Genomic DNA, 70,961 nt, shown 5'->3' on the forward strand with positions numbered 1-70,961 from the left:
TAAGAGCCTGGTGCTGATAATGACCAAGGATGCAGGTTCGATACCCGCATGGGACAGCTGCCTATGCTGGCATTGCAGGGGGTTGGGCTAGATGACCTTCAGGGGTCCCTTCCAACTCTAGGATTCTATGGTTTGTGTCCTCTCAAGATGCCCACAGTGCAACCCTATGGAGAGGCTACTTCGTGCGACAGGTTTTCCTTCCCAAGTCAGCTCAGTAGTGCGATTCTGACCCTCCCTGCTGGGAAGCAAGGCCCGCCAAATTCAAGGGTCGCTCGCAGCCTAAGCCCGTGGAGAAAAGACTCCAGGCATTAGCCCAGCCAGCGAAGCCCCAGCTCCGGCCTTTTGTGTTCCCAGCCCTGGGGGAAAAAAAATCTACGGCTGCCATGGCAACGCAGCCCCGCTGCATTCTGGGAGGCGTCGTCCATCGCCGCGGCCCGTGGGGGAGACCCCGTAGCCACTGAGCCGAACCGCCATAGAAGACGCCCCGCGCTCGGCGACCAGGGCGCCGGTTACCATGGCGACAGTAGCGGCGCGCGCGCGCAGAGGGCGCCCGCAATCACATGTTCCGCCCCGACTTCCGTTGGCCGGCCGCCGGCCGCGACAAAACGGGGAGCGGCCGTTTATGGTTGAAGCCCCGCTCCCCTCACCCGGCAGTGCCTACTGCGGCAGTGGCGCTTTCACGTCGCCTACTTCCCCCCTCCCTCCCGACCAGCTCCCTTTTCCCCCTTTTCAACCGCCGCTGGTCGGGTAGGGGATCCAAAATGGCGGGCCGGCGGGCGCCGGGCCGAGGCTGCGCGGTGACGTTAGCGCGCCAGCTCCGCCCGAACCCGGAAGTGCGTCTCCCGCTGTGGGCTGAGCGGCGGCGGGGCGGCTCTGCGGATAGCGGGTCTCCCCGTCCCTCAGCCGCGCCTGCGGTGAGCGGCCATGGCGGCGGCTGCCGAGCTGCAAGGGAAGTACCAGAAGCTGGCTCAGGAGTATTCCAAGGTATTGGGCCGCGCCGCCGCCCCTCGACGCGGAGGCCTCTTCGCGGGGCTACCTCGTAGCGACGCCCCCGCCCCAGGTCCCTTCATACTGAGGGGACCCTCGCAAGGGTACGGGAGCCCCGCAGGGTCAGTTTTCGCGGACCCCGCTCGCCTCCGCCCTGGCTCAGCCAGGACTGAGGCAGGGTCCGCCGCTTCCTCCTCCCTGCCTCGGTCCTGTTGCAGCCGGGCAGAGACGGGCGCGGAATGACAGGTCTCTCCTCCCGTGGGAAGTGCTGGGCTACCTCGGGCAAGCAGAGATGTTTATTTGGGGTGAAGGACCAAGGCTCAGTTGCAGCGCACATGCTTGGCGTGCAGAAGGCTTCAGTCCTTCGCAGTTCCAGGTGGTTGTTTTAATTAACGGAAGCTGCTCGTATTTGAGAGCTCCTGCACATTGTAGCAGACGGTACTGGGCTAGATGGGCAAATAGTATGGCAGGTTGCTATTATTATTATTGAATTTATATATCGCCCTCTACCCAGAGTTCTCAGGGCAGTTCACAGAGCAAAATCAAAATATAGTATAAAACCACAAAATATAAAATCAAAATAAAAGCAACCCAGTAACCGCCCCATTTTAAAAGGGCATAAGAGGTTCCTGAGTGTGTACAGTGGATGCTCGGTTTGCGAACGTGATCCGTGCGGGAGGCACATTTGTAACCCACAGCACCGTGTCTGTGCATGGCGAGTTGCAATTCGGCGCTTCTGTGCATGCGCAAAGCGCGATTTAGCGCTTCTGCGCATGCGTGGCTGTCAAAACCAGGAAGTAACCTGTTCTGGTACTTCTGGGTTTCAGCGCATCCGTAACCCGAAAAAACGCAACCTGAAGCGTCTGTAACCGGAGGTATGACTGTACCTGCAAATCGGCATGGTGCGGGGAGCCAGAGGTCAGCAGTTAAAGGTTCCTGGATCAAATCCAGCCTGTTGGTACTTGCCCATCCCAATGTCAACCCAGGGCAGAAGGGAGAGTGTAGGGGGGATGGCAGATACACATACCTCCCCCCCTTTTTCAGAGATGAAGATATGGCTGTCAATAGCCACTAGCCAGAAAAGCTTACATTTTGTCTTCACTGTTGGAGGCGAGTATGTTTCTCAAAAGCAGGTGCTGAAAATCGCAACTGAGCAGAGCACTGTTGCACTCAGGTCCTGCCTGTGGATTTTCCATAAGCTTCTGGTAGGCCACTGTGAGAATAGGATGCTGAATTAGATGGGCTCCTAAGATCTTTGCATTCCTTGCAGGGGGACAGCTAGATGCTGAATGAAGAGTATACTTTCTGCACAGCTGCTTTCTTGCATTCACTGTGATGGTGGCTGTTGTTTTCTGTTTTGTGTACTTAGGGAATATTAATGCAGGAGCTGTCCATACCAGCCCTTAGTGCTGATACAGTGCTGGGGCTGTTGCCTTTTACAAAGCAGTTGCTTGTCCTGCAAAAAAACAACAAAGTGATTACTGTATCCTTAGGCACTTTCATATGCATGGGTGTGCTCAGCTAGCCCTTGTATATTAAAAATATCAATAAAAAGCATTTTAAAAGCTTAGTAGCATCTTAAAATCTAACTAGCTTTTATGATGTAAATTTTCATTGACTGAAGTGTTAAAAAGTCTTATTTGTGATACTAACACTTCTTACAGGGCTGATGCTGAAGCTCTTCGATGTGACAATCTCCCTCTTATAATATGACCAATGACTTCTAATTCTGACACTAACATTTGTGTGTTAATTCCACAGCAGCAAGTCTACACTATCGGTACACTACATGCTTTCATAGTTCAGTTTCTCAGGAGATGCACACATACACATATGAATATTTGTTTTGAGATACTTCCTGCTACCTTGTTTTGAGATACTTCCTGCTACCTTGGTCTCTCTTGGTAGTGATACAGATTCTCTGTCATGAGGAAGTATATATACTTCCTTAGTGCTAGTTTTGAAGTGCCATCTGTTTTTCCTGTCTTTTCAACATCTTCTGCTATTAATATTGAGACAGAGTGTCCCCTGCACACAGGCCTAACTTGAAGTTGCTTCTTTGCACTTAAGAATAATAGTCTCTTATTAGTATAGTGATGCCCTCCTTGGTAGTGAGAGTTACCAGCTATAGATTACGTGGATCTCTTGATTCTCCTGTCCAGATACAACTTTTTCTTTTTTCTTTTTAACATTGCTGCTGATTTATTGCTATCCTTCATATTTTTTGTCTTTAGTGTTGGTGAGATGTTCAGTCAGACTTCCCTTTTTCTCCCTACTTCCCTAGCACATCTGAGTCATTCCTTAAGTCAGAGCTCTCCAAACTTTTCATGTTGGTGACAGTTTTTAGACATGCATCATTTCGCGATGCAGTAATTCAGTTTTGCTAGCAAACCGGAGGTTAAACTAACCCCTTCTTTCCAACCCCAGGAGGAGCGCAAGGAATGTTCACATTACACACCTACATATCGACACAGTTTGGAAAGCGCTGCCTTAAGGCTTCCATCTACAACAGCTGAGAGGAAGAGATAATGGCAGTGATTCTAACAGTGCCTAATGAAAAAAGACAGAGCTCAGGTTTGCCTGAATCAAGACCCCCTATCCTGAGTACTATACCTAACTACTAGGTACATGAGACTACTATAGCCATTCAGTGATAGATAACGTGGGTTAGAAGAGTTTGCTTTCACCCCCAAAGGCATGGTCTCCCAAGATGGATGCCAACAGAAGAGATGAACCTGTTTGGAGCAAAACATACGCTGGTAATCCTATAGATCAGGTTCGTTCCAACTTCCAAGAGTCTGCAATCTACTCCCAGTATAAAAAAAAACTGGCTGTGATCTACCCATTGTCATAGTCAGGAATAATTGTTGAGCTTTTTTAAGGTGAGGACTGACCTAACTTGTTGAGCTTTTTGTTGAGTAGATCGTGATCGACCTGTTGGACATGCCTGCTATACATAAAGAAGCACCACTATGTGTTGTAGTGTGGAAATAAGAAACAAAACAGTTAATGGCTTAAAAATGTGTATTTTGCATGCCACGTCAGTAGGGAAAGTAATTTGTCATTTAAATGCCTTGTTTCCAGTGTCATTAATATTTTATCAAAATAAGCACTAAAATTCATTTTCCTAGTCGTGTAAATATGCACACAAAGGAACACTGGCTATCAAATGCACTCCCATTCTGAAAAGCTTGAAGTGGGATTTGGACTCTTTCAGCCACCATCCCCCAAAGAGAAAATGTTTGATTTTTTTGAAGAGCAAGGACAGCCTGTTTTAATGTTTGGTATGATTTTTAAAACTGTAATTTAAATGAAACATTGCAAGTGTCGTGTACTGCTGCTGTTGAATGTTTCCTACATCAGCTTTGTTAACGAGTAACGCCTGAATGTCTGCTGAGGCACGCTGTGTGTTGATGGGGATTCTAGGGACATTTTCTAGTTTTCGGGTCAGCGCCTTGTGTGTCAATTCTCAGGCCTGCTGCATTTTGTGATAGTTGCATGTGAACTTAGAACACAGCCCACACAACATTCCCCTGCACCTTCATATTGAAGAGAAAGACCAGTTGCAGCAGGCAATATATTTTTCAGGGAGCCATACTTATTACTATCCATCTAATTGGGGATTTGGAACCATTGATAGGCAACTGAAGTGACCGATTCCAAGTCAGATCACCAGTCGGTCCAGCTCAGTTTTGTCTACCCTCACTGCTAAAGGCTCTTCACGGTTTCAGGCAGAGAAACTTGCCCAGCCCCACCTGGGGATGTCAGGGGTTGAACTTAGGACCTTCTGCAGCAGAGCATGTGTTCTGCTACTGAGATGGAGACCTTCCCTGGTAAATAGTTTGCAGATCATTCTGTGGTGGTGTCACTTCTGAGTCCAATAGACCCGCAAAGGTCCTGATTCTTCTACTTCAAAAATCACTGGGCTACTGAAACACACTGTGAACCAATGCCATCAAATTCTCCATGGAGCCAATATCTCCAGACCTTTTGTAGCTAAACGTACTTTAGCAACCGCAATCAGATTTGCACTGGAAGTTCTCTGTTTTTAGCTTGGCAATGCCCTTCGCATCTTGAAAAAATTAGGTGGCTAAATTGACTTGCTCAAGTCTAAAATTTAATTTAGATTCTATATTATGAGCTTACAAATAATGTTTATGCTTTTTCTGTGGTCCTCTGAGTGTGCTGCTTATTTTCCTAGAGAAAGGCAAGATTTTGCAGGTGGCTAATGATCAGCTCGATGCAACCTCATTGCTTCATCACTGAGTTAATGATTTCTCATTGTCTCTCTTTTGCAGCTTCGAGCTCAGAACCATGTACTGAAAAAGGGTGTGGTGGATGAGCAAGCAAATTCAGCATCACTGAAGGTATGCTTTTCAAACAATGAAGTGAAAATGAGCTTGATTCTGACATTTACTGCTTGCTTACATGACACAGTTCTGTGCAGATCTGCCTTGTTTGTACAGGGTTGGCACTAGCTCCATGTCATGCATACATTCAAGGGCCAGGCTGTTTTTTGTTGACATATAAGGTGTCAAACATCTCTTGGATTTTTGAAGAACACATACCACAGCACGTATTGATAGAATCTTACAGAGATCTGTTGCTGCTGCTTCTGCAGAAGATGCCTCTCTGCTGGCAAGTGAGGGTGAGGCCAATGAAAGCCAGCCTTCTGTTTTCCACCACTACTGCTACTGGAGAGAGGACCACTAGCTGTCAGCTGCAGAGGGAGGGGCAGAATCCCACATCTGCTTTCCAGGACTGTTACCAACATAACTCTTAACTGACAGCACCCAAGGGACTTGCCAAATTCTGTTCTCCAAGATTGCTTCAAGAATCATCATATGATTTCTTTTGTCTGGGTGGTACTCACTGAAGTAGTTCCATTAGTGCAAGGACTTTTGGCTGTGCAACAGAAATTCCTGCCTCTCCTCTTTCTCTATCTGTGCCCTAAATCTGTTCTGGGGGTCTCCCCAAACCTGCAGAACAGATTCGGGGAGATCGTGCCAGGAGTGGAAGTTGTGCAAATGGAAGCCCTTGCACTAATGGAATTGCTTTGTTGGAGATCGCTCTTTGTTATGATTTTCTACCAAATTACTGTAACTGGCTTGTGCAATGGTAATGTTTTCAGCTTGAAAGTGCAGTTGAAAGTGCAGTTGGAAAGGCCGGTATCAATCCAATAAGTATATGAATAAGGAACGAAATGAATTCAATCCTCGTAGTTCCTCATTTCTTCCTTTCTCTTGCTGCTATAAGGGTGGATAAATAATTTGCCACCTGGTTTTCATAAAGTGGTTTATGTTCCTCCCTCCCTCTCTGAAGCTGTGCAAGAAAGCTGCACAGAGGGGCTGGAAAAAAAATTGACATTTGCCTAACTCTCCTGCAGTACTGCCAGCCTGGTTGAATGTGTATATTGTGGTACAGCCAGAATCAACATGCTTATCCAAAAGATTGCTTTTATTTTGAATAGCAGATTAACAGGGTTGGGAAAATCTCAGGAGGAAGAATAGCAATTTAGAAACATAGAAAGCTGCTTTATACTTCATCAGGCCATTAGTCCATCTAGCTCAATATTGTCTACACTGACTGGCAGTGGCTCTCCAGAGTTTCAGATTGGAGCTTTCCCCAACTTTACATGAGGACACCAAGAATTTGAACCTTGGACCTTCTGCATGCAAGGCAGATCCTCTACCTCTGAGTTACTCAAAATAGCAATAGCAAAATACCTAAGGTTGCTTAAAAGAGATGCTACTAGTTAAGAATTCAAATTCCTTTATTTCTCTTTTAAACTAGTCTTATGCTGGGTTTTCATTTCAGAATTTCAGTCTTTTATTCCAGTATTGCTATGGAAGATAGCATCTGCTATGCCTCTCCCAACCCATAACACAGTGTGTAATCTCTTCCCTGTATACGGTCTACAGATTTATATGGAAAGAGTAAATAAGAATTTGCTTTTACTATTGTTGGTGCAGTAGAGTAGTTAAAGTGCAGAAAGGAATTGATTAGCGTTTAAAGATCTCATAGATCCCCTTCTATCTTTTCCTGGTGGGTGGAGAAAGTGCACTGTGGGTTGGGTGCCCTGTCAAGACAGGGGATGGGAAGTGTTCTTTCTTTAAAAAATTAGGACAGCTTCCTGCTTTGTAAAAAAGAAAATCTTGTCGGAATCTGTTGTGATAAAACTGCTTCTCCCAAACGTAGGAACAACTGAAAATGAAGGACCAGTCGCTCAGAAAGCTGCAGCAGGAAATGGACAGTCTGACCTTTCGAAACCAACAGCTGGCAAAGAGGGTAGAGCTGCTTCAGGATGAACTTGTCCTAAGTGAATCCAAAGGCAAGAAGAACAAGGTGGGTACCTACCTGAATCAACCTGTGCAAGTATTTTTGTGAAGCAGCATTTTCCCAGCCTTCTGTTGGTTGAGGTATAACCCGCTGAAGTATCAGGCTTTGCTCTTGGATCCGAAAATAAGTTTCTTCATGAGCTGTTGTTTGGGTCAGGGAGCACGGCTGGCTCTGTGACATGGCAGAATTACCCACTCCAGCAGTTGGAGGGCTAGTTTGAAGGAGGGCAAGGCAGAGGAATGACTCATGCAGAGGGGCAGTGGGGAACCTCTTCTATGAATGTGTTCTGTTGACTCATATAAGTCTGTATTTATTGAGGCTAGAGAAAGCACCATTGCACATACTGTAAATATGGGTAGGATTGCTTTGTGAATATATCCGTTTCTTTTGGTGCACCAGGCTGAAGTGGCTGGTCCAAGGTCACCTAGGAAGTGTTTCTTGAAAGCAGGCTTTCCCAGGCAAAGAGTTGACAAGTAATCAGGTGGCAACAGCTGATGCTGCTCCTCACTATCATCACCCTTTTCTCCCTTATCCTCTTGAGGCCAGAAGGAGAAGGAGGATAAGCAAGTGAGCTGCCATGGTCAGATTCAAGGGATTCTGAACATTGGGCTCCCTGATGAAATTTAGGCCTCAGCAGGTGCCTCTGGTGTCTTCCCTGTTTGGCATTCCCGGTTACTGCTTGGTCTTCTCTGCTCTTCCTGTTAGATACTGATAATGCAATCTTAATGCATATTTACTCTAAGGTAGCCCCACTGTGCTTTTTGGGTATTGCTCCAAGGTAATTGTGCATTGGGTTGCTGTCTAAGAGGTTTCTTTCCAGCTGTATTATCTGATTCCACCCCCCCCCCCTTCTCTCTCTGTCACTATTTTAGTATTTGATGTGTCCTAAAATGGACTTTGTCCATGGAGTTTTCTTGGCAGGGATACTGGAGTGGCTTGCCAGTTCCTGCTCCAGGTGGATCACGTTTAGTCAAAACTCTCCACTATGACCTGTCCATTTTGGGTGGCCCTGCACAGCATAACTCATAGCTTCTCTGAGTTACTCAAGCCCCTTCGCCACGGCAAGGCAGTGATCCATGAAGGAGTGTCTTGTGGAAGACAGGCGTGCCTGGCATGTTCTAGTCCATGGGGTCACAAAGAGTCGGACACAACTAAATGACTAAACAACAACAACAAAAATGGACTGGTTATTTATTACAATTATACCATGCCCTTCCTCTGAGGAACCCTGAGTACCATATTATGCTTGATTCCCAGGCACTTATCTGGGCAGTGCCCAGGACTGGACCCCCTTAGCTTGAGCAACTAAACTGCGTAATGTGCCTTCTTGCCATTTGATGCAATCTCTGAAAGCAGATGTTGCCAGATTAGTTGAAGCCAGTTCGTTGCTCGTTTCCTGCTTCTCATTAAATCGTTATGACTAGCACATTTTATAGAACCCGTGGTGCAGGATCTTCAATAAAAGCAAGAGGAGGAAGCAAGCCAAGCATTGCCTGCATTCTCTCCGTTGTACAATTGAGGAAGTTGCGCAAAATTACGGCCTTCTGGGCAGACAGCAAAATAGATAAAGGGAAATTTAGGAGAGTGGGGTGCCCTCAGAGGTTGATGTGCTGCCATAGAGAACTGGAACTGGGAGCTCTGGGTTCAGGAGTCCATGTTGCTCGCTGCTTCCATGAAACTGTGGCCCTCCAGATGTTGCTCAACTACAACTCCCAACTTTGGCCATGCTTGCTGGGGCTGCTGGGAACTGTTGTCCAGCAACATCTGGAGGGCCAAAAGTTCTCCATACCTAGCCTAACCTATTCAGGGAAGAGCTAATGTCAATGACTAAGGAGCTGAGCTACAGATCAGGAACTCCCAAGTTGAAAACTCACTCTCTAGTCCATTCAATAGTAACTCTAAAGAAATCCCATGTATGAAAACCGTAAGCAGTTCCAATATTTTGCTGTACTAACTATCCACAGGAGCTATGATTATAGAGTAGTCTTTAAGTACATTCAGTAAGCAGGAATGCTTTTGCTTTCTCTTAGAAGACCGGTGAACTCGCATCCCAGTTAAGCCAAGAACAGAAAAACGTATTTGATGAAGACCTTCAGAAGAAAATAGAAGAGAACGAGCGGCTGCATATTCAGGTGTGTAATTTGGTAGTACACAGTATATTCTATGGCTATTTAAATTCCATGGCAACTTGTACAGGAGGGGGTGCCATTGTGATGCCCATGTGCCCACAGAGGCCTTCTCTGGCACTCACAGGAGTCCCTCCCCTGCCCCCTCCCTAAAATTAGGCATGAAAGAAACATCTTGTAGCAAATAAAAAAGGTTGCACGGACTTGGTTATGGTGTTTGTGTATGTGTATGTGTGTGTGTTGCCCACAACAGTTTATCCAGTTTGGAAAAGGTGTCCACCAAAAAAGGTTAGCAGCCCTGGTGGGTAAGACTTTTAGAACAAATCATTAAAGGCTGTCTTTTAGGTAAGATTGGCCAATTTGTTCAGTGACTCTGCTGTGTTTTGAAATACTTCGGTTTGTGCCCATGAACTGTGGTAGTCCACAAGGAGCAATGCTCTCTAGAAATGTATAACTTCTAAGAAACATTAAACAACAGAATGACCCATCTGCCTTGTGCCAGTTCTGCATTTTGGAACTTTGTTTCTCACAGTGACCTGACTTGTCTGTTTCAAGATGCCCGGCTTTCTTTGAATCCAAAAAAATGCCAAATTTGTACTCAGTGAATGCAAGACACTTGGTACATCATAGAATCAGAACAAATCCAGTATTCTCTAATGTAAAGGTAAAGGGACCCTGAACATTAGGTCCAGTCGTGACCGACTCTGGGGTTGCGGCGCTCGTCTCTCTTTATTGGCCGAGGGAGCCGGCGTACAGCTTCCGGATCATGTGGCCAGCATGACTAAGCCGCTTCTGGCGAACCAGAGCAGCACACGGAAACGCCGTTTGCCTTCCCGCCGGAGCGGTACCTATTTATCTACTTGCACTTTGACGTGCTTTTGAACTGCTAGGTTGGCAGGAGCAGGGACCGAGCAACGGGAGCTCACGCTGTCATGGGGATTCGAACCGCCGACCTTCTGATCGGCAAGTCCTAGGCTCAGTGGTTTAACACACAGCGCCACCCGCGTCCCATTCTCTAATGTAGGGGTGAGAAATCTGAGGCCCAGAGGCTACGTATGGATCTCCAAGCCTCTCTGTCTGGCCCCCTGGACTCCCCAGGCCACCCTCCTCCCTGACTCTGCTTTACACCCACCTCCAGCACTTTTGCATGCTCTTGAACTCTGACAGTGACTCTTGCTTGCCTGGGTGGAGAACAGAGAGAGAGGAGCGTGTGTAGAAACTAGCCTACTGTACCAAGGTGAAAATTTACATTCATTGCTCTGCCCACTTTTGGCTGAGGTCCTGCTCAGAAGAGAATGTAACTCTCTGGCTGAAAAAAGATTCCACACTTCTGATCTAGTCCAAGCCCATTGTGCTTCCCCTGGGGGGAGACACCTTGCCCCGGTCATCAACTCACTCTCTCCTCTGGAGTCATAAAACATTTCTCTGTTGCTTTGGAGGGTAGAGATGCAGGAAAGACTCTGGGGCTATTTTGCCGTTTTATTTCACTAACAACAATTATAACACTACTTTATTGTATAAACAAAGCAAAAACCTCAGAATTTTACAAGGAAATGTTTTGTCCCCGTTTCTCTTTCCCTCTTGCCTTTTCCCAAGTAGTTTCTGGACTCGAAGACCAGAGGGAGCAGAGACAAAAGGTGCACATATGGAATAGTCTCTTCATCTTTTTGTGTCTTTTTTGAGCAAAAGCAGCTCAAGTGAGGAGAGGGAAGCAGTAGCTGAATCCTCTGTTCCTCCTTCCCAGGGAAAAGCTTGAGATGAGTGCCAGAGTCTGCTGTTTGCTGCTGGCTATTCCTTGTAGAGACGAAATGTTGGCTTGAGGGCAGGGAGGCTCACTGGTAAAACTAGTTGCCAACAAGTGGCATGTATAACGTGGCTTTCACTCCATTACTGAAGTCGTTTGTCCTAAATGCATCTGTTGGTGTCTCTGCTGTTTGGATAATGCATAGATTGATCTGTGGCTGGCTGGTCTCCTGTCTTCTAGAAAGCTGCTTGGGCTACATCATCTTTCAGTTTTTCTTTGCTGACCAGCCTTTGCTGTACACATAGCTTAATGGTAGAGCACCTGCTTTGAATGCAAAAGGTCCCAGGTTAAATCCTCGGCGTCTCCAGGTAGGGCTGGGAAAAACTCATGCCTGAAACCCTGGAGAGCCCCTGCCAGTCACAAAACACAATTCTAAGCTAGGTGGATCAATAGTCTGACTCTGTAAGGCAGCTTCCGTTCCTATGTAATCTGCAATGGCCATGACCCCTTCACCTGGCATAGGTCCCTGTCTTCCTGACTAGACACATTTACTAGCCATACTACCTTTCCTTTCTCATAAATGTTCTAGTGATAACCAAAATACCTCCAAATGTAATGCTCAGAAAGCTATACATATTTAAGCTTACTCCATTCACACACCAGCTTCTTTCATTCTTTCTCATTTCCAGACTCTGGTCAAATTGTTTCTGCAGGTTTTTTTTTTCTTAGTTGCTCCTTTTTCAGCTTAAAGCTAAATTCTCCCCTGCAGATTAGCACCTGTGGTCTCAGTGGAGCCAGATAACTCTTCTCTTGCTGCTGTGCATAAAGTTATTTTTGTGTAAATGTGTATTTGCACTTAAATGCATTAGGAACTCTTAAAGTAAAAAAAAAAAAGGGCATGGCTGTTGCTCCCTTCGTCTCAGTACCTCATTGTTTAAATTTACTGAATGTCCATTTTTGAGGGGTATATCCCCATTTTTTCTTTATAACAACCCTGTGCTGTAAGGCTGTGAGGTAGTGACTGGCCTAGAAAGCTTTATGGTTGAACCAAATTTGAATCTGGCTCTCCCCGTTATATGTCCAATACCATGTGGACACTCGCTTTACATTAAACATTTCTTAATTTCTGCCAGACCTCAAACTTTATTATGAATCAGCAGCTTTTTGCTGGTTGAAACAATGACTGCTTCTTGAAAACACTGACATTTTGGACCTAGAAGGTTTTAACAATGTATTTGGATGGCATGCATATCTGTGGTATGATAAGGTCAAAGCACATAAAGCATTTAAAAACCATATTGTCAGGAAAGCACTGTTTAATGTTTGGATAAGATACAAGGATTTATTAGAAAACAAAACTCCAAGGTGGCTGTCACCAATGGAAGCAAAAGCCTTGAAAAAGCTCAATATGGAGGTCAAATGGCCGAAATATTGGGAAATTTTGGAACAAGATGGAGATAGACTGAAATTGCAGAGTTTTGAAAAACTAAAAAACAAAGTGCGAGACTGGCTTCATTATTTTCAGATAATGGAGGCATTTAAATTGGACAAGAAAATTGGCTTCCAGGTGGAAAAATCAAAATTGTTAGAACCCAAAACTAAGAATTTGTCAAGAATGTATAACTTGCTGTTGAAATGGAACACTCAGGATGAAACGGTGAAATCTGCTATGATTAAATGGGCACAAGACGTTGGACACAACATTATGTTCGCTGACTGGGAACAGTTATGGACCACAGGTATGAAATTTACGGCATGTAATGCCCTAAGAGAGAGTATTATGAAAATGATATACATAACCCCAGTCAAGCTTGCAAAAATTTATCATTTGCCCGATAATAAATGTTGGAAATGTAAAGAAACTGAAGGTACATTTTTTCACCTTTGGTGGACGTGCCCAAAGATTAAGGCTTTCTGGGAAATGATATATAATGAATTAAAAAAGGTATTTAAATATACCTTCTTGAAGAAACCAGAGGCCTTTCTCCTGGGCATAGTCGGCCAAACGGTGTTAAAAAAGGATAGAACTTTCTTTATGTACGCAACAACAGCAGCAAGAATACTCATTGCAAAGTATTGGAAGACACAAGAGCTCCCCACACTGGAGGAATGGCAGATGAAACTGATGGACTATATGGAACTGGCGGAAATGACTGGTAGAATCCGTGACCAGGGAGAAGAGTCGGTGGAAGAAGATTGGAAGAAATTTAAAGACTACCTACAGAAACATTGTAAAATTAAAGAATGTTAGAGTGATGATGGATTGAAATTAAGTGGTTTCTAGCTGCACAGGCTTTAAAGTTATATATAGATTAAGATTAAGGATTAGGAATAAAAAGGTTAAAAGAACGGAAAATTGGCTATTAATAGATAAAAATTTAATGTTATATTATATTAAGATTAAGGATTGGGATTAAAAAAGAGGGAAAGGAATTGCTGGACAAATAAACTGAATTGGAATACAAAAGAGGGAGGTATGAGGAGGTCCAGAAAATAAGTAAATCTAAAGGTAGTGATGAAAAGATGGAATTGTTTTTAACTGTTTTTTCTTCTTTTTATTTTTGTATTTTGTATTGTGTATTTTTCTTTTTACTTTTAAATTCTTTTTTATTGATGTGTCTCTTTTTATCTGAAACTTTAATAAATATCATTTAAAAAAATAAATAAACATTTCTTAATTTTAATTTTTTGCTGAATGTGATTTGTTTCTCCTCTTTAGCACTGGTTCTAATAATTGCTGGTATTTCAAACTTCTTCATTAAAAATATAATTTTTAAAAATCTACTTTACCTGTCTGCAGGAGAGCTAATTCAGAAGCAGAGCTTCCCCATGTTTTCAGTGTATGTGCCTGTCCAGCTTCCAAAGACAGACAAGGCTAGAGATTTTGGTAGTTGTGGAGGAAGTGCTCAAATGTTATACTTGTTGGGGGGTCGGGGGTGGAAAACCAAGAAGGTGAGAAACCAGATATTAAAGTTGTGTGAATTTTCAGCATCTGTGTTCGAAGGATTCAGTATTGGGTCATGTCAGCATTAGATAATCTGTGATTAGGAGCTCCTGTGATTTTTACAAAAGTGGGTATAAGCAGCAGGGGTGTAGTGGTATACGTATGTTTATATATCTTCAGAGAGATTATTAATGCCTTGATCCTTATCTGTTTTCTTTCTCCCCGCCCCCCTGGCCAGGGTCACTTATATTAACTTAATAAAAAACAAAACCACAGGAGAATCTGAGCACAAATGCCCTGCATCACATCTAGTTTGGCCCTCTCTTGTTTTTTCCTCAGTTCAAGAGCCAAAGTACCAGTATAGTAGAAGTGTACCACTTTGGCAAAGTAAGAGTTTTCAGCCTATGACGTTCCTGGAAACAATGGTGCCAGAAATTACTTATGAGCTGCAGTCCTAGGGGCATGTGCTTGTTCCAGTGTAGCCTTGGATCTGAGCTGCCAGCCCTCCCCTGGGTGATGCTCTGTGACGTCAGACTCTCCCTTCTTGTTTCAGTTCTTTGAAGCCAATGAGAAACACAATCTTTTGGAAACTGAGCTGAGGAGCAAGCTGGAGGTCTTGGAGATGGAGGCAGCGCAGCACCAAGCCGTGGTGGATGGCCTCACTCGGAAGTACATGGACACAATAGAGAAATTGCAAAGCGATAAAGCCAAGTTAGAAGTAAGTATCAAAGCTGTGTGTCCCCCTGTCCCAGATCTCAGACCACCAAGGCCTATCCATCTCATATGTTGTTGGCCTCTTTGGGACTGGGAAAATTCTTCCTTTTTCAATCAATGTTTTATTTGCTGGTTGAGTGACTGTTTTAATTATACTCGTGTTCTTAAATTCTTTTACCCGGTGCTGATGTAACTACTCATTTTTTGTTTGATTGTTGTCATTCAACAGTGATTTATGTGCTCTTTGGTGCAGAACTGTGGTTCATAAATGCTTAAAGTAATAAGACATACTCAAAATCTCTGTGTGGAGTTGGTTGTGCAAATAGCTATTGACAGCTCTGTTCTCCCTGCTTACCTTTAGATCAAATCTCAAACGCTAGAGAGAGAAGCCAAGGACTGCAGGGTTCGAACAGAAGAATGGTAATGCTCTTGACCTCTTTAAAAAATAAAGACGTGATCAGGAATTCCATTTTATTGAGGCATATAGTGTTGTAAAACAATTATTGCTTTGTTGTCATCTTAGCATGGGCATGGGCATAAGGAGCAACCTTATACGGAGTCAGACCAGTTCTCGTGTGTTATTAATTAAGGTACCCTATAGGTCCAGGGTAGGGACGCGGGTGGTGCTGTGGTCTAAACCACAGAGCCTAGGGCTTGCCGATCGGAAGGTCGGCGGTTTGAATCCCCGCAATGGGGTGAGCTCCTGTTGCTCGGTCCCAGCTCCTGCCAACCTAGCAGTTTGAAAGCAAGTCAAAGTGCAAGTAGATAAATAGGTACCGCTCCGGCGGGAAGGTAAATGGCGTTTCCGTGCACTGCTCTGGTTTCACCAGAAGCGGCTTAGTCATGCTGGCCACATGACCCAGAAAAACTGTTTGCGGACAAACGTCGGCTCCCTTGGCCAGTAAAGCGAGATGAGCGCTGCAACCCCAGAGTCGTTCGTGACTGGACTTAACTGTCAGGGGTCCTTTACCTTTTTTTTATAGGTCCAGGGTGGGGAAATCTTTGCCTGCCAGGGGGTACAGTTTGGCCCATCAGGATTTTTCCCATACTCACCTGCCCATCATCAGCTGACATAACTGGTGAAACGTCATGGGAAATGTATGCATTTGGTTTTTTCAGCTTCAAGTAAGCACCCCAAAACCCAATAGTTAATATTGTTGCCTTATTTTTATCACCCAGCCAGCAGCAGTTAAAGCACCTTCATGCGGACTTGAGCAGCAGATTGGGGGAGTCCTTGAACATCATCAGTGAAAAAGTTCCTTTCAATGATACCAGTAGGTACTGCATGGATTACCTTTGTTGTGTGCTAAAAAGAAACTATAGAAAACTGAAAAGCTGAGATTTCACCATCCCAATCCATCAAAAATAATTGAACTTAGTTTTGCTCAGTCAGCAAGCAGACTTTGGCTGGCATTATGCTTGATAAGGCACACAGGGCTGCCGCTGAAAATGGCAGTGCTGTGTTAAATTTCCATCTCAGTTTCTGTAGTGTGTAGTACAACTCAACCAATGCATGGATGCAGTTACACAAATTTTCTGCCTATGCCAACAAATAAGGAACAGGGGTAGTGAAACGTACGCAGTAATTGCACCAAGACAGGTACAGGTACCTGTTAAGTGATGGGCAGGGCAAGGCGACAGATAGCTGCCCTGTGCTCCTAGTAACAGATTGTCTCTCTCATGCACAGTCTTCTGGGAATGCCATAACATTCTACATACAATCACATGAGGGATGATGCAGTGAAAATTGCTGTTAGGGCAGGGTAGCTGGGGGTAATCAAACAACTGCTGGCCACAGAATGAGCCACTGAATGGTGCTTGTCTCTCTTCTTTATTATTCCTTCATTAACATTAAAAGTAAAGGCTTGTTCCTGTCCCCCTCCCATGCCAAGAGATGCAGAGCCAGGTAGCACATCAGAGAAAAGTCCTGATCCGTTTGTTTATCCTCTTGCTTGAATAGCTGAAACCATCCATTGCAGGGGCTTTTTGTACTTAAGACTCATCCACTTTCTACATACCCTCTAAAGACACAGACCGGCAACCCATGGTCTTCCCTGTACTTCCCAGCTTTGTGTTAGCCACTGCTTTGTTGTATTCCTGTTTACGAGAGCATATAAATGAGGCTGGAGACATCCCAGAGAGAGGTAGACTCTCTGCTATGAATGTGTATGAATGAGAGAGGGGAGAAAAAGGGGTGTTCCTGCCAACATTGGCTTTTGCAGGCCCCAATCACTTTTCTCAAGGGAATGCAGTCTCCGTTCCCATAATAGTTGCCTGCCCTTGCCCTTAGGGTCAGGAATGCTCTTGTAAACTGGCTGTTGTGCTCTAAGTTCAGATTGTTAATGGCACCTAGATAGGTATTTACTGTAGATGCTCCTCTTATCCCGGTAGACAGTTCCTAAGCTTTGGTGGTTGGTTTTTTTTAAGGCTAGCTGGTTGGGAATTAAGCAAGTTGTGGGGTTTAGGTTTAATTGTCTTTTATTCCCCCAATTTAGCTTTGACGTGGCTGGGCGTTGTATAAGTTGTCTTGAATTTATTGTTACCACCTGAGCATCCAGAAACTTAATTAGCTTACGGTGACAAGGTGTGTGGCAAATGTTGCAAGTCTGCCAAGCAGAACTACTGAAATAGATGCTTGTCTTATGGATTAATGCCTACCATTAATTTAGGTGTCTCATTTGCATTCCTTACTAAGAAATCCATGTGCCTAATATAAATGGCTTTGTGCACTGTATTTGCTAAAAAAAACTGTAAATTAGGAAGTTCTCAATTCAAATTTCAGTTCTTTGTGGCCTTAAGGTGACCTTAAACATCTCTTCCATTTATTTATACGGATATTCCTGGCCTACCTGGTATTTGAGACAGAAAGGTGGGTTATAGTTTTAACAATATCATGCTACTATATTGTTGAAAAAGAACTTTAGAAATCCTAAGGTGATTGGGGTTGAAATGTGTTATTCCGTAATGACATATGCACCTGCCAATATCCTATTCATTTATTTGAATTTTTAGCCTTTACTAGCTCTAGGAGTCAGATGTTCAGCTTGAAAAAGATGCTTCTCTGTTCTTGAATGGCTTAACAGTCTAAGGCAATGCAGGAGGATCAGAGAGAGAAAATAATTGCTGTAATACTTTGATTCTTTTCGTAGGGTCTAGCCAGTATAATGCTTTGAATGTGCCATTACACAGTAGAAGACGACAGGTGAGTAATAAACCTAAATTATTAACCTAAAAAGTTTGCAACATCTTTGGCTCAAGGCTTTGGGACGGTGCAGAGCAAATAATAGAACCATAGAACTGTAAAGCTGGGATGCTGGTTCTCTCTTAGCTATGGGTGGAAAAAAGTAAGAAGCAAAGTGGGAGGAGGAACATTTTAATATCCAGTGCATTTCAGACCTCTCAGGCACCTCATCAGGGCCTGAAGTTTAGTCTTTTGTTATACTGGCTTCAATTTCCTCATGCTGTGGAAGATTATACAAGAGATTAAACTTCTGTATTTGGAACTCCTTGATGAAGAACCTGGGAGATCTGAAACTTGTTGGATATTAAGCATTTTCCCCCAAAGTCCTTTGCTTCTTGCCCACCCCATTTGCCTGGGGTTTCCCATCTTGCCAGATCTTGGTTAATGCCTCCCAAGTAATCATGGCTGCAAAAAGGGGGATTTAGGTAAAAGCTGTGTAAGATCGTCTGTTGGTGGCAACTTGACATAAGAGTCAAAAGAGCAGCCACCTGTTTTCAGAGGTAGAACGGGCTCTCCCAGAATTCTGCTCCTTGGAGATGGCAAAAAGTCATTTGTCTCTGTCCCACCCACCAAGACTGAAAAAGAGCTTGGCATTAGTGCTGTAGATGAGGGACAGAAGTACAGCACTGCTCCAACTCTCCAGGTTGAGATTTTAATACGGTAAAACTTGCTGCTGTCCAAGTCTTTGCACGTGGTCTTCTAAACAATTAAAATGATAGAAGGATGCCTAGTAGAATACTATTTGTGAAGTATATTGGCTTTCATTCCCACCACAAAATGCATTCTGGTTTTGTTGCTGAAAAATGAATGAGAAGCACCAAGATCTTTTTGGCCATGGCCCCGGCTTGGTGGAACACTCTCTCACAAGAGACTAGGGCCCTGCAGGTTTGACATCTTTCCGCAGGGCCTGCAAGACAGAGCTGTTCCGCCAAGTCTTTGGTCGGGGTTCAGTCTGATTCTTTTCTTTCTGTATAATAACAAGCATTCAAGAGGCCTCCTAGCCCGCTCACAGGTTCTTTATAAGACTAGTGCTAACAGTTGGCCCTGGAGAATATTAACCACTCTCAGTTTTACCCATGGACTGCCATCTGTCCATATTTTAATTTGCTCTGAACTAATTTTAAGAAGTATTTTAACTAATTGATTGCCTGTTCTTATGTTCTTAGTATACTGTCTTAGTTTCATGATGTTAGCCCCCCTGAGCCTGGCTCTGGCCGGGGAGGGCAGGGTACAAAGAAAAATTTATTATTATTATTATCATCAAGATTGTGCCCTGATACAATTAGATCACAGTGCTATTATTCTGCTTCTCCAACAGAAGAACCTTTGCAGCAGGGAGGAGGTCTGTCATATTTGAATCTTCTGTTTGTTCAGTTAGGAGCAGTTCTGGGAAAGGCCTTTTGTAAAAGAAATTGCTCTCCATCAAAATAAGAGTGAGCTGCATCACTGCTCTTTGTACCTTGCAGTTGAAGCTGCGTGACCTTGCTGGCCAAGCGCTGGCCTTTGTTCAAGACCTGGTGACGGCCCTTCTGAATTTCCATACCTACACAGAACAGCGAGTCCAGATTTTCCCTGTTGATTCCGCCACAGATACAATATCGCCATTAAATCAGAAGGTAAGCTGGCTTGGGGTGAGCTTTACGTAAAGAGATTAAAGTGGACATACGATAAGCACACTATGTGCCACCTTGCTACATTTTTCTACAGCGGATGGAATGTAGCTGTTAAAACAATCTCCTTTTTTATTTGTGCAAAATTGTACAGAATGGGGTGAAAGTTTCTCTCCACACATTTCTGCCAAGGTAACACTATGGCTCCTTTGTATGCAAAGGATTCCAGGTTCAATCCCTGGCACCTCCAGCTGAAAGAGCTGGAAAGCCAGTTGAAGAATAAAAATAAAAATAATAATTCCCAGATTCTTTTTTTTTAAAAAAAAAAACTTTCATATGTGATGTTGGGCAGTAATGTTCTGAGCTTTTGCTGCTGCATTGCTTTTATATGTATTCTGTTTTGAAAATATTTAACAGTAAGGTGCCTTAGGGAACTCTGTAGTGATGAAGCTGTGGGTTATAATTAAATAGTCGCAGGATATGGTTTTGTAAATAAAATAAAATAAATCTTAACTTCCCTTGGCCAAAATGCCTTCACAGAGTTTTGCTTCAGGGTTTCTGAATGTTCCCTTTCTCTTACTTTCTCCCCCTCCCAGTCACCATAAAAGGTAAAGGGACCCCTGACCATTAGGTCCAGTCGTGGCCGACTCTGGGGTTGCCGCGCTCATCTCGCTTTATTGGCCGAGGGAGCTGGCGTACAGCTTCCAGGTCATGTGGCCAGCATGACTAAGCTCCTTCTGGCGAACCAGAGCAGCGCACGGAAATGCCGTTTATCTTCCCGCTGGAGCAGTACCTATTTATCTACTTGCATTTTGATGTGCTTTCAAACTGCTAGGTTGGCAGGAGCAGGGACCAAGCAAAGGGAGCTCACCCCGTCGCGGGGATTCGAACCGCCGACCTTCCTAGGCTCTGTGGTTTAACCCACAGTGCCACCTGCATCCCTCCCAGTCCCCATAGTCCAAAATAATCTGTCCCCCGCACCCCTGGCATACAGCAGTTCAAAAGCAGTGCTGGTAATCTGTTTTAATGCCAAATAGTTCCCTGACTTCACAAGCAGTGCCTGCTGGAACCACTGACGGGTCTCTCTTGGTTCAGTTTTCGCAGTACCTTCATGAAAACGCATCCTACATTCGCCCCCTGGAAGAAGGAATGCTACACTTATTTGAGAGCATCACTGAGGACACTGTCACAGTTCTGGTAATATGGTTGTCTTTGTTGTCACATTCCATGTCTGAGACAGGTTGCTACTAAATACCTGAGAGACATTTTCTTCTTTTCTCTTCAAAGGAGACAACTGTGAAATTGAAATCCTTTTCTGATTACTTAGCATCTTATGTCTGCTTTCTCAGGAAGATTCTTCCTTATCAATTGAAAAGGTACTTTCCTCCTTTTTGATCCACACAATGGCAACTATAATTCAGTGTGCTGCTCATCACTTATGTTAAGAGTCTGAGAGCTTGTTGAAACTACACTGAAAAGGATATATCAAGAACTCTGGCCAAAAGTTTCAATATAAGGAATAATTCCTACTCAAGAGTTGAAATGAAAAACGTGTGTATTCTGCTAAGAATAACAGTTTGAAGCTAGTAGTAGATTTAAACACAGCGTATAAGTATGATAGTTTTAAAGTAATGGTAAGTTTGGCTACAACGTTTAAGTGCAGAAATAATGTCGTTTCAAATATACAATGATATAGTACAAAGGTACATGAAATACCAGTGCACAACAATTGTTTTATACAAGTCTCAATAGCAGTCAAAACGAGTCCACATTATATAAAATTAGAATAAAGAATAAAGAATGAAGGATCAAATGGGGCCAAAAAGGAGTATCCGGAGTGTGAATCAGATGTACGGTTCAGTGGTGGTAACCAGGACAGGGCCCTGTTTCGGAGTACACGCCTTCTTCAGCTCGGTTTTTTGACGACTATAAATCTGTTGGAAGTCTGTATCATTTAGTTCTTTTATGTTTCTATTTCGACATGCGTCTTAGATAATTGCATCCAAGTTTTCTTGCACAGAGAAACGCAAGAAAACCGAGCTGAAGAAGGCGTGTACTCCGAAACAGGGCCCTGTCCTGGTTACCACCACTGAACCGTACATCTGATTCACACTCCGGATACTCCTTTTTGGCCCCATTTGATCCTTCATTCTTTATTCTTTATTCTAATTTTATATAATGTGGACTCGTTTTGACTGCTATTGAGACTTGTATAAAACAATTGTTGTGCACTGGTATTTCATGTACCTTTGTACTATATCATTGTATATTTGAAACGACATTATTTCTGCACTTAAACGTTGTATCCAAACTTACCATTACTTTAAAACTATCATACTTATACGTTGTGTTTAAATCTACTACTAGCTTCAAACTGTTATTCTTAGCAGAATACACACGTTTTTCATTTCAACTCTTGAGTAGGAATTATTCCTTATATTGAAACTTTTGGCCAGAGTTCTTGATATATCCTTTTCAGTGAAGAGTCTGAGAGCAGCATGGTAACATACCTCTGGTTCTTGAGAATGTTCATAATGATGGTTGACAATGAATATTTCAAAGGTGTCGGCGGGAGGTGGGGAGTTACTTTATCATAGCAACTGTCATTATCTGTCTGAGAGGGCATTGCTTCCAGTGTTAGATCGCTTAATGTGACTCAGGATCTCTTGTGCAGTGTGTTATTGAATGGTCATACATTAATTACAATGGATCTACTTTATGACTAACACTGAATATCACTCAGAGTTTTAGCAGCTTTCGTATAAATGTCATTCTCCCCCACGCATCTTGTTAGAGAGCCATCTTCATATTTATTTGTTTATATATATTTGGGCATTTTTACCTCACTCTTTAGGGACGTGGGTGGCGCTGTGGGTTAAACCACACAGCCTAGGACTTGCCGATCAGAAGGTCGGTGGTTTGAGTCCCCGCGACGGGGTGCGCTCCCGTTGCTCTGTTCCTGCTCCTGCCAACCTAGCAGTTCAAAAGCACATCAAAGTACAAGTAGATAAATAGGTATCGCTGCGGCAGGAAGGTAAACGGCGTTTCCGTGCACTGCTCTGGTTCGCCAGAAGCGGCTTAGTCATGCTGGCCACATGACCCGGAAGTTGTACGCCATCTCCCTCGGCCAATAAAGCGAGATGTGCGCTGCAACCCCAGAGTCAGTCACGACTGGACCTAATGGTTAGGGGTCCCTTTACCTTTACCTCACTCTTTAACCCAAAAAAGTTGCAAGACTGACTTACAGAGATCAATAAGAAGACAGCCCCTATCCTCAGACTTACTATCAAAAATACATAGCACAAGAGGAAAATATTTTGGAAGGGAGAAGGAAAGAAACCTCAAGCACTAGTTCTTAGTTACAAAGTTCTTAAAATAATCAACTGCAGCAGAAAGTTTTTCAAAGAGAGACAGCAACAAAAGTTGTTGGTCTCTCAGCTGAGCCAATGGAATGGCCTTGTATTCTTCTCTTCCTCACCGACCTATAGCCTGCAGTAATGGATGCCGCAAGGTGAAAGTGATGAAGGCGCCTGACAAAGTTAAAAGCAGAACTGTTTGCGAGTTTAGTAATTTTAACTGATTCTTTGTCTGCCTTTTAAATTTTATGTATAAACATATAACTCACCTTTCCAACACAAAGTGTCAGAGGCAATGTACAATGCTAAGAACTCAGACACCTAAAACCAATAAAATAGTAAAGAGAAAGGAATGTAAACAGCAGCATTTCAACCAGTTGCTTAAATTTATGTATCATTGAAGCATTGATATGGGTTCCTTTTTGACATTTTGAACAAACCCTCAATAGCCACTTGTTCAGAAAAGTGCCCCACAATGTTTATCTCATCTTTTCTGAATATCGTGTATTTTTTTAAAAAAAAACAACCACTACCACCATAATACTCACTTTTAAAAACATAAATTCATATGTTCCTAGTTTGGAAGAAGAGTGTGAATCTTCTCTTTGCACAGCTGCGTTAAGAGCCAGGAACATGGAGCTGCAGAGAGACATGAAGAAGATGACTGCAGTCTTTGAGAAGTTGCACACGTACATTAATCTTCTTGCCTTACCTAGTAAGTAGCAGCAGCAGACCAGGGCAGATGAAATAACGTATTGCAGGATCTAAAATTTCAAAATTCGGTGCGATAAGTATTGAATCTGGTGGGTGGGTGTTTCTGTTTTTGCCAGACCGACATCAAATTACATGCATGTCATTGCCTGCTTTTATTGTATGAAAGGATCTGGGGTATCTAGGGATTTGTAGGCCATGGTGAGCAGTTACCTTTTTGTCACTAGTATGACTCTAATATAAATATTTAAAAATTATGCTCCAGTGATCAATCCCCCGGTTGTGTACCTTTCCTGGGCTTTTCCAGATACAACAATGCTAGTATATATATATTTCTTTTGAACTGAACTTCCTTAAATTGTAGGTACAGTGTTTTTATATGTGTACTGAGGTTGGAATCAACATTGAATAAGAGTGAGACTTGTATTTTACAGAAAGCGGACGAGAAACGGTTCAAGGGATTTTGTTGGAATACTCCATAATTTGATTATGGGTAGTAGTATTTCTAGGATTCCCTCCCCAGCCTCATCCAAATTCTCCACTTGACCAGGAATCTGAACTTCACGTGAACTTCAAAAATTTAAGGGACTCGGGTTTCTTCCCTGTTTTGGACTGAGGAAGCTGGATAATGCTGATTGCATATTGCTCTTTTATGGCAGCCTTTGCCAACCTAGTTCCCTGCAGTTGGTCGTTCTGGCTAGGGGTGATGAGCGTTGCAGCTCAAAACATGCAGAGGGCACCAAGTTCGTGAAGGCTACTTTATGAACTCCTTCACAGAATTGTATAGTTGGAAGGAAACCCAGGGGTCACCTAGTCCAACTGACTGCAATGCAAAAATGCCCCCATCCTTTTAATGAAACCAGGCCTCTTCTAAATTGTTTTGCTAGCAGGAACTATTCTATATGGCAAATGCCCTTTTTCTCCTTGACACTTGTCATTACATTTGGATTTTCTGCTCTTTGTACAACTTCCAGGCACAAATCCAGACCGTCTGCTTCGTACAAACTTCAGCTCTCTGCTCACATACATTGCTTCAACTCTTAATGGATTTCACGATGTCATGAAAGGTGAGACTGGCTGAAGGATATACAGCTTTTTTATTATTAAAAAAATGACACGTTAGCGCTCTGGTCACTTAACACTTTATGGGTGGTGGGTGGATGTCATAAAGATTTAATGGCCTTTGCATGGTCGGCCTACCTAGTATGTGCATCAACAAAAGGGAGAAACAAAATATACTCAAATACAGTGTTGTTGTTTTTTACTGATACAAGTTTTCAGCCATATGCAAAAATAACAATAAATACCGGTAATGTATCTTTGTAATAACCCTGTGAAATGGGTCCGGGGTGGCCTACATTGACTTTTACCATGGAGTGGGAATTTGAACCCGAGTCTTTCTCGTTGAAACCTAATGATCCCTCCACTACTCAGTACTGGCTCTCCACTGAAATCAGGGGAAAGTGTTGCAAGAAAATATCCACAGGATTGGACTGTTAAGGTTTGAAGCACAAGGTTTATAGTGAAATTAAGTACTGCTAGCATAATGTAAAGGGTTCTGCCTAACTACACTGAAACAGAAGGTGTGCAGTCCATTTTCGTTAAGGGCAATATTCAATAATGAAACGGTTTTAGCTACTTCCTACTATATTCTTCTTTCCTGCTGTCTAGGTGTGCCAGGCAATTGGGATTTGCTCAAAATATAGCTAGCTCAGTGGTAGAGCACATGCTTTGCATGCGGAAAGTTTAATCTCTGTAGGATTGTCTCCACAGATAGTCGTATATATCTTTTGAAAGTGCTTTCCTAGGTAGAAAAAAGTGACATTTAGGAAGAAATGGGATTTTCTGACTGGATCTGAATGAGAGGTTCGGAGGGCGATGTGCACACCTGATGCAAGTTAATTCTTTCTGGTTTTAGATATTTATAAGCATTATAGTCAAAAAGCTGCTTTGGAGCAAGAGCTCCCCACAGCCACGCAGAAGCTCATCACCACCAACGACTGCATCTTATCATCTGTGGTAGCATTAACAAACGGAGCCGGCAAGGTAACTTCTTTTCTTACACAAAGCGCCCATCACTGCTGCCTAAATCAGCATTGTGAAACTAACACGAGCTTGCAGCCCTTCTATGATGTATCTGTATCTAAATTCATGCAAAAGTTCCCTTTTATTGTCACAAATTGGGATTCTTTATAAAGGAGAAAGTTGTTGTTCTTGTGATGGATTCCTTGAGGGTAAAGCTTAGGTAGTATAAAATTGTGCAGCCAGAAAGTATGTTCATAAGGATGCAACGACATAAGAGCCGCACAGGATCAGGCCAGTGACCCATCTAGTCCAGCATCCTGTTCTCACAGTGGCCAACCAGATGCCTGTGGGAAGACCCAAAGCAGGGCGTGAGTGCAGAAGCACTCAGTTGTGACTCCCAGCAACTGGTATTCAGAGACACACTGCCTCCAGTATTGGAGGGAGAACAACAATAACAACAGCAACAATTTATTTATACCCCACCTACCTATCTGGCTGGGTTTCCCCAGCCACTCTGGGCAGCTTCCAACAAAATATTAAAATACAATAGTGCGTCAAACATTAAAAGCTTCCCTAAACAGGGCTGCCTTCAGATGTCTTCTAAAAACCTGGTAGTTGTTTTTCTCTTTGACATCTGGTGGGAGGGCGTTGCACAGGGCAGGTGCCACTACTGAGAAGGCCCTCTGACTGGTTCCCTGTAACTTGGCTTCTTGCAGTGAGGGAACCGTCAGAAGGCCCTCGGCACTGGACCTCAGTGTCCGGGCAGAATGGTGGGGGTGGAGATGCTACTTTAGGTATACTGGACCGAGGCCGTTTAGGGCTTTAATGGTCAGCATTAACACTTTGAATTGTGCACCAAAACGTACTGGGAGCCAATGTAACCATCACTGCTTTGAAATGTTCCCCCCCCCACCCAGAATCAAGCAATATATAGTTTTAAAGGAATAAATGAATAGTAGTCATTGATGGCTTTATCATTAATGGATTTGTGTTATCCTCTTTTTAAACCAGCAAAGCTAGTTGCCGTCACATCACCTTGGAGCAAAATCCATGGTTTAAAATGTGGGCTGTGTGAAGAAATATTTCATTTTCACTGTCCTGAATCTCTTAACAGCTCAGATGGGTTTGGTTTTCTAGTATTACAGTGGTACCTCGGGTTACATACGCTTCAGGTTACATACATACGCTTCAGGTTACAGACTCTGCTAACCCAGAAATAGTACCTTGGGTTAAGAACTTTGCTTCAGGATGAGAACAGAAATCGTGCTCTGGTGGCGCGGCAGCAGCAGGAGGCCCCATTATCTAAAGTGGTGCTTCAGGTTAAGAACAGTTTCAGGTTAAGAACGGACCTCCGGAACCAATTAAGTACTTAACTCGAGGTACCACTGTATATGAGAAGGAGGGAACATTCACTGTAGGCATGACCTTGCACACCTCTGCCATGTCATGCCATATCCCCACAACTCACAAAAACAAACCTAAAAAGCCGCAAATGCTGCAACCCACTGTTTATCTAAAATGTAAGCAAATGGTTCCAAGCTCCTTGTGATTTTGCTGAAGTAGGATGAAGTGGAACACATAATCTGAGGACTCTCTCTGCATCTCATTCTTCTAGCTGCAAACTTGCCCAGTATTTTAAATCTCTGCATTTGTATGTTTAGGTTGCTTCATTCTTCAGCAATAACTTAGACTGCTTCACTGCATCGCTGAGCTATGGGCCTAAGGGAGGAATGGAGTTTATCAACCCCCTCTCGGCGGAGTGCATGCTTCAGTACAAGAAGAAAGCAGCTGCTTACATGAGATTGCTGAAGAAGGTTTGTGCCTGTTCAAGAACAATAGCTGTAGCGCAGTGACTTGGATCCCTTGGACACGCTCTAAAAATCCTTTTGATGTGGGATTGGTTTCTCTCCGCCCATGAAGAAGTGGTTCTTTGTTGCTGATGAAATCTTTTTTTGTTCCCGAGCTGTATACTTGCTTGGGGCAGAGCTGCAGGAAAAATTGTGGAGCGTGATGATTATTGGATAAATACGAGACCAATATACTCTCTCTCTGTTTATGGAAATATGGCTGGGTGGGGCAGACTGTATGGATGGAATGTCATTATTAGTCTGCGTGGAAAAATCTCGGCAGGGTGGTCTCACAGCTTAGTAGTCGAATAGAGATGATGGACATTTGTTAGCAGGACAGGTTCAATATGTTTGCATAGGCCAAGGTTTGTTTGCGGATGGAGCTAATTAGGAGTTTAGTGTAACTAGAGCTGTTGAAAAGTTTGATGAGGCCACTGCAGGCTTCTTGTCTTGTCTCACTGGTACCAGAGAGCAGGAGGGACATGAGTGCATCTTTTGTTATGCCACAAATTTCAGTCTTGGGCTACTTTGGGACTTTGGAGTTTCTGTAGTTTTCTAAGCCACAAACTTGTATTGTAGGACTAGAACCCTTCTCCTTGCACAGAACCCTGCCACATCCCATCAGATCACACTTTAAACAAAATATGGAGGAGCACTCAAACACTGTATAAAGTTCACTCCACCTCTTCTCTGAAGTGGTGCGGTTCTGTGGCAAATAAATCACATGAATCTGCTGACTTGTGTTTTTTCAGTCCCAAACTAGTCTAATGAAGTGTGAATTGCGGTGAAAAATTAAAAACTCAAGCCGCTGAAAGTTAGTTGATTGCTTGTGGGTGTGGGTGGGTGAGGTTTTTGCTTATAGCTGGAAAAAAAGTGACAGTGGAGGCAGCTCCCAAATTTTAGTTCAGTTGAGTGGGATTCTTGGTCATTAGCTAGGGGCTGCTAGGACAGACGTGTTGCATGCTGACTCCCGTAGCATCCCATTAGACTCCTTGTCACCCTGTTTCAGCCTCTCTCTTATTATTTTCACACCATCCTAATCCCACCCCCTTCTTTCTGCCTGCTGCCAGCATCTCCCACAACTCTTTTGTTACCTTCATGCTTATATGACAGAACTTCTGATGGTGTTTCCAGCTGAAAAACCTGCTGTCCGAATGACATGCAGCTGTTTTCATTCATTGTTTGAGATCCGGTCCACGCATGGAATGCACAGTGGCCTTCCTCTGTTGCTTTCTGCCCAAGGCACTTTAGAGCAATGCTGCAGCTGTGTGTTTTCTCTTTGTTCTTTGCCTCCCCCCCTCCAAAAGTGTAATATACCAGGCGCAGATCTCTGCCACCAAGGGCCTGGAAAGCATCAACAAATACTTTTGCTAGCGAGGGAGGGAGGGCAAGCGGGCGGGGGAACTTAACGCTTCCCATATGTAACCCAACTCACTGAAGTCATGTATATCTTTTGGCTCTAGCCATGTTGCGATTCAGTGCCTTATGAAGAGGCCTTGGCCAACCGCAGAGTTCTTCTGAGTTCCACGGAGAGCAGAGAAGGCCTTGCACAGCAGGTATTCAGTCGTCCGACACGTAGCTGTTCCTAAGCTTAGTGCGCTCACTGAAACTGTATTAAATTTGATAGTCTCACTGTCCTAACGTCATTTAATGCTCATGGCAAAGCATCTCTAAATAGGGAATTGATGGGTGAGTGTTTGCAAACTGTGCCAATTTTGAATTTGTTCCTTTGTAAGCCTGATCCACACATTATTATTATTATTATACCTCACCAGCCACTCTGGGTGGCATCCAATACAAAGAAAAATTTTATTTTGTATTTACATACTTACTTTTAATGGATTTTTTCCACAAGATGTGTACCTGTAAACAAAATATTAGTAAAAAAAAGTAGTTTCTAAATGCATTTTATTTTAAAATATTTTAAAAACAAATTTGAATAAGTTATCGAGTCAAAAAATGCATCACAAGATTTGTGGTGTGTGAAATTTGGAGGATAATGATGTTAGTTTGCACAGTGTGTATTGGGTTTAAGGTAAAGGTAAATGTACCCCTGCCTGTACGGGCCAGTCGTGTCCGACTCTAGGGTTGTGCGCCCATCTCACTCAAGAGGCCGGGGGCCAGCGCTGTCCGGAGACACTTCCGGGTCACGTGGCCAGCGTGACGAAGCTGCTCTGGTGAGCCAGCACCAGCGCAGCACACGGAAACGCCGTTTACCTTCCCGCTATAAAGCGGCACCTATTTATCTACTTGCACTTAAGGGTGCTTTCAGACTGCTAGGTGGGCAGGAGCTGGGACCGAAAGACGGGAGCTCACCCCGCCGTGGGGATTCGAACCGCCGACCATGCGATCGGCAAGCCCTAGGCGCTGAGGTTTAGTTTGCATTAAAAATTCGCAAAGACTGAATATCTCAAGCATCCCTTGTCTAACTAGTGAAAGGGTTATGCTTGGCTCTAGACTTCTGCATGCAATCCAGGCTTGGGAGTGCAGAACAAGCCTGCCATAAAGCTCAGTAGCACTGTCTGATATGGTTATTCTTCTCTACATGTGACGGCTTGGATCAAATCTCTGATTATCTGCTGTCCTACTTCGCTTCCACCTTTCTTTGGCCTCAGGCTTATTGTAAAAAAGAAAAAAGGAAGGTCAAATGTGTATGAAATTGGACATTCCCCCCACCAGAACTCAGCAGACAGAAAAGGCAAATGGACACAAAGCTTTTTTTTACTGGCATGCATTCTCTGTTTATTTTGTGTCATCTTATTGCTGGTGGGGTGAGTGAAGAGAACCTCTAACACAAATGGTGCTGTTGTCAGGTCTATATGCTGCCAAACATGTTGTCCAGCTTGGAAATTTGGCTTCAGGAACCAGGTTTCCAGCTAAATGGCCAGTTGACCTAGTGGCTAAAAGCCCAAAGTTGATCTCTGAGTAGTCCTCTTGCAGTTCATAATTCTCTCCAATTCATGTTGTGCTAGAATTTAATTCAAGCTGTTCTATAAAATGGCTAGTAAATAGATAGGAATACATAATGTGAACCCCCAAATATATTTCTTCCTCTGGCTTTTGGAGAATAATGTAAAACCACAACACTTATCCAGGGCGAATACTCTATTTAGCCAAACTTGTCATAGTTGCATGGAAGCCAGTCTAATGGACTTGGGCTATGCTCTTCTTGGGTGTTTAAAAATAAACCTTTATCTCCTTAGTTTGTAAAACTTTATCTGGTCTGTCACCGCAGGCATCCGTTTCCTCCGTTCTGCAGATGAATTTGTTTGGTTCATATAGTCAGCTGTGCATCTTGCACATTATGCTATCTTAAGTTTACATTCTTAAGTGAAGGAAACATTATTTGTTTAAAGGTTTGTAAAAATGTGAGCTGCCTGTCACATCCTGAGTTTCATATGGGTTCCTTGCTCTCTTCCATTTTTCTGTTCCCTCCTGTGTTTTTTTCCTGTTTTTAAATAGCCAGAATCGCAGCGCTCAGATGGAAACCTTCCTTACAGTTTTTGGCATTATGGATGGCAGAAACTTTTCAGTGCAAGCTGTGAGCCTGCAGGGCACACATTTAAGCATGTCAAAGCTACAGGTTGTTGCTTTTGTTGCCTCTTCTCTGCTCCAGATACAACCTGCTCAAGCAATGATTCAACTTGCTATGCACGCACTTTTAGATACCCTTTAACTTCCCATTTGTTCACTTCCCGGTGCTAATTCTTGCTGTTCTCTAGGTCCAGCAGAGCTTAGAGAAGATTACAAAACTGGAGCAGGAGAAAGAACACTGGATGCTGGAGGCCCAGCTCGCCAAAATTAGGTTGGAGAAGGAAAACAAAAGAGTAAGCGATAAGCTCAGAAACTCTGTGGGCAACCAGAGGATTGAGGCAACCCAGGAAAGCCTCTTCACACTGAATGCAGATGAACAGGAGAAGGAGGATGCTGCAGAGAAGGCTTTGAGGGAACCAGTTCAAACTGCAAGTCTCGTAAGTGCACCTTACTCCCAGTGATGTGGGTTGGAAATTGGGCAACTGGAATGACTACAATACTAGCTAAATCTAAAATTAACATTATAATTAACATTTTTCAGGCGAGTGACCCTAGAAACCACATATATATTCATGTACACAGCTCTCATGGCCTTCATTCTCCTCAAAAAAGTCACCCCAAACCCTGAATAATGTAATGGGAGTGAATATAATTGAATTCTCAGGTCCTAAAGTGTTTACAAGTATAAATGAGGAACTCCAGTTTAATGTAGGTTAGCATCTCTGTGCTGAATGTGGTGCATGGAAGGCAGGGGTGGGAGGGAAGCAAGTGGCCACAAGGTTCATCCACGATGCCTTGAACAAAACGCCTAAATGTGGCCAACGTGTCTTGATTTTATCTCACATTTGTTTTCCTCTTTTCCACTGAAAAGCTCAGCACAACATGAATGAAGTAACACCATTTTATTCTAGACTGAGAAATATCCACTTGCCAAAGGTCACCAAGTGAGCTTCATGGCAGGGATTCAGATCCCAGGTGTCCCTTTGTGATACCACACTGGTTCTGTTACTTTGGACGGTGTTCAAAATGGTTTTTTTTCTGTCCAGAGTTTGATGTTTTCAGGACTTCATTAGGGTAAATTCCATCCCGGTCCCCTATCTTGAAAACCTTCATTTCACCTTGGTAAAGCTTTCATGCAGCAGCAGAGCTAAACTTTTTGGTGCTAAGGTGTGGGATTTGTGATCTTGCCCATATCAATCAATCAATCAATCAATCAGTCAATGTTTATTATGGCAAACAGCCAGCTTACCCATGTCAAATACCTGGTAATCTGATATATTAAACCTAAGTAATGTTACATAGGCCTTAGAGTTGGAAATTATGCATGTTGACATTTCTGAGTGTCTTTTAGGATTCCGTGTTTGTTTGGAACTGACACACTTGCAAGCTGATCCCACTGAATAGTTTTTCATTTTTATTGGGGGGAAACACCATGGGCAAAGTTTAAGTTGCCCATGTTGAAGCCCTATTGATTCCAGTGAGGAAAGGGGGAGCATATACTTATCTTTCATAGTAAGATTAGTGCAGCTTAATAAAAGTAATTACCTTTTTCAAACTTTGGAGCAAAAGCCAGTTAAACTTACTTTGGAGCCATTGAAACCAACTTCATTTAAATGAACTTTAGAATCAGAAAATGAATGTACTACTTTGAGCTGATTCTGTCATCCTAATATTTTTCTAGGTCGGGATGTTGATAACCACTGAAAATGAAGAGGTATGTTTTTTAATATGACAGAGTCGTGCTGGCATAATTTTACAACTGTGTGCTCCTGGTCAAAACACTGTAATGTAAAAATATCCCTCTGGGATGGGGCCTTCCAGATCTTGGACTTCCAACTCTTGTCAGGTTTAGCCAGCATTGTCAATGAATAGCAAGTGATGGGAGTTGTAGTCCAACAAGATATGCAGAGCCAAAGATTCCCTGTCTCTGATGTAGCTGCTGTTCAGTTTACTTTGTCAGATGAACTGTACCCTTTCCCACCATTTCTTTGGTCTTAATCTTCCTTGCTTCTTGACATTTTGGTGCAGAATTCCACTTATCTGGGGCAGTGGCAATTACATTACTGCAATCTACACTGGTCCTTTCCCCGCACCCCATCCCTCATTTTGAGCTCACTTAGGCACAAAATGAAAACCTTGTTGTTTACCCAAGTCTTTGAAATGTAATCAGCATTCTTTCTGGCGCTGCTGCTTCATATATGATGTTGTTAATGTCCTCTTGTTGTGCTGCCATTGGGAGAAAAGGCAGGATATATGTACGAGGAAATGAATAAATACATTTTATGACATTTCCTATTCTGCCAGGAGCTTATCTTGCTGTGATTATGGAAACATGTGATACTCCAGGAAATGGTGGAGTGCAGTTTGACAGCAATGTTGTTGACTGTCCCAGTTATCAATAGGAGAACTTGCCCCATCTCTCCCCTCGCCACGACCAACTGCTGATGGATTAGAGCAGTCTCCATCTAATCTGGTATCCATGTTATAACAATGGCCAGACAGATATCACTGGCAAAGCATGCAGATAATGACCTTCTTGTGTTTGCTTCCTGCATCTAGTACTAAGATGCGTGCTGCCTCTGCACATGAATCGTAATAGCTAATAACTATTCTTATGTTACCCTTTGTAGGCCCCAGAAGCCGACACCCGGGAAGACTTGATAAAGAACCATTACATGGCAAGAATAGTGGAGCTTACATCTCAGTTGCAGCTGGCTGACAGCAAGTCTGTACATTTCCACGCAGAGGTGAGTGCGCGAGTACTTTCCTACTTTGAAAATGCAAACTTCGTCTTACAGTGAAGGTTCCCTTTTTGCACTGGAGGATATGATAAGTGACTTCATTCCACCATCTGCGGCTGCAGGGCTTTTTGAAGCTTCAGCTTTCACAAGCAGGCAATCCCCTCTTAGTTTTGGAAATACAGTGGTACCTCGGGTTAAGTACTTAATTGGTTCCGGAGGTCCGTTCTTAACCTGAAACTGTTCTGAAGCACCACTTTAGCTAATGGGGCCTCCTGCTGCTGCAGCGCCGCCGGAGCATGATTTCTGTTCTCATCCTGAAGCAAAGTTCTTAACACCTGAGGTACTATTTCTGGGTTAGCAGAGTCTGTAACCTGAAGCGTATGTCACCTAAAGCGTATGTAACCCGAGGTACCACTGTACTACAGTGAATGAAGATACAGTGGACGCTCAGGTTGCGAACGTGATCCGTGCAGGATGCACGTTCGCAAACTGCAGCGGTGCGTCTGTGCATGCGCGGGTTGTGATTTGGCACTTCTGCACATGTGCAAAGCGCGATTTAGCACTTCTGCGCATGCGTGACCGCCGAAACTCGGAAGTAACCTGTTCCAGTACTTCCGGGTTTCAGCGGTCCATAACCTGAAAAAACACAACCTGAAGCGTCTGTAACCCGAGGTACGACTGTATTGCGGCTCAGTCAATAATGTGATCTGTAATCTTACTGAGGAACGGCTGCAGCCTAGTCATAGAGCTCACTTGCTTTGCGTGCGGAAGGTCCAAAGTTCAGTCCATCCAGCAGCTCCAGCTAGAGCTGGGAGTAGACCCTGCTTGAAATCCTGAAGAGCCACTGGGCTAGATGGACCAGGTGTTTGGAGAAAACAGTTCAGACATAAATTTGCCATGTGGCCTTGAGGAGCGCTGAGTCCCATATGTTAAATGGGGGAAACAACCTACCTCACCGGGCTGATGTGATGAATGAGTGAAGGGCAGCAAAGCCCCCACTGTATGAGTGAAGGTGCTATTGATTTTGAAATAATAATTGTCCGCATAAAAGACGGCCTAAATAAACTAACATGGCTTATTTGTGTGTGTTGGCAGTGCCGGGCACTTGCAAAGCGTCTCGCTCTGACTGAGAAATCTAAAGAATCATCACTGGAAGAGGTGAGACAGGCTAGACAGAGCATCACCAGGTTGCAGGTAAGTTTGTTTAACCACATGGCTCTGTGTGTGCATTAGAGTTGTGCATGGCCGCCTTGATCTGGGGCCTGAACCAACCTGGAACAACCTAGGACTCAACAGATCTGGGCCTTGAACTGAATCCCTGGAGATTTCACAGTGTTTTATTAGACTTTTAAGACCCTGACTAAATATATGGAAGGATGGGGTGAGGAGACACAGGCACTCTGCCTATGCATCTCCTTCTCCTCCCCCTTACTCTCTGCTTGAATTAACCCCTTTTGACAGTCCTGGATCACTCTGGGTGGACCTGATCCAGTCTGGGTCTGCCTCAACCCACTCCGGCATAATTGTGGGTTAACCCAAAGCTGCCTGGTTCAGAATCCAGGATTCGGCCAGAGCGGTTAGCTCTAGTGTGTACAATGGTACCTTGGTTTTCAGACTTTATCCGTTCCGGAAGTCTGTTCCAAAGCGTTCCAGAACCAAGGCACCCTTTCCCATAGAAAGCAATGCAAAATGGATTAATCCATTCCTGACTTTTAAAAACAACCCCTAAAACAGCAATTCAACACAAATTTTACTAATGAGACCATTGATCCATAAAGTGAAAGCAATAAACAGTGTACTACAGTCACACAATCAATCAATCAATCAGTAGCTGAACTGGGTTCCACACTCACAAAAACAAAACAAAAAAAGCTGCAAAAACAAAAACAAAATAAATTGCAAAAACAGACCTCAGCGCAACACTCAAAACGGAAGAGTGGCACTCAAATCGAAGTATACCACTCAAAACAGAGCACATTCGGCTTCCAAAAAAGGTTCGCAAACGAAGTTCCAAGTTGTTTGAGAACCAAGGCATTTGAGAACCAAGGCACCACTGTATATATTACGAGAACCTGTGAGCAAATTTACGTGGACCCTGCCCGCCACACCCACACCAAAATGTTGCAGAATAGTTATTTTCTATGCCCACTAGAATGGTTCCAAGCATTAAAAGAGCCAACTCAGTTAAAGGTCAAGGTGTCCTTTTGGATATGGCAAAAGGATATCTCTGATGACCTCCATTCTGCAGTATACTTCAGAGTTCTCCTTGGAAGAAACTTCCTAACTAGGTCTGAGTAAACCGCTGTTAACTTTTATTTTGCACTATTCTTGTATTTATACTTGTTTATTTACAAATGTATTTGTGGAAGTTGTGGGATATAAATAAACCGACGATGTCTGTGACCTTTCAGGATGAATTGACGACGACCAAGAGAAGTTATGAGGATCAGTTAAGCATGATGAGCGACCACCTCTGCAGTATGAACGAAACCTTATCCAAACAACGGGAGGAAATAGATACACTAAAGCTGGCTAGTAAGGTAAGTAATCTTGTTGCGTGGGCTGCAGGCCAGGTTTCCTGCAAGTTGCTAGTATTTCCTATCCTTTCTTGGTCACTTAGGATAGTACACTTATACACACACACACACATATTCCTGGAGTGTGTGCAGGGGCCATGCCAATCTTGTTTTTACATTTTTGGAATAATGTAAATGTAAACGATGATATTTTTCCTTTTAATCTATTCTTTTCTTGCGCTATGGTGCCTCTTTTCTCCCTCATATGCCATTTTCCCTTTTTTCCCCTTTCCTCACTCCTTGTTTTCTTTTTTCCTGACAAGCAAACGGTCTTGGCTATAAAGTATAATAATATATTTTTAAAAATAATTACTGGGTGTGTCGGATGTTGGGCTATGTCATCTGAAGGATTGCTTCAGTTTCCAAAAGCAACAAATGTGAGATTATATCAGATGGGTTTCTGAATCAATGAAGCCATATACAACAAATGTCTTCTTCTTTTTTTTTAGTTTGAGTTCATAGCTTCTTTCAAGCATGCTTGTCAATTTCTGGTATAATATCACACTAAGAGCTACATGCTGCCTAATTAACTAAATCCCTCTTTAGAGAAGGGCTGGGGAGAGAAGAGCAAAGTGTGAGCTCTTCGTTGGTGGACTCAGGAAAATACTCCTCCTGATTCTCTGTCCATCTCTGCTGTTGCTTAATATCTAGCTGTGTCCAAAGTGTTGTACAGAACATTGAAGGTCCCCTACTCAGAAGCCATACAGTTTTTATTAGAAGACAAGGCAGTGATTGTGGGGGGACAGGTTAAGAAATGATATCTAGGATAAAGAATAAAAAGAGGATGAATGGTAGAGAAGTTGCTGGACCTTGAGAATTCACATGAGTACCAAGAGGGAAGTAGCTTGGCAAATAAGGGAGGCTGATCAAACCATGTAGTATAGGAGATGGAGAAGTTGAGAACTGGAGCTGGCAGTGGAAGAGGGCTGAATGAGAAATGCGTAGACCCTTCGGATCTTGAAATATGGGTCCCCCCAACAAAATTTAAAATTCGGCTTTGTAATTCGGAATTTATGTGATACGATTTAATTTGATGTGATTGGCCAGTTAATAAAAATTATTTTTTTTTAAAAAAAGAGAAATGCATAGATAAAGGGCCTTGATTGAGTATTGCAGTTGTGAGTCACAGCATTTGGGCAGAGGCCTCAGTTAGGCAGACTGTACAAGGGCAAATAGGCCAATGGTCTGGCCTGGTATGGCAGCTTTATATGTTCATGTGGATTTACAATGGGACACAAATAGGGAAACATTCACGCAATCCAGTTAGTGGGAGTTCTAATTGTCCTGCCCGCTTTTTGTCTTTTCCCGTCCTTCATTTAGATTCTGACAACCAGTTTTCCTACCATGTAGTGGCTTTTTGCAGCAAGATATACACACAACTGGAACTAAGTGCGGAATGAGATGGCACAGCCCAATATGGATTTTGCTGGTTTTGAGTTTACCCTTCTGCAGACAGAGGGCCATAGGGACATAGGAAGCTGCCTTATATTGAGTCAGGCCTTTGGTCCATCTCGCTCTGACTTGGTAGAGGTTCTCCAGGATTTCAGGCAGGGTTTCTCCTGACCCTACCCTGGGGTGCTGGGCACTGAACTTGGGGCCTTCTGCTCGCCCAGCAGATGCTCTGCCGCTGAGCTATGGCCCTTCTTATGGCCTTTTGATATAGAAGTCACACGTTGATACTTTGCAGTACAGCCTTGGGGCATGTGCACTTTCCTCACCCAGCCTATGTGCCCTATTGTTGTTGTTGTTGTTGTTTAGTCATTTAGTCGTGTCCGACTCTTCATGACCCCATGGACCAGAGCACACCAGGCACTCCTGTCTTCCACTGTCTCCCGCAGTTTGGTCAGACTCATGTTTGTAGCTTCAAGAACACTGTCCAACCATCTCGTCCTCTGTCGCCCCCTTCTCCTTGTGCCCTCAATCTTCCCCAACATCAGGGTCTTTCCCAGGGAGTCTTCTCTTCTCATGAGGTGGCCAAAGTATTGGAGCCTCAGCTTCAGGATCTGTCCTTCCAGTGAGCACTCAGGGCTGATTTCCTTAAGAATGGATGCGTTTGATCTTCTTGCAGCCCATGGGACTCTCAAGAGTCTCCTCCAGCACCATAATTCAAAAGCATCAATTCTTCGGCGATCAGCCTTCTTTATGGTCCAGCTCTCACTTCCATACATCACTACCGGGAAAACCATGGCTTTAACTATACGGACCTTTGTTGGCAAGGTGATGTCTCTGCTTTTTAAGATGCTGTCTAGGTTTGCCATCGCCTTTGCCCCAAGGAGCAGGCATCTTTTAATTTTGTGACTGCTGTCACCATCTGCAGTGATCATGGAGCCCAAGAAAGTAAAATCTCTCATTGCCTCCATTTCTTCCCCTTCTATTTGCCAGGAGGTGATGGGCCCTATTAGGAAGGAGCAGTTTAGTATTAATAGTAGTTCGTACAGGCTATGTATAGTGTTTTTGCACCTGCATGCGCTAACAGTATTTCTGCTTGATGCTTCTGTTTAGTATCAGCACTGTTCTGGATGCCACTTAGAATGCAGCAGTGATATGGTAGTGGAGGAGACTTAGTCAGAGACTACCCCCTCAGTCTCCAAAGGCCAATGGAAAGGATGAGAGTTTGGTTTTGGGTTTTGTTTTGTTTTGTTTTTTTTAAAGGGGTTTTAAAAACACATTTATAGGCTGCCCTTTTCCAAGTACTTGATACAGTATTGCCAGAGGTTATGGCAATAGGATGGGAATTGATGCTAGAGGGTATGGAACAGGCTTTTCAGGGTCAGGAGAAGCTTTCCAGATGAAGTAATTCTGAAAGAAGCAAGAGAAATGGCTTAATGGACGGGAGGCTGTTCTAGCCCACACATGACTCCTCCTGAAATGCTGAAGCCTTGTTGATGACGGGCAGGAAGCTTGTTGTGTAGAGCAATCAATTCATGAGTCATGAGTTTTTACATGGAGTGGAGGGGGAGAGAGACAGACTGTTGTTAAAAGACCTTGCCCTTGGCTAGCACACTCGGTTGGAGAGCACTCAGAAACAAATTGCAGGCTGATCAGTGGGAAATCAGATTCCTGGGGGAAGAAGCAATGGGTGAGCCTATACAGGAAAAGTTTGAGCCCCATACATAGAAACAAGACACAGGAGCATGCCTTAATATTGCCTACACAGACTGGCAGCAGCTCTCCAGGGTTTTAGGCAGGAGTCTCTCTCAGGCCTAGCTAGAGATACTGGGGATTGAACCTGGGACCTTCTGCAAGCAAAACATAAGCTCTGCTACCGAGCTACAGCCCTTCCCTTGGGGAACACCAACAGAGGTCCCCCTCCCCACAAATCTCAGTGATTGGGCTGGGATATAAGGAATCAGATACTCTGGACCCAAGTAGTGAAGCACCTTGTAAATGAATACAAAAATCTTAGACCTGGCCTGATAACAAATGGCCAGCGAGTGCCTATTTTTATTTATGCATTACCTACATGGTAGAATGGGACGCGGCTGGAGCTGAGGTCTAAACCGCAGAGCCCACGGCTTGCCGATCGGAAGGTCGGTGGTTCAAATCCCTGCGACGGGGTGAGCTCCCGTTGTTCGGTCCCTGCTCCTGCCAACCTAGCAGTTCGAAAGCATGTCAAAGTGCAAGTAGATAAATAGGTACCGCTCCGGCGGGAAGGTAAATGGTGTTTCCGTGTGCTGCTCTGGTTCGCCAGAAGCAGCTTAGTTATTCTGGCCAAATGACCCGGAAGCTGTATGCCGGCTCCCTCGGCCAATAAAGCGAGATGAGCGCCGCAACGCCAGAGTCGGTCACGACTGGACCTAATGGTCAGGGGTCCCTTTACCTTTTTACATGGTAGAATGGGAAGCGGATGGCGCTGAGGTCTAAACTACAGAATCTAGGGCTTGCCGATCGGAAGGTCAGCGGTTCAAATCCCTGCAATGGGGTGAGCTCCCGTTGTTCGGTCCCAGCTCCTGCCAACCTAGCAGTTCGAAAGCATGTCAAAGTGCAAGTAGATAAATAGGTACCGCTCTGGCGGGAAGGTAAATGGGGTTTCCGTGCACTGCTCTGGTTTGCCAGAAGCGGCTTAGTCATGCTGGCACATGACCCGGAAGCTGTACGCCGGCTCCCTCGGCCAGTAAAGTGAGATGAGCGCCTCTACCCCAGAGTCGTCCACAACTGGACCTAATGGTCAGAGGTCCCTTTATTTTTTTACATGGTAGAATAATCACTTTCCAGCTTCAATCCCCTCCACGAACATTGCCTCTGTTCCATGAAATCTTTGTCTTTACCCCTGTAATGCCCCCACCCCAAAACTGAAATGCAGCCAAAGTACTGTAAATTAAGGGCAGACAGAAATTAGAGGAGAGAATCAGCTGGTAGATCTCTGGGCATTTGCAGTAGATCGGAAAGAATTTCTTGACTACAAGAAAGCATTCTATATTAGTTTCCCTTCTCTGATCTGTTGTAACTCAGATTTGTTCATGCATGTGTTTGTTATCATCCCAGTTTATGGCTCATGGGATGCAGGATGTGATTGGCTTTGCCCCCTGAACCAACATATTTTACCTTACTGCAACCCCTATGTTTACCATTTTTCACATGACTACCATTGAAGGACCCTAGGGTTCTGTTAAGTGTAGTGTTAAACAGATCGTTCTATCAGTGCAGGTACCCTTGATTGTCTTATCCTGCATGAGGCTTGGTTAGAAGCCTTTTCTTCTTGTTGAAACTGACATTTTTTCCCATAAAGAGATAAGATTCTGTTTTACTAGAATTTCACCAATGTGTGCACAAAACACAATGTACAATGTGTACAATGTACAAAGCAGGAGTCCATACTAAGGGTCTCTAAAATACTAATGTCCAACTTATCTGTGATGCATGATCCTTTTTGTAAACCACTTTGATATTTTTTAAAATCAAATGGTATATTAAATAGAAGTATGAATGAATGAATGAATGAATGCACGCACTGCATGCAGGTGCTGTTGGATCAGGCCAGGGAATTATTTGCAGGAACCCCAGTGACCCACAAGCATTAGGCAATCTCCTAGAAACAAGTATTTTGAAATTCTTAGAAAATATAATAAATGGAATGGCCCCTTCTTTTCTCAGAATGGCCTACAATCCAGCAGAGGGTTCTGGTTGGTGGAAGTGTGTGTGCGACAGTTTGTAATATTTCCCCCCCAGTTCCCAATCCCTTTGTAGTACCTCCTTTGACAGTTTCAGAGTGTTCCCCAACTTTTGGGTGGAGCAGCACAAGGAGTTTCAGGGGAAGAGTAAAATTCTGCTGCTCACAGGATGCTCCCTTCATTGGAAGAGAACTCAGGATCTAAGTCTCTAGTGTAGGGCATTGGCATTTTAGTTGTTACTTTGAGGGACATATTTACAGTAATGTGATCCACCTTCAGTCCTAGGGATATCTGTTGTTTTTTTACAGATTAATAGAAAAATGGGAAAGATCTCTGCTTGGCCCTGAAGAGCTGCTGTCAGTAAGGCTACTAGGCAGAAGTGTGCCAGATGGACAAATTGCCTGACCGCAACAGGCAGCACCCTATGTTCTGCTGATCTCCTGTGTTCTCTTTTTGATCTAGGGAAATTCCAAGAAGAACAAAAATCGATAGTATTGGTCGTCCAACTGACCTTTGGATGTTGCTGATGCACAGAAACACAGATGCCGAAACTGATGTTCAGCTGGCAAAATGCCTCTTGGACTGGACATGGCTGCAGTGGTGGGATTACCAGTGTTTGATTTGCTGTTGCATTTGGATTTGAGACAGCACCAGATTTGGTTGCCAGTGTAATGCAAACTGGACTTGGCGTGTTCAGTAGAGCAGATGGGGAAAATAGGCACTCCATGGATAACTTGCATAGGAATGAACCATAACTTTTTGCCATACCACTTTGTAACTGCTTTTAGTTTCCTTGTACAAACTTCCCAGATTTTGTATATTTGAGTGCATATGGAGATGAACAAATCTGACACCAGTGTGGTACTTGTCTCTTTCTGCCTAAGAGGTTGTCATTCCTACCCGTCCATTCCTTTCTGTGAATTAAAAGAAAAAGCCCAGAGCTATCAGTGTTTTTCAGTGATGTCCACCTGTGCAGTTATTGTAAAAAAAAATACTACTGATTCCGGTCTTCTCTTCTAGACTAGCTTAGATTGCCTTAGAGAGGCAATCTCAGTACATTTATATTGAAGCATTCAATGCGGCTGTGACTATTCATATTAACTGTAATGAACTATTAAAAGTGTACAGTAGTGGTCCTTTTTTTAAAAAATCAAGTGCAGAAAGTGGGCCAAAGAAGGTGTTCTTGAATCGTGCTGAAGGGTGATATTTTGTCTGTTTCTGTTTGTCACTTTTCTGATAAGCCGGTGATAGAGAAATGACTGTCCACAGCTGGAGGAAGATGTGAGAAAAACAAACAGTGCTGACAAGTGGCTTCTTGCAAAGACCTTTCATTTCAATAGGAGTGGGACAGTACGCATGATGGGCCATCACTATTTCTGTTTCAAACGCAGCTTGTTGCGTTGAAGCAGGCTAAGAAATCACTGAATCAGCAAAGCTGTGCAGAGAAGAGCTGGTTCAAATACTGATGTAAACCTTCATGTGGGTCTGTGGTGCTGTTCTTTTGGAGCCTGCCTGCCTTCTCCATCTGCAACCACATAGTAACTTGCCCATTTTTAAAACTTCCTTTTTCCTCTTGAGGGGTGGGGTGGAGATTCTTTTGCACGCTCACCCAAGTTTCACATTACAACTTCCATGTGGCAACGTAGGCTCTTAATCCCTGAAATGCAGCAATGCCTTGCTGCTTGAAGCTTACCTTGGCACTTTCAAAGTCTGAGCCAATCCCATGCTGAAGATTGTTCTGTGGCATTTTGGAATCGCCCAAATGACGTCTTGGTGTTCTAAAAATTTATTCCCGTTCCAAGTTTTCTTCCTTGGGAAGATTTTTTACACTAACCTGAGGTCTTTTCAACACAGTATTCCATGGGAGTTCCTCGCCATTCACAAGAAACTCCACTACTGAATATTTCACAATGAACTACTTCTGTAGCCCCGTAAGAGATAGTAGCTGTCCTATGTTCAAGGGTTACTTCATTGTATCAACCATGTCAATGTGTATTACGAGCATAGAATAAATATACTGCCATGTTAAAACTTTCGCTGTCAGACTTTTATGTTTGTGTGCTCCTGCGTTAGATGTGGTTTTGAGCAAAACTGCCTTTGGACATGTCCGTGTGTCCTGACTTTTAATGGTTTTTAAGATTTTTAGCTGCAGTGTTTAAGATAATACTGTATGACTAAGCACTGGTTAGTGGGAGGATGGAAGATTGAATGTTGAAAGGCAGTGTGCTTTGAAAAAGATTACTGCACTCAATGGTTAATTTTAAACGACTGCTTTTAAAGGCAGAATCCAGTCTCAAACCATGCAAAAGCATAAAGGTGTTGCATGTAAGAAAATGAATTAGATTTATTTGATTTCAAAAGTGATTGAAAATACAAGCTACTGTAAGGTAATGATAGTTTTACAACTGACACTCCAAGTTATGTAACTGGTCACATTACATTTCTAATTCCTCATCATCTCATCTCTGCTCAGAGATCAAGATAGGACAGAGCTAAAAGAAAACTTTGGTAGAGAATTCATGAAGAGTGCATTATGTATGGATTTATTTAGTTTTGGATATATGCTGATCTACATTAGAAAAGGAAGTAGTAGGCTCTCTGTAGAATTGGAATGTTTCCAGGGTCAGCTGGTGGTTTTTGAAGGGGGACAGACCAGATGTCGGCAGCAGCTTCATCTCTGGCAGGTCCTCCACCTCTCCTTGTCCATCACTCTCCAGGTGGCACTTGTAAAAAGTACGGACCATTTGGGCAGCATGATGTTAAGTCGTCATCAGAATCTGCAATGTTGGGACCTCTTTCATTTCCTGTCACATACCTGTTTCCCCCAATTTCCAGTTCAGCTTTTTTTCTGAGTTATGGTGTCCAAACCCTGGAACACAGCTCTTTATATAGCAAAGTGCTGCAGTTGGCTGCAAAAATTTGCAAAATTCCATGCAGATATAGGTTTCTTTTTTCCCTTTTTTTTTAGAGGCACACACTTACAGGGCGCCGCCTCCTGTCCCTGCCTTGGCTGACAAGTGATATACAAATGCATTGGATAAGTAAGGAGTGCTAGGTTATTTTTTGCTGGATTTCTTCTATGTCTAGCCAGAGCTATCAAGTTGATAAGGAATGAATTAAGTCATGCAATCTTAACAAACAGTAGCAATGAAGCAACAGTTCTAATAAGAGCCCATCTCATGTTTGCAGCACACAAGCAAGCCGTTCTACATCTTCTGCTGCTGCATGCCCTTGTTTACACGCACACATTCTCTTACATGGGCACACCAAAAGCTCTTGCATATATTTGTGTTTATGCAAATAGATGTGCAGTGGGCAGTAGTGTAAAGGAGACCTGTGTGAAATGAGGCCAAAGGTTTCAGGTCACTTGCCCCTCTTGGTGAAAGGACTAAAGGCCTTTAAAGTGAAAGGAAGATTCAAGGAAAGGGGTATTCCCCCTTGTTGTCGTGGTCCTGCAGCCTCTGTCTAACAACTTCCTTATGCCAGGTTGTGGGGGTTTTTTTCCAGCCTGAGAGCTGCATTCCTTTCAAGGGAAAATGTGCAGGGGCCACACACCAGTTGTCAATGTGGTCAGAGGCAAAAGTAGCCACTAAGAAGTGCTAGGTGGAAGAAAATAGGGGTGGGTGGGTGGGTGTAAAAGAAGGTCTTGGTGCTCATTGGAGAATGCTGCCAGTCAGTGCAGATAATACAGAGTTAGATGGACCAATTGCCTGACTTGAGATGTCCCTTGTTTTAGTTTCTAACTTTTTAAAGCTGCAACATACGTGAATACACACTTTTCTTGCTTATTCATTATTGAAAGCGCTTTGTGATTCTTGAGATTAACTGATCAGAAACAGTAATTGTGCTTGAACTTTATAGCTTGAAGTCATGATAAATACTGTGTGTGAAAGATGGAAATTAGGATGGAATTGTGCAGAGGGCAATTAACTGGCCTTGAGCCTTGACAGTGTCCAAATTTTCTACCATTCTCTGTCACACACATGTATTGATGTATACTGACCATTGTTGGTACAATCCAATGTGTCTGATGTTGGTTAGCAATTCTGGAATTATTTAAGCCACCACACATGGATTTTAAACAACTTGAATGCTACTTAGATTAAAGACCTAGGCTTGCTGGAATGACCCCTTTTCCCCTTCATATACTCCTCTTGTGTACCTCTTGTGTACTGTACTGGGAGAAAATCTGAGCCCTAAATTGTTTCCTAATCCATTTAGTTTAGCATTAGTGTTTCTTCTTTCTCTGTTGTGAAACTGCTGTTGTCAAATTGGCTGCCCTGCAACTGCTCAGAACTGTTTGTGCTCCTCTTATCTGGGCCAGTAGAGGCAAAGTGGCTGAGAAATCTTCAGCTGTGTGCTTGGAATGTTATTAGAAATCTGTTGTTTGTCTAGAAAATAGCTTGGAATTGGGAAGTAAGAAATGGGTGCTTGCAGAATGGTTTGTGCTTGCTGATTTTATTGTGAAATGATTATGGCCAAGGTCTGCAAGCCTTAAGGGTAGATTAATCAACAAAACAATCAGTTGATGAATCATTAAGATGTACACTAAATGATGAAAGCCTAAAGACATATTTCAGGACTGGCCCCGCTATTGGGCAGACGGCCACCTCAGGTGACAAAGCTGGGGGTAGGGGGCAGGGCAGGCAGGGAGTAGCAGCCACACAGCCTACCCTGTGTCTCCTTAAGTTAGCCAGCTGCCCTCCTGTACAGTAGAGGAAGATGTCTCATTGCAACTATTGATACAAGATTCAACTGCCAGTCTCATCAGTTTCTGTAATTTGAACTGGGTGGGGTGTGGAAGCATCTTCTCTCTCACCTCAGATAGGAAAAAATCTTTGTCTACGCCCAGGTACATATGAACATTTCATCTTCTTAAAGGGGCAATAATATAGACCTCTTAAGTATTTTTATTTTCATATGATTTATAAAGAATATATTTGTGTGTATGTGTGTGTGTGTGTGTGTGTGTGTGTGAGAGAGAGAGAGAGAGAGAGAGAGAGAGAGAGAGACAGAGAGAGAGAGAGAGAGAGAGAGAGAGAGAGAGAATATATATGAGTCTTACTGAACCAGGCCAGTGGCTCATAGTTCAGGATCCTGTTTTCACAGTGACCAACCGGATTCCCATGAGAAGAAGCCTGTAAGCAGGACTTGAGTGCAACAGCCCTTGTGCTTACAATCAAGTTTCTGTTGTGCCCACTATGTCTCTGCAGTAAGGCCAAGCACTCCGGCTTCCCCAGCTTGGTTCAGATGCATCTAGCATTAGCATATGAACATCTTTATATGGAGTCTCTCTCTAAATATGTCTGGCACATGCATTTTTCAGCTGCACTGGCTCCCGGTGGAGTACAGGATCAGGTTTAAGGTGCTGAGTTTAACCTTTAAAGCCCTATATGGCCTAGGACCCTCGTACCCACGGGACCACCTCTCCTGGTATGTCCCACGGAGGACCTTACGGTCTTCAAACAAAAACATCTTGGAGGTCCCGGGCCACAGAGAGGTTAGGCTGGCCTCAACCAGAGCCTGGGCTTTTTCAGCTGTGGCCCCGATCTGGTGGAACACTCTGTCACAAGAGACTAGGGCCCTGTGGGACTTGACATCTTTCCGCAGGGCCTGCAAGACAGGGCTGTTCCACCAGGCCTTTGGCCAAGGCACAGTCTGACCGCCTCCTTTGGTAATCCTCATAGAACTCTAGCCCAATGGTTGCCATTAATTTGATTTTGAATTGATTTTAGAATGAATTGATTTTAGAATGCTGTGTTACTTTTATTGTTGTTAGCCGCTCTGAGCCCAGCTTTGGCTGGGGAGGGCGGGATATAAATAAAAATTTATTATTGTTGTTGTTGTTGGCCTCTTTGAATTACTATGGCTGTGCCACTGCACTCTCAATGCCTAGTTCTAGCTCTTCCACAACTGAATCATAGAATTGTAGAGTTGGAAGGGACCACAAGGGTCATCTAGTCCAACCTCCTGCGATGGCTAGAATGTTTTGTCCAACATGGGGCTTCAATCCATGGCCCTGAGATTAAGAGTCTTGTGCTCTACTGACTGAGCTATCCCAGGTCATATTCTTAAACATTTTCTGATTCCAAACTAGGGACTCTTCAGCTCCTGTCAACTTCACCTCTGCAATCGGTCTAAAAGATGCTCTACCACATATTTTATTTTAAGCTCCACCTGTCTGATTCCATCCACGTTCAAGTACAGCTCATCATTTTGTACAGGGCCAGCTTGTCCCCAAACATACCCATCTTGCCTAACAAATCCAAACCCCTCATCCCAGCACCACTGTCTTATCCATGCATTGAGGCTCTGCAAGTACAATGGGTGGTGGCATTTCAGAAAAAATGCACATTTGAAGGTCCTGGCTTCAGTACTAATTTTAGCAGCTAAAACTCCAGTATGTGGGAATTCCTTATCAGGCAAGTGGTTGTGAAAAAGGATTGCTATCGATAGAAAGTTTGAAAAAGCAACAACTCCATGGGGTTAGTATGTATGAAATACCCCAAAGTGATTTAACAATAAAACCAGCAATAAATATAAATAAAACAATTTCAAATCCAATAAAAATACAGATTGGGATAAAATTCTCTGGGTAAAAGGCTTGTTGAAAAAGAAAGGTGCTGAAAATACAATAGAGATGGCAGCTCTCTGAGATGTGGGGAGGGGGGTCATTCTAAAGGGCAGGTTCTGCCAGAAAAAGGGCCTGGTTCCTATATCTGACAGAAAAGAGCTCATGAAGAGGCACCTGCAGGAGCACTTCTGCAGCGTGCAGTGATTGGCTGGGTATAAAAGTGATGAAAAGGATCCTTTACGTCAGTACATTAGTACCAATATCTTGAACATAGACCAAGGTCTAAGTAGTCAATCAGTTAGTGGATTTAATGGATCTAATTGTTCAAGTTATTGATCTTAGATCCATTAACTGATTTATTATTTGCATAAATCGTTATAATTTACCTAATTGTTCATCTTATGGTGAACTTGTAGACTCCTGGGCTTTCACTTGTAGAGCCAGCATCCTTGGATTCAAACACCTGCATTACATTGTGTGTGTGTGTGTGTGTGTGTGTGTGTGTGTGTGTGAGTCAGTGTCCTTGGGCTTTCTTCTGTTTTGTGTTGTCCACTCAATCTATGTCTGTCTCTCAGGACTCAGAAATTGTGGGATATCACGTGGCTTAACTTTTGTTCTCAAGATAATCCAGGCAGTTTTGTAGAGACCACAAAGGCATTTTCAGCATAGTGAAGCAGCATTCCATATCTGTGTGTGTGGGAAGCTCACATTCTTGAATCTTGAAGCATTTTGTGCAGAGTTGAAGATTTGTGTCTAAATGTCATTGCAATTCCTGCTCTGTGGAAGCAGGGCCAGTCGAGTGTGTGTGTGTGTGGGGGGGTGATATATGTATACTGCACAATTCTCTAAGGCATAAGAAGCTTCATGTGAAAACTCAAATTAGAAAAATGCACCCTCAGCATTATCTTTTCCCAGCAGGGTTTATTGACCCAATGTACAGTCCATTCACTTTGCTGGTTTAGAAGAGAAGCTTGTTCAGCAGTCACTAGGTTCCCTAAGCCCACAAATACTTTGACTACCAGACATATTGACAGTACACTCAGCTCAGCTGGAACTCTGTATATGCTCTGGAACTCTGTGTTTGTTTTGGCTTGGCTCTGACCAAAAGAGCATGGTGTCACTGCAGAGGAATTAGAGGAAACAGCACTGTTTTAAATAGAATCTCCTGCAGCAGTTGCCCACAATGCAGGTACAAGCCTCATTAGTCCCTGGAACCAGTACCATATTGAATGCATACATATACCTCCATTCAGCAATTCATTAACTCTGAGAAAGAAAAGTCTCCACCAATAACTGGATTTAGTCTAGATTTGCATTGCTTAAGCCAGGCATGGCCAAACTTGGCCCTCCAGCTGTTTTGGGACTACAACTACCATCATCCCTAGCTAACAGGAACAGTGGTCAGGAATGATGGGAATTGTAGTCCCAAGACAACTGGAGGGCCAAGTTTGGCCATGTCTGGCTTAAGTAATATCTTCACTTTTCCACACAAGGGTTACCTCAGTCACTTGGTTGTGAGTTTTTATTGATTAGAGATCCCTTGTAACCTCCCTGATACACCACAGCAAGAAAGTTGCACTGCAGTGCCTGGTGACAGCTCACTACCTGTGTCTTTTGTATTATTATTAATAATTTGATGTATTACCCAGCTTTCACCATAAGATCCCAGGGTGTGGGACATAGCAATTTAAAACACGTTAAAATCAGTGTAACACAAATTGTTGTCACTTCTGTCTACTTCTATCTTTAATGAGCTCACCCTTTTTGTTAGAGCTAACACTAGTGCTCTGGCCTATCTAGATCTCTTAAGCTTGCCTCCTCTCCCTGCCTCTCAACCATATATGCTGTTTTCTTTGGATTACTCAGGATCCTGGTGGGAATAACAAGCCAGTGGTATCTCAGCATGAAAGCTTTTTCTGTTTTCTTAACTTTATTGTGAGGTTTTGAAGTAGGCAGTTTGGACAGGCATGATGGCCGACTTACTGACCTCATCAGTGTCTATTGAGGGCATCCTTTCAGGAGTAGAGAAAATTTCATGCTTATTTTATCTAATTCAGAGTTTCCTTACAATTCCCATCATTGCTGACCATTGGTCCTGCTAGCTAGGGATGATGGAAATTGTAGCCCAAAAACAGCTGGAGACCCAAGTTTGGGAAACCCCGATCTACTTGTTAAACTGCTGCAATTTGCAGTTTAAATTGCTGTCAGAAACTCTGAATTCAGTCACAACTGGGCACTCGCAAATCATGGTAAAACTCAGGAGACTACTACTCTTTATTATCTCTTTCAAGGAGGGTAATTATTTGCATATCATGTCTCCTTCATATTTCTATCTTTCCCATTTCTGTAGTATAAGGTAAAGGGACCCCTGACCATTAGGTTCAGTCGTGACCCACTCTGGGGTTGTGGTGCTCATCTCACTTTATTGGCCAAGGGAGCCGGCATACAGCTTCCGGGTCATGTGGCCAGCATGACTAAGCCACTTCTGGCAAACCAGAGCAGCACACAGAAACGCCGTTTACCTTCCCACCGGAGCAGTACCTATTTCTCTACTTGCACTTTGATGTGCTTTCGAACTGCTAGGTTGGCAGGAGCAGGGACCGAGCAACGGGAGCTCACTCCATCGTGGGGATTCAAACCGCTGACCTTCTGATCGGCAAGTCCTAGGCTCTGTGGTTTAACCCACAGAGGCCCCCCACGTCCCATAATTGTCCCTAAATTCTTGTGTATGTATAGACACGTTGGTAGATCTGTTAGCATACACACATGAAGTTGTCTTACTTCTGAGATCACAGTAGTCAAGTTATTTATGCTGACATCAATGGCGTGAGCATCAGTTTCTCTTGTAGACCTCTGAAAGAATGTAATCTTGAATCAGATGCTGTATGTGTCTCATAGAAGCTTCAGGGTGAGTAAATTAAAGAACCCCTCCCTCAGTGCTGCTTCCCATATAAAATGAACTGCCCAAACAGAACTTATTTGCAGGTGGTAAAGTTAGGAGGTGGTGGGATTCACTGAATATTCTTTGGAGACGGCATTGGTGGGGATGGAATTCTCCAACATTTTTGAGATAGTCAAAATAGAAAAGAAAATTTATATGAAACTTATTTTATGATAAATCTTGGTTCATTTAATACTGAATGAAACTGTTAGATCATATTGGGGGCGGGAGGAAGCAGCAGGCGAAGAGGAGGGAGATTGGAAGGAGCAGGAGTCAAGTCTATTGCTTTCTTCAGCAAGATTAAAGTAATATTAAACAATCTGCACCAATTTACTCAGTGGCAGATATAGACTTTTTTTTGGCCAAATATTCTCTGAGCCAGTGCGTAGGCAGTGAAAAGCTATGTGTGTGACCTCTGTTGCTGTTTACCCTGAGGAAATAAGTGGGGAAAAGAGACCTTTGTACATACTTTGACTCCTGCAGCAGTGAATAAGTGGCAGGATCTTCCAGTAGTTTTCCAGTTCAAGATACGTTGATTCAAAATGCTGATCAGTGTGTCCCTATCAAGAAAGGGTACAGCTTAGTTATCCCTTATGGTACAGCCACTGTCACATTTGCCCTCCTTAAGCACAGATAGCTTGAAAAACAGTGTGAGCATTTGTATGTGGGAGGGTGGTAGTGGAACACTGGAGAGGGAAAAAAGGAGTTGCATTCAGGGGCTTAATAAGAACAGAACTGCACTTTTGCCCCAAAGACATGCGTAAATCTGCAAAGCCGTAAGTGATTTGATGCTTCAGCGCTTTAATGTAAACTGGAGAAAGGACAGGAAATGAAACAAGATTACGTTGTAATGGCAGATTAATGGCCCTGCAGGTTTTAAATTCAGCAGCCCCATTCTCTGCTTGTTTTAAGTTTCAGAACAAGGAGTAATTGTTTGAAAGAATCTCTGCAATGGGTGAGGGTGGGAGGTGGCACATAAGAGAACTCCATTATTATCTTGTACCTATGAAAGATTTGACCTTTGAGGGCAATGCTAAACAGCAGTGGGAGGAAAAAATAGTTTCGTTGCACAAATCCTCACTGCTTTCTGCTTTATATGTGCTATCAAACCTTGCTTGCTAGGCCAGCTGCAGGCATTTTGCTGCCTGAGGTGACGGACAAGAGGGAGTCCCCTCCCAATTGCATGTACCGAAAGTAGCCAGACTGATCTTACTTCAACAATGGCAACAGGACTGAATCCTCCACATTTGAGGGCAGCAGGTTAGCTTAGCGGGTGCAGGGCAAGCTATGCATCGTACACACAGCCCTGTCTTCCCAACAACGTGCCTTCACTCCCCTGCCTCCATTTTGATCCCTGTATGGGACAGCTGCATATTCTTGCATTGCAGGGGATTGGGCTAGATGATCCAGAGGATCCCTTGCAACTCTAGAATTCTAAGATCTGCTGCCTGAGACAGCCATCTCACCCTACCTAACAGTGGGGCCAATCCTGCAGCATCAATGGCCAAAGAGCTTTGCAAGCATGGAGCTGTTTCTTTATGGCTCCTTGTGTTAACACTTGTTCATTTCTTGTAAAGCAACATAATTCAGCTGGTCAGATACAATTTAAAGTTGCTAATACAGCAAAATAAATTAGTTGTAAATCTGTTCAGCTTTAATAAACGAAAACCTGGGCTGCAATCCTGTGCCTACTTACAAGGGAATGTGGCCCTTGATAGTGCTCATTTCTAACCAATCCTGTGCATGCCTGCAAAAGGATTTGAATCTTGAAGGGAATGGAAAGGGAGCCAGTATAAAGATGCATTTTTTTGCTTAGGAAATAGTCCAGCTGATTGTGTGTGTGACATGCCAGATGAGGAAGAGTAATCCAGCTGAGGAAGTGGAACTGGGTCACTGAATTTTGCTCATAGGCTCCCTGGACCTCTTGTGTAATTTGGGTTCCCTCTGACCCCGCTGTTTACAACCTGCCTCCAACGGACTGTAACCTATGCAGACTCATGTCATGATAGATTTGTTAAACCTTTAAGGCAGGGGTCAGCAACCTTTTTCAGCCGTGGGCCAGTCCACTGTCCCTCAGACCATGTGGTGGGCCAGACTATATTTTTTGGGGGGGGGAATGAACTCCTATGCCCCACAAATAACCCAGAGATGCATTTTAAATAAAAGCACACATTCTACTCATGCAAAAACAGCAGGCAGGCCCCACGAATAACCCAGAGATGTATTTTAAAGAAAAGGACACATTCTACTCATGTAAAAACATGCTGATTCCCACACCATCTGCGGGCCAGATTGAGAAGGCGATTGGGCCACATCTGGCCCACGGGCCTTAGGTTGCCTACCCCTGCTTTAAAGCACCACAGAAGTTTCCCTTCTTCAGCATTTGAATCGCAATGCCTGGGAATAAACCCATTGACAGGCAGGTATTCAATTGATCAGGAACTTCACAAGGAGGGAGGAAAGCAGCAAGTCTTCACAGGAACACAGGAAGCTGCTTTGTACCGATCGACCCATTGGCCCATCTAGTCTGGTATGGTCTACACTGACCAGCAGCAGCTCTCCAGGGTTTCATGCAGGGGCCTCTCCCAGCCCTACCTGCAGTTGCCAGGGGTTGAAACTGGGACCTTCTGCATGGATGGGTATACATGTGGCATGCCACATCTGAATGTTTCTCCCACATCAAATGACAAAGGAACAAAGTGCGGAATAAAGGTTGTTGTAGGAATTTATGTATAGGTTGGGGGGGGGTGGTGGTTGCCCCTCCAGCAGATATCATGCACCTGCCGCCCACTACCAAAACCAGCACAATCACTTTTGTGATTTGTCCTCACAAAACACTTCATCACAGTTTCTTCCTATCTATTTAAAGGGCCTTTGTTGCAAGATACCAAATGTAACAATTCACTGATAAATGTATCTATGTACTGGCTCACTGGGAAAACTTCAGAAATTCATATAGACATGTGAGCTCAGCTACTCAGCAGCCCCTCTGCCTGAATCCTGGCATCCTGATACCTGAGTGCCAGACAGGTAGGCATTCCAGAAATAACAAACCCAGATGAAGACAAAAGGGTGTGATTAACTTGGCTGGGAAACAGGGAAATGTAAATATGTTTTTTGTTACACTTGGTGGGTGTTTGGTGGAGGGCAAGGAGAACCATGGGGCAGGGTCCAGGATGCTCAGAGCCACCAGACCTCCCCTTTCATGATGTAACCATGATGTATTAGTGATGGAGTTTGAGGGGGGTGTAACATGGGGATTAACGGACATGGGTTGCACTGTGGGTTAAACCACACAGCCTAGGACTTGCCGATCAGAAGGTTGGCGGTTCGAATCCCCGCAATGGGGTGAGCTCCCATTGTTCAGTCCCAGCTCCTGCCAACTTAGCAGTTCGAAAGCACGTCAAAGTGCAAGTAGATAAATAGGTACCGCTCCAGCGCGAAGGTAAACGGCGTTTCTGTGCGCTGCTCTGGTTTGCCAGAAGCGGCTTAGTCATGCTGGCCACATGACCCGGAAGCTGTACGCCGGCTCCCTTGGCCAAAAAAGCGAGATGAGCACCGCAACCCCAGAGTTGGTCATGACTGGACCTAATGGTCAGGGGTCCCTTTACCTTTAACATGGGGATTAGCAGCTAATAAAAGTTTGGGGGCTCTTTTGTTTGGGGCTTCCATCTTGTTCCACCTTGTGGCAGGTGGGAGTCCTGTCGTGACAGTCTTCAATAAAGACCAAACCTACTGGCTGCTGTTTTGCTCTGGTATTCCTGGCTGGTGCCCTTGTTTTTTGTCCAAGGGAGCCCTCAGATTTCTCCGTGAACAAGGTCCACATGGGGGTTCTGCTGTCCCTGTGTATCCTGCCCCCTGAGGCCCCCAACCTCACCTTGCTTCATGGTGGCCAGGCCCTGCTTGAGAAGTCCCTACTTCCTAACCCCCCCCCCCCCAAGCATAGAGGTGCTTTTCGCCTCAGGCCCTTCCAAAAGGCGCCAAAATCCCCACCACTCCCATCAAACAAAAACAAATCCTAGGGAGTGACTGCGCCTGCGCCCAGATGGCTCGAGCTGGCCAGACGAGTAGGCGGAGCTTACCCATCCCGCTCCCGCTCCCGCCTCACTCCAGTTCCTTAGATGCACCTCGTCAGGGAGCTGAAAAGCGCTCTTTCTCTCTGTCGGTCGACGTTGGATGCGCATGCGCATTCCCCTTCTCGTCGCGCGCTGGTGGCTTTTGACAGTTAAAAAAGGAGCGCGAGGGCCGGGCGGGAGGGGGGGAGGGGGCGGGGCCTCCCGTCCTGAAGTTTTGAGGAGAGAAGGAGGGAGCGGGCGGCGACTCTGCTCGGCTCCGCGCCAGGCGAGGCTGGGGTTTGGGTCCCGGCCAGCCTTCCCCCGGGCAGAGTCTGCCGTCTTCATTCTCTCCCTGCTGCGTCCCCTCAGTGCGCTCGCCGGAGCTCTGAGAGGCGCCCGCGCCGGTAAGGATGGCGGGTGGGCGCTTCTCCCTTCGGAAAGAGGGGCGTCCGAGGGGACGGGTGTGAGGGAGGGGAGGGTGAGGCAACTGGTGCAGCCCCTGCCTGCGGGGTGGGGTGGGGTGGGGGGGTTATAATGGTGCGATTAGGTCTGGGCTTAACTGTCTCACAGGAACCCACCCCCCAATTTATATGGCTGCTCGGACTTCCAATGGGGTCGGGGGTGGGGGCTCCTCCTGAAGTTTCTGCTGGTTGGGGGGTGGGGGCTGTGGACCGTGTGGACATCTGCTTCAAATCCCTACCCCGAGGGTAACTATTGGGGGAAATTCGTGGAAGACCCCCCCCCCGCTTCTCTCTCCAGGGGGAGAAGGAGGTGGGGGGGGGGACACCACTTCGTTTATTGCCATTGCCAGCAAGGCAGATGCCTCACACGCGTTTTACTGAAATTGCCGCAGGCGAACGTTTTGCATTTCACCTCAGTGTTTACATTCCCCCCCCCCCCTGCAGAAAAGGATAACTGCAACAACACTTCGCGCATCTGATTCGGTCCGCCAAAGCTTTATGCCACGTTTAGTGCTTTTAAGCCCCCCCCCCCCGACGCTCTTTTTGATTCTGTTGTAATTCTCGGTTCGCTTATATGCGAGACCGAGCCCTTTATGGGACATTGTGAAATTTACTTCCAAGTAAAAGTGCACAGGACTTCGGTTGTTCCCTTCCGATTTTAGGGAAGCAGCTCTGGTCCTGCAAGAGTAGTTCTATGCTGGTGGTTTTACCGCATCTCCTCCGTTTCAAAGCCTGCTTGTTAAATTTAAAGTTGCCCCTCGTTTCAGAGTTTGTGTTTGTGCAAGCATACACTTTGGTTGAGCTGGATAGACCACATACAATACATACCTTTTCTTGGGGGGGGGGGGCGAAAAAAACTATTCTTCCCATTAATACTTAATCTCTGTCGCTCCAAAGGGCAAGACCAGAACCAAGGTGTGGAAAGTTCAAGAAAGCAGATTGTGGCTAAACATTAGAAGAAACATCCTAACAATAAGAGCTATTCAACACTGGAAAAGACTGCCTTCCTTCACTAGATGTATTTGAGCACACCCATCTGTCAGGGATGCTATTTCTGCATACTGCACTGCAGTTCCTATACTAAGCAACGGGTTGGATTAGATGACCTCCACAGTCCTTTCTAACTCTATTAATTCCATTTTCTCCATAGCTGTTGGATGCTGCTTTTATTTCAAGCCTTTCTTTGCTGTTTGACATTACAAGTCACCCCATCCTCTGCCCCCCTCACTAACTGGACTGAAACAACTGCCATCACTTTTTCCTGTTCTTGCAGTGGCTAGAAGCTATTTATATCCTTATCTTTACCCACCAAGGGTGTGGACAAAGCTGGTTAGTACAGTGGTACCAAGGGTTAAGTACTTAATTCGTTCCGGAGGTCCGTTCTTAACCTGAAACTGTTCTTAACCTGAAGCACCACTTTAGCTAATGGGGCCTCCCACTGCTGCTGCGCCGCCGGAGCCCGATTTCTCTTCTCATGCTGAAGCAAAGTTCTTAACCTGAAGCACTATTTCTGGGTTAGCGGAGTCTGTAACCTGAAGCGTATGTAACCCGAGGTACCACTGTATAAGTTATTTTACCTAGTGTTGTCCTGACAACTAAATGGTTTAAAGAATGTCAAAATGATGGCTCCCCACTCCAGTGCTTTGATCCAGAGGTGAATAGGAGGCTATAATCTGTGTTTGTGATTGTGAGTATTTATTTATCTGCTATAAGCATGCTTTGCAAGCAACGGAAAAATTAGCCCTGCACTATTCCAGGTGCCTGATTAGGGTGAAATGGCAGTGGCTAAAATGTGTTGGATGACCTTGAGAGTGAAATTGCACTATTCCAGGTGCCTGATTAGGGTGAAATGGCAGTGGCTAAAATGTGTTGGATGACCTTGAGAGTGAAATTGTAGGGATGCACTTCATTTGGAGGGTTATGGTTATTTAAAAGAGTAATGATATAGAAAGTTTGTCCTTTTTCTACACAGTAGAAATACTTGCATTCCAAACTCTGCAGCTCTGCAGTGAGTGCTTTTTACCTTTAATAGCTTATTTGTGAAAGGTTTGTAAATAGCAATCTTCAAGTATTAAATCTGAGGGGTTACTTTCTCAAAATCCAAAGATTCAGCCTGTCTTCTCCTTCAGGGCCAAACACTGACTTTCTTCTAGGCCTCCTTTCTCTTTTATAGGCAATTGTAGTTACTTTGTGTGCTGAATCTGCTACTTTGAAAAGGGTAAAAATATTTGAAGTTGCCATGTGAATACATTGATACAGTACCAGAATTGCTTGTCCCTAAATATTTGTAGCCATGTTAGCCGGTTACAGCACAGCTGAAAATTTTAAGGTGCCACAAGACTTTGTTTTCCTCCCTGATGGTTGGCTAATGATTTGAGAATGATGCAAGTTCTTTATCTTATATTTTCTCCTTTGTTTTCCTTTAACTAGGTGAAGCAAGTGAGCAGATGTATTTTGTTTTGGTAGTGATGTATTATTATTTTTCTCTCAGGGTGGGGTGTGGGGAGTGGGAACAAATAGGGGTGGAAAGTGGGATGAAATATATTGGGAAATTAATATTGGAAACAAATGGTCTTTTGGGAGAATCAAAAGGTGAAATGTTTTGGGAGAAGGTTAATTGGCAAAGAAATTGTTTTGGGAACCTGGCTTGTGCTTCAGATTCCAACTTTGCTCTGCTCACAGTGTGTTGTCTTGGGCAAGCCACTTGATTTTATCTGGTTCTGTACTCCAGTTTCCAGTACTGGCTCATCAGATATCTCTGGGAAACTTACAAACATGACATGAGGGCAGCATCCACAACTGGTATTCAGAGGTATACAATGTACATGGAAAATTGGGGTGGAGCAGAGTTAAGGGAAAGCATTGTGGGAGTGGCTTTCTAGCATATATGGGGCATATAACAGTCCCAATTTTGGAGGTAATAGCTACCTGTGGTTGTGAGATAACACTGCATTCTTTGACTTTTTGCTGGGTGCTAGCTCAGGAAAATGTGTTTTCTCTGTTTCAGTATTTTTGAAAGTGAAACAGTGCACCTGAGTGTTTGTGTATGTGTTGGCATGCTTCTGTTTGAGTTATTATATATATTAAACTTTGTACAGTAATAACATCTAATACGTATAGCAATTCATAAACACTTTTTATAGGATGGAAGACGTGTTAAGTATATGTAGAGCAATTCTCTACCCAAGTTGGGATCAACCATATACAAACTTGTCTACATGTTAGCCAATATATTATAGGTTGCCCACAACTGGCGCAAGATTTAAGTGTCTTTAACTAGGGGCATGCCTGATAAAACAGAGGTTCAGGTAGGGCAGCTAGTTGCCATTAGCTAACCAAAATGATTAGCACAATCTTTCATCAAAAGAGGCAGAAGGGAGGTTAGAGGTAATGTTCCAAAAGTGCAGGGATGTTTGATGCCACCATAGCTGGTAACAAACAAATCATTTTATCTTGTTTTACAGACAAGACTCAGGCCAAGAAACCTGCCTAATTGGAGTTTGGCAGGTGTTTGAACCCTGTGCTCCAAATACAGATTTGTTCACCACTAGTCTGTGCTGAGTTTATTACATCCTATGCTTACAGTCACCATTTAGGTTTGTTATATATTGTTGTACAGAAGCTTTAAAATGACGTTAGCTTCATGAAAACTTTGCAAAACAGTGCCAATATAGTCAACCTCAGAGCAAACAACTTTGTGGTAACATTAGTTTCTGATTGCCAAGCTACAAATCTTGGGTTTTAATTTTCAGCTGGCACAGAGCCCCAGAGCTTGCTGTGGTCAACGGGAGTGGAAAATTTTGTCTGAAAAGCCTTCACAGTGGCAGGAGGGAGCATTTGGCTGTACAAAATGCTAAGAAATGGAGAGGTTTTGGAACATCAGCTTTCCACTAACACACTTGAGGGTATTGGATCACGTGGCTAGGTTTTTTAAATACTCATTCCTTAATTACAAAATTATTAATTTCTGTTCTGCTGCTTTAGAAAGGATAGGTTTTATGGGAGGCTTACTTGTGTTAGTGGCTGTGCTTGAAGTTGTCAGCATTTTCTGTTGCCAACCAGTATTCATGGTGGTTAAAATACAGTCATAAAGGCTGGGAAGAATGACTGTACTAAATTGCTTGCTGACCAGCATTCCTACTTAGTTGCAAGTTAGCTGTTTTTCAAAGCTAGCTTTAGTACTGGGCTTATACAAACTACTAGTTGTTATCCTTATTCCCCTTTGTTTTCATTGTTGGTAGGAGCCTTGCCTTCAGCCTATCTGTGGTGAATAAAAGGTCTTGCCAACCCACCATATCTTGGAAGTATACTTTACTAACCAATACTTTGTGTCCAAGGCTGCATGAAGGAGCCAAGAAGTGTTTAGACATTAACACTTCCAGTTTCTACCAATATGATTTGCACAAACGTAGAATTTCCTCATATCAAGCTGGTCTTCACTGACACTACTTTTCTATCAACTGAAAGCCATCTCAGCTACTCTGATTTAAACTCACTTTAGATTTCAGACAAGCTGACAGCCAAGTTCCTTTATTGTGAAAGGCAGTTGCATTCCAATCATTCTTATTTTTTTGGTCCTATTAGCCAGGGTTGTCTGAACTTTGTACTAAATCAATCAATCAAAAGTCTATACAAAGGTAACCTGAACTGTGCACCAAAAAAAATGGAATTATGTTACACTGTTACACAAATCAAGCTGATGTGCCTATATATTTTAACTTTTGTATACTATGGTCTGCTTCTGAGAATTGTGGGAAGGGGTTGGAAAGCCTTTGGCAAAACTAGTTGCGAATTCCAGTTCCTATTCCAATAGGAAAAGCCTACTTTAAATTGTGCCCCGCCTCCAGTTGTTTGTTCTTTGTGGGAAAGCATAATTATTTTCAGTTTATTTTACAAATTCATGAACTGCTTCACAGCCTGTGGCCATCAAAGTCATGTTCAACAGGATATTCAATATTCTACCTACACAGCAAATAGTAGCTTCAAGGAGGATGCTTTCTGTATGTGTGAGAAATGATTAATCTACCCACCCTGGACCCTTTCTGAATTGGTGGTTTCTATGGCTGCAACTTTTAAAAAAAGTGGGAGATCTAACTTGCCTGCATTGCATCTTGTTTGGTGTCTGTGATGCTGAATCCTGTGCCCATTTTTAATAATAATAATAATAATAATAATAATAATAATAATAATACACACCTGACTGTGCTGTCCATCCACTTTATGCAGTATACACAAAGAGACATAAGTTTCCATTGATTCTGTATACTTGTGGATTTTCCCTTATACTCAGATGAAACACTCCTTTATCTGAAAAATAATGATGCTGTTAAACTTTTTTTTAAAGCCACCTAAACTAGAAGGCATACAGTATTTGTGAATCTTAAAATGTTTATAACTTGAGGGGTACAAAGTGTGTGAGATGTTCGACCATGATTTTTATTTCACAAAACTTCTAGAAGTGTTTTTCTGCTTTATATGTTTTGATGGAAAAGAGAGAATTACTCTTTGGTATAAATAGTTGTGGTTAGGGAAGAGGATAAAAATAGCTCATCAGCCATGGTGAGGCATAGCCAGAAGTTGAACTTAAGCAATATTTGGAATGTAAATCAAACTAGCAGGAAATTCCAAGTTAAGACTGGCATTTTGTCCTTACTTAACACACACATATGAACTTCCTGACTTTTCTCAGTTAATAACTCGAGACAGTTGCATTGCTTTGAGGTTTTTAAGCAGTTCAAACCTAGCAGATTGGTTTTAAAGGGATGATAACACTTTTGCATGTAGAAGGAACAGGGTTCAGTCCTAAGGATCATCCAGTTTGGATCTTTGTCAGAAACCCTAAAGGAACTGTGTAGGGAGGAATATTAAAGTGTTGTACACCAGAAATTGTAGGATTGTTGTCTTGACACTCTGTCCTGCTTGAAAAGCAATAAAGTGATATACTCTTACCTCTAACTGGTCAGATTGGGAACATGATGCAAATTGCTGAGTGAACACACCATACAAACACCTGATAAATTTAGCTTTGTGTGTTTTTGGATTATAATCTGCATGCGTATTAGTGCTTTACACATACATGGCAGGGTCAGTGATATCTTTCTGCTGCATTTACATAGGTCAACACTTCCGAGAAACTTCGGATTTATGCATGCATCTTTTCGTTTCCTTGAAACATTTTAACTGTCATGTTCAGTGCTTACTATTCAAAGGGTATAATCTTCAAATCTGCATAGGGAAGAGCTGCTTGAATTCAAACTTGATGTTCACTCAAGCTGCCTGTGTACATGCAGATGTCTCCTCCCCGCTGCATTTTACTCAGGTGTACCAGGTCTTGTTTCAGTGCTTTATGCTCTGAATCATAAAGGTAAAGGGACCCCTGACCATTAAGTCCAGTCGTGGATGACTCTGGGGTTGTGGCACTCATCTCGCTTTACTGGCCAAGGGAGCCGGCGTACAGCTTCCGGGTCATGTGGCCAGCATGACTAAGCTGCTTCTGATGAACCAGAGCAGCGCACGGAAACGCCATTTACCTTCCCGCCGGAGCGGTACCTATTTATCTACTTGCACTTTGATGTGCTTTTGAACTGCTAGGTTGGCAGGAGCAGGGACTGAGCAACGGGAGTTCACCCCGTTGCAGGGATTCGAACAGCCGACCTTCTGATCGGCAAGCCCTAGGCTCTGTGGTTTAGACCACAGCGCCACCAGCGTCCCTTGCTCTGAATCAGATTGGTGATTAAAGATGAGCTTGAGCCCACATGCCTAGCAGCTAGCTCTGAGACCAGACCAGACCAGACCAGATTCAATTTGATTTATTATATTTCTAGGCCACTTTTCATTCAAATGAATTGAAAAGTGGCTTAGTAACAATAACATAAGAGAACATCCCAAATGCAACATAAATAATATAAAATAATGAAATCGTCTATAAAACTCCATTAACAAAACAACTAAAAAAAAAGATAAACAGCACAATTACAATAAAAGTCATAGAATTCATAAAGTACTACAGCATTCATAATTTATAAAACAATATTAACAACATTAACAAAATAGCAGCCAAAAAGTAAATTAAGCAATGTTGAATTCATATACACACACTCCCCATCCCCATGACTCATAATCTTCTATTTTATTCAGTTCATTAAAATACAAATACACATAATGCCCATGGCAGCAGCTCCATTCTGAAGGTTCCTAGGGCTGGAGGGTGAGACAAGGCAGATGGGAAAAGCTATTGCCTGATGGCCAGTAGGGCTGAACAATATACTGATAAATTGTTCAATACTGGTTTCTAGACCACATCATGATAACAATATAAAATAATTGACCTGGCAATACATCGTGAATCGCACCATGTGTGTGTGTGTGCAACATGCCTTTGCCTGGAAGCAGCTGGCAGGAAGCACAGTTTCATGAAGCCACTGTTGATGCTGAATCGCTGACTTCCCTCCCAGATGCCACAAAGTAAAAATAAGACCCATCACATTGCCCTGTGTCATTCAGCCTCTTTCCTCCCTTGCCCTCTTCTCTGTGTGTGTGTGTGTGCGTGCCTGACTTACCACATGTCCAATCTCCATGCTCCTTTGCCCAGCCACACGCCCAATCTTCATGCCCCCCACCTGCTTCATCTCCATGCTTCTTTGCTCACTGGCACACCTGATCTCCATGCTCCTTTGTCCAGCCGCAAATTGTGCTTTAATATTTAATTATTCTGTGGCAGGCCTGTTAGTGATAAAGAGCTCAGGAATTGGAAGAATTAGAAGCTGCAGCTGTGCTTGTGTTTCTTTAAGACTGGCTCCATTTTTCTCCAGAGCTGTTAACTTCATGGTGAAGCAGAATGCCATTCTAATGCAGCAAGTGAAGAGAAAGGTGTTCATGACTCTTGTGGAACTTAACATTTTTCATGAAATCAGAAGGAACAAAAACTGATACTTTTAATTAATATGACAGAGCACGTGTGCAAAACCTTGACATCAGAAATTTAATGCAGGGTTCTGCTTTGATCTGTATTAGTACATCTGCTGTCCATAATACCTAAACTGCAAACATGTGCAAGATTCTTTTCCAGAAGGGCAACAGGAAATGGCTTTTGTAAAACAGGGGGGAAAATCACACATATATTAACAGACAAATAATAGAGGTGTTTTTTTTTGGAGTGGGGCGGGTTAGGCTGTATGCCTGGCCCACTTCTATTCTTGGAATAGCCAAGCTAACTTCCAGATGAGGTGATGGGCTGTTAAGAGGAATAAAGAAAGTGCCTCGGATGATCTCCTTCATCTCTTCTTCTTGCTGTCCCTGGGCCAGTCCACTTCACCCTCTGTCCCAAACTGCAAATCAGAGTCCTGCCACAAGTTTTTATCTGGGGACACTTTCTTCAGGATCAGCTGGCCCAGTCTCCTTAAGTTGGTGGTCAAGAATTCCCCTCTCTGCTTACTTCCAACATCACTCAAACGCTTCATGGACCCAAACAAAGGCAGTTAAGCCTCCCAGTGGCTCTTGCCCCCCCCCCCCCCCAATCCCACAGCACCCTGGGTGATGCTGGCAAATTAATAAGTGATAACTGTAATTCTGTTGACAGGCATAGGAATAGACACCACAGAGAAGAATTTCATCTGGAAAAAGTCTGTCTTATTGTGTTTATTGGCTGGAGCATTAAATACTTGGCAACTTGCAAAAACTAGAATTCCAAAAAGGAATTCAAACCATTTGTTCTTGAGCATTACACTAAAATAATTGGGACTACACTATATTGTATATAATCCTGAAGCCCTTTACTAAACAAATATTTTATATTATCTCCATGCTTCTTTAGTATATTGCATTTTGTAAAAAAAATGTTTTGGGAATAATTGCCTTTATAACCCTGATGAAGAGGGACCAAATTAAGTGTTGTCTCAAAACTGCATTAGCAGAGGAAACAGAATTGTAATTACGAACGAGTTCCTGATTGAAGCATATGATTAAGAAATTAAGGCTTCTTGGGCTTTTCATATAATATCAGTGTGGGTGTATGCACGCACTTACTAGTAAATTCAGGTTGTACAATGAAAGTTGATTTGGCAGTCTTACAAAACAAATCTATTCCCCTGCCATGGCCTTTTTGTGAAAATGCACTTAAAAGTGTGTGATAAAGATTTCTTGACTAAGCATCGTCTAACCTCCCCACAAATAAATTGGAATGAATGCTCAGTGAATAGCTGTCATTGTCTAAGCTCTCTGCAAACTTTATGCAAACAATACAATAATGAATCCTCTGTATAAGCAAGCTGTTTGGAAGTGCCCGCAGGCACTAGGATACAAATATCGAAGACAAATATGTTTTCTTTGTGTGCCTATCAAAATAAGCTCTTGCCTTGTATCCTTTGCTTTTTGTAGCCACTGATAATACAAGCTTGTCAATACAGGCAATCCGGAGTAGAGAAAATGCCTTTCTTTTTTTGTCCCTACCCTGCATTATTGTAAATTACTGCAAATAAAGTAGAAATATATTGCATGTCCATATTTGTATAAGGTGAGTCCCCACAATTTTTTTGGCTATTCAGAATTGGTCTCTCCCTTTTGCATTTGTCATCTTTGCCATTCGTTAAGAACCACTAGGCTCCAAGGTATAAGATGTCTAGGGCTGATGAAAATATCTATTATGCTCATTTAAAACCAGTTTCACTATTCTAGCCATAAAACCCTGGGAGTTACAGTTCTGGGAGAGTGCTGTGGTTTGGAGGTTCTCCAGTTCACTCACAATCATAATTTCAAGGATTCCTCGAAGGCTTGAAACTGGTCTAAGTTTGTCATGGGGATATGCTCTTAGAAAGATAGTACTTATTTTCTTACACATTTCATTTTCTCTTTTTAAACAGATGATTTGCAAGTGAGACTTCAGCTGTGTATCTCCAACTTGTTCCAACAAGATGTTTACAACGAATCCTGCAAATTGGGTTACATTTGAAGATGAACCCCTATTCCATTCTCCTCAGAAAGCAGGGGGAAGTCATAGTGCCTGCAAAGCAAACGGGCTTAAACTCCATCTGCCTAAAATGCCTGATTCCTTGAGCCAATCTCCATCTTCCAGCAGTACTCCTCTCTCCTCTCCTGTAGTTGACTATTACTTTAGCCCTGGACCTCCTAGCAATTCTCCACTATGTACACCCACTAAAGATTATTCTGTCAGCCCTTTATTTTCAAAATCTGGAATTCAGCACCTTTATCCTATTCCAGAGTTGTCATCCAACATTAATATTCTGCCAGTGGGTGGGACATCTTCTCAAAAACTGACTGGTACCTCTCAGGCTCAGCATCACTCAGAATGTTCAGTCTCAGAGCCATTAGATGGTGCAAATGCCGCTCAACAGGAAAGTGCAAAGAAATCAGAAGATTCCCTGGAATCACAAACATTCTTCCAATACATTCAGAATGACTGTGCTTTTGCTAGTCCATTTTGGTCAGAAGATTCAGCAGATACATCCATCAATGTGCACAAAAAGGATGCAAACCTTGAAAAGGATAGTGGCTCTTCCAGTGAAAAGGACAGTTTCCCTGATCAGAAAAGTCTCAATCAGGGATCATTCCACTATATTTGTGAGAGGCTTGAGCACTTGCAAACTGATACTTCAGATAATGAAAGGAGTCTGACAGCCATGCCATACATGTATACGGGAGATGGCTTTTCTTCGTTTCTTCCACACAGCCTCTTCAGTAGCCAAAGAAAAGATGGCTGGCCTTTCATGTTGAGGATTCCCGAAAAGAAGAATATGATGTCATCAAGGCAGTGGGGGCCTATATACCTTAAGGTCTTACCTGGAGGAATTCTACAAATGTATTATGAAAAGGGCCTTGAGAAACCTTTCAAAGAATTTCAGCTACAGCCATTTTGTAAACTTTCAGAACCCAAGCTAGAGAACTGCAGTATCTCTGGGAAAATCCATACTGTGAAAATTGAGCATGTGTCTTATGTGGAGAGAAAGAAGTATCATCCCAAAGCTGAAGTGGTTCATGAACCAGAGATAGAACAGATGCTAAAGCTGGGAACGACTGATTACAATGACTTCACTGACTTCCTGGTGATAGTGGAGGAAGAGTTAATGAAGCTTCCTGTTATTTCAAAACCAAAAAAACACTATGAAGAACAGGAAATGATCCTGGAGATAGTGGACAACTTTACAGGGAGGATCACTAAAGCAGAAGGGAAGCTAGTTGAAAGTGCTGTCATCACCCATATTTATTGCTTGAGTTTTGTGAATGGAAACTCTGAGTGCTTTTTGACGCTGAATGATCTGGAGCTTCAGAGGAAAGATGAGCACTACTTTGAAAAGGATGCGAAAAAATGGATTGAAATCATTGACTATCACTTCCATCAATGTGTGAAAAAACAAGAATTTGAGCAGTCAAGGATAATTAAATTTACACCTACAGAAGGATGTAGGTTAGAACTGATGCGTTTCAGGACATGGTATAATGGAGCTGATCTTCCATTTTCTGTCAAGGCCATGGTGGTAGTACAAGGAGCTTATGTTGAACTGCAAGCTTTCATAAACATGTCCTCTTCTGCTCTGACTTCAGTGCATTCAAATTCCATGAAACCCTGTGAAAGTATTATGGTACACTTTCCTATTCCCTCACAGTGGATTAAAACTCTTTGGACCATGAACCTCCAAAGACAGAAGTCTCTGAAAGCAAAAATGAACAGAAGAACATGCCTTGGCTCTTTAACTGAGATTGAATCTGATCCTGTAATACAGGTCTCAATTGGAACAGCCAAATATGAAAGTGCCTATAGAGCTATTGTGTGGAAGATTGACAGACTTCCAGATAAAAACTCAAGTAAATATTTGTTTTATATAAATATTTTTTTATAAAAAATGGTATAAAGCTGTGCTGAAAGGGAATTGCATTTTCTCATAGTGGGTTAACAATATGGCGACTCCAGAGATTTTACTGGCCAATTGATTAAAATGTATGGCATGAAGGCTGCAGATGGTGAATTGTGTGTGCTATTGAGCTGGGAAAAAGAAATATACTCTTGATATAGCACACATTCCTGTGCTTTAGAAATCTGAATATTTTAACCACACCAACCTAACAAAGCAGCTTTGATAGATGCTTGATTCAAGCCAAGTGATAATTAGGCCTGCTTTTCACATTCCGTTTAAAAAGTCTTGGCACCTTCATATTTGAAAGTGTTTATTTTGTTTCATTCATATTCTGGGATTTTGCTTTATTAGATCCAGGAATCAAACTCCCTCTCCCTACAATTAACTTCTGTAAATTCACTGCGTGTACTACAATGTATATTGATATTGGAAAAGGAAGTGTGTAGGGGTAAGAATTTATAAATTGTTCTGGAACTGGTGTCTTTCTATCTTGGACATCCATATAAATTTGATATCACCTTTCCAGGTATGAAGTGCATCTCTGCATCTTCAAAAGTATGCAAAAAGTAAAAAAAAAGAATTTCATGTTAGATTGCAGGAAGAAATTCTGTTGTCCTTGGAAATGGCAATGCATAGAAGTCATTCTACGACTGATCTTTTGCATTACTTTGAAGGTGATATAAGAATATAATTTACTTATGGTCCACAGACAACAAATATAAAAAGTTACAGAATGTAAAATATGTATGATCATTAAAAGCAAAAATGAGAAAGTAATAATAGCTTGTCTAATTGCTGTTTTTAGAAATATTGCAACTTACTGAGAAATTTAAAAATAGAGACCTCCATAAAATGATAAGAAGGAGGTACACATGGAAACATACAACAGCCGTTTTTACTTTCATGTTGCATAATAATTTGTGTGTACCACACACTAAAAATAGCATATGTTTAAAAAAATGTATTCTGTGAGCTGTTGCATTATGTTTGCTAAGTAAAAGCATAATCATGCAGCATAGTTAACCGAAAGAGCTAAAGTTCAACACATGGCAGTGAAACCCCACACCTCACTTTGTAGTATGAGTTCTTCCAGTACAGTGGTACCTTGGTTGTCAAACTTAATCTGTTCCAGGAGTCCGTTTGACTCCCGGAACCACTCAAAAACCAAGGCACAGCTTCTGATTGGCTGCAGGAGCTTCCTGCACTCAATCAGAAGCTGCGCAAGGCACGTTGGACATTCAGCTTCCGAAAAATGTTCGCAAACTGGAACACTCACTTCTGGGTTTGCGGCGTTCGGGAGCTGATTTGTTCAGAAGCCAAGCCGTTTGACAACCAAGGTACCACTGTAAATGAATTGGAAGAATTAGTTCTGTTGGCATCTCTTATTCTTCCATGTTGTTCCTTTAGAAAGCTCAGACCAGAGACACACTGCTTAAGTATGTCTAATCAGTGTTTGTCTCTGGTCTGAGCTTTCTACAGGAACAACATGGTAGAATAAGAGATATATTTATGCAAAATAGAACTTTTTGTGGTATTCCTGGTTCTGAATTTTGGAAATATGTGGTCTGGAGTGCACATTGTAAAGAATGTCGTCCTTTTTCTCTCTATCTACTGACATAGCCTCTATCAACCAAAAGAGAGCAGTATTGTAACAGTTAGATGGCTGTACTGCCAGCCTTTTCTTGAGATTCTTGAGTTCTGTTAAGTCCATTGCAGCTGACATATTAGATCTACTTTGGAAAGAAATATCCTCTAGTGCTATGCTGGTGGACTAGCTAATGCATTCAGTCTATGATAGTGTGGGAATATCCACAGTGACAAGAGACGGCCTCCAGTTACACTTCTGTTCTACTAATATTTCATTATATAAATATCTAGTGTAGCACAAGCACTCAAGCTTTTTATCATGGCCAAGTATGCTATAACCTTTCCCCCAGTGATAGGGGAAGTGATCTAATATAATACAGGATATAATCCTGTATATGCCTGCTCAGCAGTAAGTTCTGTATTTCAGTCTTAGTTGAAATTGAAGGTGTGGAGCAGTTTGAGATTATATATGGTCCTGTTGGTTTTTGTTTTCAACATACAAAAATAACTTTTAAAATGATGTAGCTTTAGTAATAATTTAAAATACTCTTCTATAATTATGATTTAAAAAATACTGCTATGAAGGCCTGTTCATATGACAGTCAGGTCCTTGGCTATAGGAAAAGCCTGCATAGAATGGCTCCATTTGGTTGCCAGCCAGCCAGTCACTGAGAGTCATTTGGGAGTTGGCTGTCACATTCTTCAGTAACATGATAATAGAGTGCAGCCCTGTATGTTGTATATTGCAGTAGGCAAGCCTTTCAGAGTATAAAGGTATAAATAATAGTAACTTGAGTTTGTATCAAAATAAAGGAACTGAAACCGTCAGGTGAAAGGTACATTGGCTATTGTAACAATCTGATTTCAGAATTACACCGGGGTATATGATTTAAACCCACTTTGTATGTGGTGGCGCACACATACATACATACATACTTGCTAGCTCTCTGGAGGAAAGAAACATTATGCATGAAGTATCAGACACTTAGTGTCCTTTGGTGATTAGGATGATTCATCTCTCCCAGGAATGTATGTAGGTATGTTTGTGCATCTTTAAATATGCTGGGGATGAGACAGATGAAAATATCATAACTTTAAAACAACTGTTTAACTAATACAAGGACTAAGTTTCCCTTTGTCACTGTAGTGGGGTAGATTTTAAAACTGCATAAGAGCAAAGTTAAGTGAAAGTGTTACTTGGAAGAGTTGCTAGCGATAGATAAATAATGGATTTCCCCTGCATTGAAAAAGATTTTAAATTTGAAACAATTGTAATCAATTATGAAAGTGAAGTCTGCTTATCTAAAGGTCAAACATAATGCCCAGCGAGAGAAATAAGATAAGGCCTAGCTCATATGCATGTTTCCAGACTACAGTACAGCATAGATACCAAGACATTTGCAGTTTTTGAGAGGCCACAGTCAACATTGCTATGCTGTTGTCGTGTCATAGCCCTCTTCAAATGTTTAGCTTACACAATGAATGTATGTGTTTATGGAGGCATGGAGTCTTTTAGCATCCTCCTATGTGACACATTCCCCCCAATTTGACAAAAGGAAAATTGAGTCTGCAAGCAAGGTCTTCAAGTCCCTGGGTTCAGTCTGGAATCTATAGTAATGAAAATGAGTAGATCCAATGTTGTGTGAATGGGTGTTCATCCAGAATGCATAAAGTTTCCACTACCAAAACAAATACAGCTTTGCATGAGGAAAAGAATGACAGCTTGCTAATAGCTTTCTAAAGCAAGGTCATTGTTGATAGGATGTAAATATGGCAGAAATGTGACTTCAACTCAAAACTATGGGAGAAATGTGACTTCAAATCCAAATTGAAACAATGATCCCTTAACCACAATCTTAATCATTTTTAA

The 70,961-nt window shown here is 43.1% G+C and overlaps 2 protein-coding genes and 2 long non-coding RNA genes across 10 annotated transcripts in view; 2 read left to right on the forward strand and 2 right to left on the reverse strand.

Annotated features, from left to right (window-relative positions):
- Positions 1-820: 820 nt before the first annotated feature.
- PPP1R21 (protein phosphatase 1 regulatory subunit 21) lies at positions 821-43,637 on the forward strand. 2 transcript variants are annotated; one of them, XM_081000942.1, is made up of 22 exons: positions 821-984; positions 5,286-5,354; positions 7,186-7,332; positions 9,357-9,458; positions 14,694-14,858; positions 15,216-15,274; positions 16,034-16,128; positions 18,004-18,056; positions 19,562-19,711; positions 20,801-20,902; positions 20,993-21,081; positions 23,640-23,776; positions 24,747-24,839; positions 25,691-25,818; positions 27,459-27,611; positions 29,108-29,200; positions 31,367-31,615; positions 32,860-32,892; positions 33,809-33,925; positions 35,015-35,113; positions 36,331-36,459; positions 42,069-43,637. In XM_081000942.1, exons 1-22 carry the CDS (start codon positions 925-927, stop codon positions 42,096-42,098), a joined length of 2,352 nt encoding a protein of 783 aa, XP_080857068.1. In that variant the 5' UTR covers positions 821-924; the 3' UTR covers positions 42,099-43,637. The 2 variants fall into 2 exon arrangements, with proteins under 2 accessions (XP_080857068.1, XP_080857069.1); XM_081000943.1 differs by having other exon boundaries at positions 9,360-9,458.
- LOC308474756 lies at positions 22,207-23,677 on the reverse strand. 2 transcript variants are annotated; one of them, XR_013984931.1, is made up of 4 exons: positions 23,610-23,677; positions 23,331-23,382; positions 22,912-23,235; positions 22,207-22,547 (listed from the first exon to the last, which is right to left on the reverse strand). It is a non-coding gene; the product is annotated as an uncharacterized lncRNA (long non-coding RNA). The 2 variants fall into 2 exon arrangements; XR_013984932.1 differs by lacking the exon at positions 23,610-23,677 and having other exon boundaries at positions 23,331-23,603.
- A 5,444-nt stretch (positions 43,638-49,081) lies between the features above and the next one.
- LOC308474687 lies at positions 49,082-55,299 on the reverse strand. 3 transcript variants are annotated; one of them, XR_013984836.1, is made up of 4 exons: positions 55,204-55,299; positions 51,591-51,681; positions 50,962-51,033; positions 49,082-49,300 (listed from the first exon to the last, which is right to left on the reverse strand). It is a non-coding gene; the product is annotated as an uncharacterized lncRNA (long non-coding RNA). The 3 variants fall into 3 exon arrangements; XR_013984837.1 differs by lacking the exon at positions 55,204-55,299 and adding an exon at positions 54,999-55,113; XR_013984838.1 differs by lacking the exon at positions 55,204-55,299 and adding an exon at positions 52,335-52,363.
- Positions 55,300-55,394: 95 nt separating this feature from the next.
- Positions 55,395-70,961, forward strand: part of STON1 (stonin 1) — a 20,981-nt gene continuing 5,414 nt past the window's right edge. For 2 of the 3 annotated variants that reach the window (XR_013984775.1, XM_081000963.1), the window contains exons 1-2: positions 55,395-55,580; positions 65,495-67,454. Coding sequence is in view for 2 of the 3 variants with exons in the window: in XM_081000963.1 (XP_080857089.1) it covers positions 65,546-67,454 (1,909 nt within the window). In the remaining variant the exon portion in view is untranslated. Of the gene's footprint in view, positions 55,581-57,165; positions 57,325-65,494; positions 67,455-70,961 lie in introns of those variants that run through there. The other variant, XM_081000964.1, reaches the window with a different exon arrangement.

The sequence above is a fragment of the Podarcis pityusensis genome, assembly GCF_964106645.2.
Source record: "Podarcis pityusensis genome assembly, chromosome: 3".
Classification (NCBI taxonomy): domain Eukaryota; kingdom Metazoa; phylum Chordata; class Lepidosauria; order Squamata; family Lacertidae; genus Podarcis; species Podarcis pityusensis.

Coding starts and splice junctions, on each gene's coding strand:
- PPP1R21 (XM_081000942.1), top strand. CDS start 925: ATGGCGGCGGCTGCCGAGCTGCAAGGGAAGTACCAGAAGCTGGCTCAG. Junction 19,712..20,800: donor TATCGCCATTAAATCAGAAG/GTAAGCTGGCTT, acceptor CTCTTGGTTCAG/TTTTCGCAGTACCTTCATGA. Junction 36,460..42,068: donor CACTAAAGCTGGCTAGTAAG/GTAAGTAATCTT, acceptor TTTTTGATCTAG/GGAAATTCCAAGAAGAACAA.